The sequence below is a fragment of the Triturus cristatus genome, chromosome 4_2, assembly GCF_964204655.1.
Source record: "Triturus cristatus chromosome 4_2, aTriCri1.1, whole genome shotgun sequence".
Taxonomy (NCBI): domain Eukaryota; kingdom Metazoa; phylum Chordata; class Amphibia; order Caudata; family Salamandridae; genus Triturus; species Triturus cristatus.
The window spans coordinates 423,861,660-423,933,748 of record NC_140586.1 but is presented as its reverse complement, the minus strand read 5'-3'; positions in this window follow the sequence as shown (position 1 = coordinate 423,933,748).

Below are 72,089 nucleotides of genomic sequence, written 5' to 3'. Positions count from 1 at the left end.
TCTTTATGTATGACAACTATGTTCGCTACTCGTTGGTCATATGGTAGTATTCCTTTATCCCTATTCTCCGCGAACATAAAGCGGATGTAAGGGCGATTTTGTCCGGCCTCAGCTTATACAATTCAATGGGGATGCCATTCGGTCCTGAAGCCTTCCCTGAGTGTACTTCTCTGATCGCTTGCGCCACCTCATCATCCGTTAAAGGGGATTCGAGATATGCTCTATGTTCGTCTGAGAGTACGGGCAGCCTGATGTCTCGAAGCAGCTCGCTATTGTCATCCTCCGAGAGCCCACTGGCAGTGCTGTACATCATATGGTAATAGTCTGCGGATGTATCCTCTATTGCCTGCGGGTCTGTTATGGGGCTGGAATCACTTCCCAGTAGTTCAGGTACTAGGCGAGCCGCCCACTCCCTCCTGTCCAACCATGCTATCAGCCAACCTGCCTTATCCCCCTGCTTCTAGATCCTGTTCTGGACCTCTCTGCCCTGTGTCCTAGCTCTGTCCTCTGCTATGCTTTTACAGTCGTCCTGTCTCAACTTCAGGAGGTGAAGTCTTTCAGGGGTCACATCTTGGGCTAGAACCCCTTCCGCTTTTAATACTCCTTCCTCTGCCTGAACAAGGTCTGCCTGCCTATCTTTCTTCTTCCCGGCAATCAGGGAGAGGGCTTCTCCCCTCACAACCGTTTTGTATGCTTCCCACAGCGTCTGAGCGGAATCCACTGTACCCTCATTTTCCTGAAAGTATTTATCTGTGACGCCGGCAATGTTCTTCCGGATGGCCGGGTCTTTAAGGTACCAAGAATTAATGGTGGCCACTCTCCCGGCGTTCATTTGGCCCAGACCTATTTTCATCCAGACTGGGGAGTGATCGGAAATGCCACGTCCCGGCTGACGAACCTCTCGGATAGTGTGTGCCTGTGCCGCGGGGACCAAGATGTGATCAATACGCGATAGGTTGCGGTGGGCCCCCGAAACATGGGTGAATTGGACCCTTTCTGGATTGTGCGTCCTCCAATCGTCCACCAGCCCCATGGACTCAAGGAAGTCTGATAACCACTTCTGAGCGGGCCTAATATCTCTTGGCGGATGTCGGTCCAGTGCACCGGACAACACCGCGTTAAAGTCCCCCCCATTATTAGAAGGCCCATTGGGAATGATAGAAGTATTTTACCTATGTCTTTGAACGTGTCTGTCTGAAGGCCAGGTGGAACGTATAGTGAGATAAATGTGGCTGTCCTCCCTTCCCACAGGCCCGAGACCGCAATGTATCTACCCCGTGAGTCTGACCACGTATTCTGCACAATGAAAGGGAATGCGTTCTTGACTAGTATGCCTACTCCTCGTGATCCAGAGGTGAAACCCGCATGTGCCACCCATTTATACCCCCCCTTGTGCAAGGCCATACATTTGTTCCCGATTAGATGTGTTTCCTGCAGAAGGATTACATCTGGGGCTTGTCTCCTAATAAACTGGCTGACCATACCACGTTTGATCTTGTCTCCCAGGCCGTTTACGTTCCAGCTGAGGACTCTAAGCCCCAATTCCCATTGTGTACTCATCTTTATTATTCCTTGGTAGTCGCTCAAGCTCTTCATCTCTAGTTGATGATGTCGAAAGAACAAATACTATGAACATTCCACAATTAAAAAACAATAACTTCCCCTCCCAACTTCCCCCTCCCTGCACCCCTGCTCTCTGGGCTTTGAACTGCCCATACTCTAACTTGCAGAGTGCCTGTCGCCCTGTATGGAATTAAAAGTAGAAATATGGGGCACACGATCTCCCCTCCGACTTCACCCCACATCCATTGTGTTGTGCTTGCAATCTTGCTAGTCTTCCTTACCGGTCATGCGATCTGAACTATGAGTGGCTCACTTTTCCCCCATTGTCCTCGGATAGTCCTGGTAATGTTGCGACTCCCTGTTAGAGGTTTAGCAAACATTCGACACCCCTCTGTCTCAACCCCCCATCCACCCCTCCGCCCCCCCAAAACCGTCTCACCACATTGTCTCAATAGGGTGCTTTCATTGAATTTCCAGCCAGTCTGTCCCTATGTCAGGATTGTGAAAGAACAGGCCTTTCCGTCCGCTTCCACTCGTAGCCTGGTGGGGAACAGCATGGCATACTTATATCCCTTGTTACATAGTATCTTCTTGATGCCTAGGAAGGAACGTCTTTGTCGCAGTACCATCTGGGTGAAGTCCGGAAAAAAGGTGATCTCTGAGTTCTCAAATTTCAGGGGGGGCCCGTCCGGGCATGCTGGAGTATCACGTCACGATCGCGGAAATTGAGGACTCTTGCAAGGATTGGGCGAGGGGGCGCTCCGGGTTTGGGCCGACCCCCAGGGACCCTGTGGGCTCTTTCAATGACAAAGGATATTCCAAGCCCCCTGGGTTGCAGGTGATTTAAGATGAGGTCCTCCACGAAGAAGTCTGTGGCTTGCCCCTCTGCCCGCTCTGGAACCCCCAAAATGTGCACGTTGTTGCGCCGGAGACGCCCTTCATAGTCGTCCAGCTTAGCTTCAGTGAATTTCCGGAATTTCTGCACTTCCTCAACTTTCGTCTGGAGCTGAGAGGTGTCTTCCACCAGGCTCGCTGAGGTGAGCTCCACTTGTTTAATACGCTCGTTGTTTTTATTCAGGTCTGCCCCTCCACCGTGATGGCGTCCATTTTGTACCTGCACACATTTTCAATTCCACACACTCCTTTATTGCCCTATTTAACTTCTGCATCGTTCCATTGCCTTCAGGATGATACAAGGAGCACCTCCTATGTTTCATACCTTTTGGAATGAGGACGTCTTCCATTTCTTTTGAAGCAGATTGCTGTCCATTATCAGTGAGAATAGATTTTGGTAAACCTTCCCTACTAAATATCTCACTCAAAAACTCTCATATTCTGTTTGCTTCAATCCCACCTACAAATACTATCTCAGCCCAACAGGAAATAGGGTCTACAAGAACCAAAAGATAATTACTCAATGTAAAGGTCCTCTAATGTCCAAAGGATAATATCCCAAGGTTTACCAGGTATATCCCTACATGCCATGGGAGGAATCCTCACTTTATAAACCTAATCACTTTTCACAAAATCTGGACACTCTCTTACCAGTCTTTCAACGTGAATACCAATGATCATTCTAACTCTCCCCTTGGTTTTGTCCATACTTTGATGTCCTTCATTCCAAAGCTTCATAATTCTCTCCCTTAGAGCAATTTGCACAACCAATCTTGTTCCATGCAAAACAATTCCACTATCACAAGACAGCTCATGACTCTCCTTCCAGTGCATATACAGTTCAGAATTGTTGTTCTTCCCTGAAGCCCATCCTTTCCCACACACCTTCTATAACACGACATCTTTACAAACTTCATCCAACCACTCTTCCTGGGAAAGAGCTCCTTCTGTGACAATACATACATTTACTTGTTCATTGTTGTCATTCTCTTCCTCCTCAACAACCAAACTGAATCTAGAGTGACAATCCGCAATCTTTTTTACTAGAACCAGGTCTATAGCAAATCTCAAAAAAATATTCTGCTGATCTACCATCCATATGCAGATAAGCATGGATACTGCATCAAGACCCTTTTTACTCAAAACCTCCACCAAAGGTTTGGGATCTGTCACTATAGTAAATGTCCTCCCCAGACAAACATTCTCCATATTGTATGGCTCATAACACTCTAAGTTTCTCTTTCTATGGTTGAATAATCAGCTTCTGCCCCACACAAGGGTTTAGAAATGTGAGTAATAGTCTTAAATTTACCTTCACCATTTTCTTCTGTGGCAACACAGCTCTCAGTCACATTACATTCACATTCGTTGTTATAAAACAATGCTTTGAAAGATCAAAACATTGCAACTTATTTACATATTCCAGTTCTTTTTTCACATTGATACATTTTTTTCTCACATTTCCCATCCCAATCAAATTCTCTCTTTTTCTTCAGTAATTATATCATATGAAGCAATTTTTAGGCCAAGTTTGGAATTCATTTTGTGTGAAATTCCACAATTCCTGGAAAAGGCATTAACTTCTCTTTTTCCCATGAACTACGTAAATGCAAAATATCTTTCTTGGGTAATATACCAATTCAGTTGATACAGTGTCCCAAATATTCAATTTCTTCTCTTCCAAACTTTCACTTATGAAGTATGAGCATCAAACCATTGTTCACAAGTACTTATGTGTGCAGGCATCAATCAGCTCACCAGAGGATGAGATGATACTGTCCTCCATGCCACTGTAAAGATCCACGAATGCTCAGTAAATGTTCACAGGTCTTTTATTAAGAGGACCCCATCCATGCAGCTATCTGTTCTTGGACCAGACTCTGACTCAGAGTAGAACTCCCAGCAAGGTCCCAGCAAAGTCATTACCAAACAGGAATGTCAACACCTGCATTCGAAACATTGTACATTCTATAGATACCACACCTTGGACCTGGGGCACCCCAGCTAGAACAGTGATTGCAGCTGTCTCTCCCACTGCTGACAGGGAGGTCGCATTCCTTTGTGAAAAGCTCCAAGAGCTTTTGGTACCTGGGGGGTCTTCCAGGCCATATGCTCTCCTGGTATAAGTGATAAATCCCATCAGGTATCCACAGGCAGGACTCAGTGGTCCCAAGACTCAGAGCACAGCTGCAGTTTACAGAAATGGTGCGTATGAGCAGCTGTTTAAACAGAAATTATTTCTGGCCTCAGTGGGCCATTTTAGGCTGTATTTTCTTTGTGATGCTCCTGGGTGCATTCTCCAGCCACCCCAAGTTTTAATTGAAGGCCTCTAAAATTGTGGTTGTTTTTCATCTGTGGCTTTCCTTAACCCATGGCGCATTCCTAATGAAGGTAAATACCTACAATCATGCACCCAGATCCTGGTAGCCTCTTGGCCCAGGGACTTCCAGCAGCACCACCCAGCAGCTCTTAGACTCCTCAGTCCTGAACCTGCTGGCCACTTGCAAGGCACATTTGAGTCTTGTTGGAGTCCGAAGTACATTCCTTTCAAAGTACCTCCAGCAAGAACTAGTCTACAGACCTCCCAGTCCCTCAGGGTCCCCAGCAATTCTGCCATATACTGCCACACAGAGGGCCACACAGAGGGAGATAAGGAGCAAAGAAGCCAGGAAGTACGACTCCAGAGTACTTTCACTAATGACAGAGACTTGTCTGCAAGCTAGTCTCTCCTTCTTCTGTAGCCCTACTCTGCTCAAACTCTTTGACACTGTGTAGGGGTTTAAAAGTGGATGTGTAGAATTCTAGAAGGTAGGCATACCTACTCTGTATCTGAATGCCGCATCAACCCTCTACCCCACTGACCAGCATTTAAGGATTTTTCAAGATGGTCATGCCTGAGCATTTCTACACCCTCCCAAAATGGGTTACTTCTATCCAAGGTTCAAAGGAAGGTCTTGTTGGGTCTTATTCCAGAGTTTTGCTTATTCATCTTTTGCCCCAGAGAGAAATACATATCTGAGCTTTTCAGAGAATGGCAGCTATTTGCCCTATGCAAACTACTCCCCTTCGTCTCACAGGAGACACTGAGTACTCCAAATGTCACTAGTGTTCAGACAAAGACTGAAACACCAGCTGACCGGCAAATTAATTAACTTGGCTAAGCAGAGTAGTTCAAACCTGAATCTCATTAGGGTTGGGTCAGGTAAATACTGTAAAATTCAAAGCATGTAAAGAAACACATCCCGGTCAAAAACAATATTCTATATGCATTCAGGATCTAAAGAAAGATATGCTTAAATTTGACAGAGAATGATAGCTAATCATCCTATGTGAATTCCTGCCTATGTCTGTCAGGAGAAGGCTAATTCTTCTCAATCAATGTAAAGCCCAGAGAAAGGCTTTGAACTGCCAGCTGAGTGGCTAAGTAATTAATCTAGCTCAGCATTATAGTTAAAAACTCAAAGCTCATTAGGGCTGGCTCAGGAAACATTGTAAAAGTCAAAGTAAATATAGAAATACAATAAAAGCCATGGCAATGGTTTATCACCATTGAGCCAACTAAAAATGCTATTTTAAGCCTTTCCACTAACATTACAGTTAAGCTCTACAACCTTACCCTTCTGTCAAAAAGATAGGGACACTTTTTTGTCCATTCCAAATTAAATGATAAGGCACATAGTGCCATAACCAATTAATACTGGGTCAGAACTGAAACAGGACTACCTGTGCACAGATAGCAGGTTATATTAAACAACAGTCTTCCTCATTTAGTCTGCACAACTTTTCATGTGTAACCAGCACAGTGCTTCTTACTATGAAGCCACAGACCATATTTTAAAAAGCGGACACTGACATGTCAGCCATTGAGTAATTAATTTGGAGGAAGATGACTCTTATCAACTTAAAAAAAACACATGTTGATTAGGTCACAACACAGTGGAGAGAAAAGTTCTGCGCATCCACTGGTAGCTATGGTGCGAGCAGCAGGCAATCCCTAGAGAAGAGTGTGTTCAATTCAAGAAGTACCAAAATGTTTAAGTAAAGAACAGAACACAATCACTTCCAAAACTATTTTAGAAAAGTAGAGAAAATGTGATGACCATAAAGACAACAAGTTCAATAAAATCAGCTAAGGGGACTAGAAGATGTGGGTTTTGAAAGATTTGAGCCAAAAAGTGGCTAAAAAGTAAAGCATTAGTGTGGCATCTCACAAGTGTTGTCACCCACTCCCACCTACCTATAGTCCTGAGCTTTTTCGGCTATCCCTTGCACATGGCATTACCATATAGGATGTTGTCTGCACTGTGTGAACAGAGGTCATGCTGCCCAGCATTGGCGATGTCACGTGTGCTACCTTGTTGTTTCTCCACCATCACCAGTAAAGGCAATCTTGCTCCATGTGCGAAAATCAAAAGCCATGACTGTATGGCCTATCTGAGTGGCAGCATACAGCAAGATTTGAGGATCTGGTGCAGGATTCAAGAATCACAGGATTCAAAGATCCCCCCAGGCTTTGTGGATCCCAGGATTAGAGAACATATTACAGGCTTTGAGGCATGGCTAGGTGATTGGCTTTCATCCTTCTTGATGAGAGGAAGCCTCTTCTCGAGCTCGGCTCATCACCTGTGTTCTGCTTGGGCTGAGCTCTCCACCTTTGTTCCAGGCTCTCCAGTTAAACTTATATTTAAGCCAGTCATTAAGAACATCTTCCGAAAATGTTCTGTTTGGAAGAATATATGACGATACAATGCAAATCATTACAACACATACTTTTACATCGAAGGTTTTACAACACAAAAACCATTACAATGCATGTTTTTACAACACAAGCCATTATAACACATGTTCATTGAGATATATTAAAAATACCATTACAACGCAACCCATTACAATGGATACTGTTACAATGCATACCACTACAACGCATATTATTTTTTCACTGTTTATATTCAAAATGTTATAATGTCTACATTTTAGGATATATCCCCTGGGACAAGATGAAAAGAGAAATAGGGGTTTTGAGTGAGGAGAAGTATTAATACCCCGGTTTTAATTTAAATACTTGGGTATTTTTACACTATCTAATCATTAAAATACCTGGGTATTAATAATAAAATAAAAAATGTTTTAAAAAATGGCAAAATTAACACATATATTTACAGCACTTTTTATAAAATACACACTACAATCAGAGACAAAAAGATATTATACATGCAATCAACTTGAAACACATGAAGCCCCAGTCCTTCAAATATTTTTATTGCAGCCCCTGACCCACCATCTACTCAAAATGGCTGAAATTCTGAGAAGTTATATATAAACGAACATTTATATACAAGAGAAAATAAATATACATTCTGTCAGGTTATGAATCATACGAAAAAATCATTTTCAATGCATATTTTTATTTAAATTGAAGTTTACCCCCAAAAAAGTATTTTTTTTAAAACGTCCACCATTTTGTGCTCAGTGGTACACTGACCTCCATAGTGACCACACGGAGCAGGAGTAGCAGGATAATTGTTCCGACTTTCCAGTTGATCACTGCCATCTACAGACAGAAGTAAGTGTACGTTTATGAGTAAACACATTCCAAATTATTACACCTCATTCACAAGTACTTATGATATACTTGTAACTTATTTGCAGCATTTACAGCATTTGAAAAACAGCCCTTAGTCTACTGCAGACATTTCTAAAATTATCTTTCCTTTGAAAAGTAAGTGAATAAATGAACAACATGTATTTAAAGTAAAGAGCCCAAAAGCAAAAATAATAATTATTAAAATATTCCTTTATATTTTAATAGAGATGGGGCATACAGCAACACCAATTACCAACCTTGGACAAACAAACCTTTACAAAAACAACTGTAAGTAAACTGTAAAATATGATCTGAACAAAAAATAACTTTATTAATTTCACAAATATATCAGCTATATATTACTATTCTAACACCTCCGTGTGTTTGCCTCAGGGAAGATGCTCAGGGAAAGGGCTTGATGGTGGTGGGGGTAAATGTTCTCTTTCTACTCCAACAGGTGCTTGCATCAGAGAAAGTGCTGGATGGTGTTGGGGGTAATTTTAATATTCCTACACCAGCAAGTGTTTGCCTCAGGGAAAGTGCTGGATGGTGGTGTGGGCAAATATACTATTCCTACTCCGACAGGTGCTAGCCTCAGGGAAAGTGCTGGATGCTGGTAGGGGCAAATGTACTATTCCTACACAGACAAGGGTTTGCCTCAGGGAAAATATTGGATGGTGGTGGGGCAAATTTACTATTCCTACTCTGACAGGTGCTAGCCTCAGGGGAAGTGCTGGTGGTGGTGGGGCAAATTTACTATTCCTACACCAACAACTGTTTGCCTCAGGGAAAGTGTTGTATGGTGGTGGGGAAAATTTACTATTCATACTCCCACAGGTGCCAGCCTCAAGGAAAGTGCTGGATGGTGGTGGGGCAAATGTACTGTTCCTACACCGACAGGATCTTGCCACAGGGAAAGTGCTGAATGGTAGTGGGGCAAATTTAATATTCCTATTCCAACAGGTGCTAGCCTCAGGCAAAGTGCTGGGTGGTGGTGGGAGCAAATTTACTAGTCCTACTCTGACAGGTGCTAGCCTCAGGAAAAGGGCTGGATGGTGATGAGAGCAAATGTACTATTCCTACACCAACAAGTGTTTGCCTCAGGGAAATTCTTGAATGGTAGTAGGGGCAAATTTACAATTCCTACTCCAACAGGTGCTAGCCTCAGGGAAAGTGCTGGATGATGGTGGCGGGGCAAATGTACTATTCCTACATTGACAAGTACCTGCCTCAGGGAAAGTGTTGGTGGTGGTAGGAGCAACTTTACTATTCCTACTCCGACAGGTGCTAGCCTCAGGGAAAGTGCTGGATGGTGGTGGGGGCAAATTTGCTATTCCTACTCCAACAGGTGCTAGCCTCAGGGAAAGTGCTGGATGGTGGCGGGGGCAAATTTACTATTCCTACACCAACAGGTGTTTGCCACAGGGATATTGTTGAATGGTGGTGGGGCAAATATACTATTACTACTCTGACAGGTGCTAGCCTCCGGGAAAGTGCTGGATGGTGGTGGGGCAAATTTACTATTCCTATTCCGACAGGTGCTAGCCTCAGGGAAAGTGCTGGATGGTGGTTAGAGCAAATTTACTATTCATACACCAACAAGTGTTTGTCTCAGGGAAAGTGTTGTATGGTGGTGGGGAAAATTTACTATTCATTCTCCAACAGGGGTTTACCTCAGGGAAAGTGCTGGATGATGGTGGGAGCAGATTTACTATTCCTACATCGACAAGTGTTTGCTTCAGGGAAAGTGTTGGATGGTGGTGGGGGCAAATGTAATGAACCTAAATTAAAAATGAATATTTAAACTGTAAATTTAACATTTTCATTTCTGTTCTTTTTCAAGCATGCAATAAAGCAGTGATTTGTTTACAATTCTCTACAGATAAAATCATATTACCCCACCAGTGTGGTGGAAGACATCCATAACCACAAAAAAACAAATCAAGGCCATCAACACAGAAGAAGCTAAACTATACAAGGTAAAACATATCAAAATCCAAAAAGAATATTTTTTTCACAGGTTTCAAGTTAAGAAACATTTCTATGAAAAAAGAAACTTTGCAATAAAAATTATAGCTTCACAAACAAAAAGAAAATGACTTTTTTTTTTCTAGTAAATATTGATTAAACATTTTCTTTGCCCGCTATTTGCAAAATTAGATTTTTCATAGCAAAAAACTAAGAACATTTCTACACTTTTTTCAGAACCAAAGAAGCAAATGCACAAAACACCACAGAAAGAACAATTGAAAGAAAGACTAAAGGAAACCCAGCCCCAACTCCAGGACTTTCTGACCACACAACAGAAAAATATAATAAAGGTAACCTGTTTCATTATGTCAATTCTCTCCAAAAATAATCTTCTTTCATCAAAGGTATCACAGCAGCAAACAATTCCAAACCAACATTGCCAAGCCAATACAATTAAATCCTGGTTCAATTTTTTAAAAAAGATGTAAAATAATTAATATACACTAATTGTACACTTGCAGGCAAAATATGTTTAAAAGCAATCATACACAAAATCACTAAAACAATATTTTCTCTTTTTCTTCTTTCTACAAAGAATGGCAGAAAGAAACCAATCCAAATATTTGAAATCAAGCAGGGGAAATAGACTGTCAAGTTACAGTTGCTACGTTGATTGTAAGGAGAGATTAACTGATCCCATTGGAGGTGTGTGCATTATTACTCATCCCATTCACAGGCAGAGCGGTTACACTTAGTGACAATGTTGAAAGGACTAATGAGCATAACCACTCTGCCTCTGCAATGGAGATAGAGGTACGAGAAAATATAAATGAAATGAAAGACCTGGCATCCACCTCCAATGAACCCTGTAGCTCAGTTTTGAGGGCGGTATCACAAAATATTCCTATCCATGTAGCATGTTGTATGCCCACAATCCCCAACCTACGCAGAATTATACAGTGTGAAAAACAGGCAAGTAACCCCCAACTTGTAACACCCAAAACTTTCTTTGATATTAACATTCCTCCTGTTACTAATGAAACCTTTCTTTTGCATCATAACATAAACCCTCTTAAAAGAATTCTAATCTTTAGCACACCTCATAATCTTTTTAAGTTAGAGACTAGTGATATTTGGATGATGGATGGGACGTTTAAATGCACACCCCACCCATTTACAAAAATATACACTATTCACGCCTACATTAATCATACAGTAGTACTCTGAGGGGCATATTCTCAAGGAGCTATCGCCGAGTTATTGGCACTTTATTGCAGCCAAAGTCGCAATAAATGTATCACCTCATTCACAATCTGGCGCTAACAACCCATAGCACCAGTTTACCTGCGATAGCTGCCGCAAAAACCATCGCCACAGATGACCCCGGCAACTATTGCTAATGAGATGCAGAGTAGGCGTTCCCGAGCAAAAATCTGTAACAACACCACTCCACAACATTCTCAACAACCAGCCAGATTGGCGATAAGAATACAAAACATGTGATAAGGCGCGTTAGCTGGTGTTAAGTCAGACGACAGCCTGCACCACAAAAGGGAGCCCAGCCCAGACCCACACCTGAAGAATAACAGATGCCATGGAGCCACTGAACATGCGGGCCGGACACCGAAGATGGCCACAACACCCACCAAACCACCCCCCTGGACATCCCCTCCCCTGGCACCCCCCCCACCAGCCCAAGACATGCCACATCAAATACATGGAATCATGTACCAAATATTCCGCCTGATGTGGCACAATCACATGTAACCCTGGGCGTAGTACTACGCTTCGCTCATGGAGCATGCGCAGTTTGCACTACTACGCGCAGTGCAAAAATTGTGCTACAACACGTAGCATAGCAGCAATATCAACAATACCCACAAATGCTTTGATAAAGCAATTTTACATGCTAAAAAGCATATGACCAATTCACAAAAGTGATCTCTGAATGAAAATACTAGGCAATGAGAAAAGTGATGATTTTGGGGTCCCCCTACCCTAGGGGGAGGACCAAGCAGATGCCTTGAACACAAAGAGCATATCATGCTGGTGAACGATTCAGTGGTAGTCCCTTCCTCCTAGGACCACCCCAAGCACAGTTATGGGCAAAAATACAATCTCAACCAAAGGCCCTGCAAAGCATTATGGGACAAGATTAGCAGTGGGCAGTGAATATTATAGTGTCCAATATCAAAATAATTCTACAAAGAGCTGCAGTTCAACTAGTCGTTACTAGATGTCCCTCACGAGTCAAATGCAAAAGCATTGAAATTATTATTACATCAAGCTGCAGTTCCACTAGTCGTTACTAGATGTCCCTCATGAGTCAAATGCCAAAGCATTGAAACCCTTTCATGAAGCTTGGGATGGCACAACACCTTCAACATATCAATAGGTAAACCACATCTTAACTTCTATCATTTTTGGGAAATTTTGAAGAAGGAGTAAAGTTTCCAAGAAATGAGAATTGCGCAATCATTGATTGGTAGTCTGAACCCACGAATTTCAAAAAGAAATGTTCGAGCGACCATCGGGTGCAATTCAACAATTTTGATTGATGGTCGCTTCAGACTACATAGAAAATATTGCACACATCCTACATTTCTAATCTACGTTAACCCATAAACCACTTTACTTGCCGTTTTTGAAAATGAATTTCCCTAATTCAATTGGCATTTTTCTATAATTTTTTTAAATGATAAATTACAAGTCGGGATTCTTACCTTCAGTTGTCTTCTTTTTTCAGCTCCTGGACTTGCGTACAATCCCACATTTTCACAAAGTGTCTTCTGCAGTACATTAATCTATGGTGAATAATCCATAATCTGTGATGCAAACCAGATCTCAAGTCAAACTAACCAAAATGCACATAGTTCGGCAAAGCCAACTTTTACGGTGTAAAAGGAGCTGAAAACTGTACTGTGCTCACCTACAAAAACTGCATCCCAAAAAATAATCCCGAAAAATAAAAGATGTTTGGCAAAATTCGCAACAAGAAATCCATCAATGCAATCCAATCTCAACCTAAATCAAGCAACAAAAAAAGGTGAAAAATAAAAGATTTTTGGCAAAATTTGCAAGAAGAAGCCCATTGTTGCAGTCCTCTCTCAACCAAAATCCAGCCTAATTTAAAAAACCATGTATTAAAAATTGTCCCAAAAGTAATTATGCGATCCGAGCCATCTGCGTTCATGTTCCTTTCTTCTTCCCGAAAATCCACAAAGCCGCAATACCTTAAGTTCAAAATCCGTTGTATCAAAAATATTTAAAAAATATTGCTTTCATCACACTTTGGTTTAAATGAAAAGGTAATCATTCTTTTAAAAATATTCTCTTAAACCATAAGTGTACGAAAGCAATCAAACCGACATGAGCCTACAACTGCTACCTGTATAGGAATAAATGTTTTGGTTAAAACATACAAAATTATCAAAAAACAACTACCCAAGTTCTTAATACCTCCCTCCGCTCTCCTTACAATAAACTATGCCACCCTTAATCTATTTTTGAAAACTTAAATTTGCCTTACCTGTACACACGTTCTGATCCTGATGGCGACGTTCCTCCCAATGACTAAACTTATGTACAAGCGGCAATGTCATCTCTTTTTGTAAAAAGGAATAAAGGACAATTTCTCTCATTCATTCTAATAGGAAAACGAGGGAAAACCATACAATATAGTTAAAAAAACATGTTTATTTCACAAAAATATTACCTATCAAAAATTTTTTTTTTAAAGATTTTTTTGCAATTGTTCAAAACTGTCTTTTATTATATTTTAAATGTAATAACGTTTGCTACAATACTTTTAATGTGTCAATTTTTGGTTTGTAAATTATTATATTATTTATTATTAATTTTAACTTTTTAAACATTGTCAATGTTTATTTATGCAAAATTAGGTTGCACATATATGCATGTTTATTTTTTTTAAACTAAATGTACTTTTCAGGATTGTTAATTCCCTTAAACTAATTGTTAAATAAATTAGTGTTTTTAATTACACCTTGATAATAAATCACTCCCCCACCAATAAACTCTATTTCCTCCTCCATCCCACCCCAAAGGATGGGTGCCAAACTCTTTTGTATTCTCTATTTTTTTATTTTCTAATTATATTCTAAAAAAAGTAGTAATTATTAATTAATACCAGTGTACTAATATTAACAAATGAGTATTAATTCACTACCCCACCCAAAACACCTGTGTTTCCCTAGCATCCCATCCCAGGGTATGGGTGCCAATCCATTTTATTTATTTTAATAATATATATTAATTTTACAATTAAATTTAGGATACATTAATTAATAATTAATACTCATGTATTAACATTACCTGAGTATTGATACACTCCTCCCCCCCAACCCCGGTTTACCATACATTTCATCCCAGCTGAGAGGTGTCAAGCCCTTTAAATACATTTTTAGAAATATTTTATTTTCAAAATGTTCTAACAGCTAAATAAATAATAATTAATATACAAGTATTAAAACTAATGCCCGAGTATTATTACACTCATTATTACACTCACCCACCCAAAACCCCTGTTTCCCAAGCATCCCACCTCAGGGGAGAAGCACAAAGCACTTTTAATTCATTCTTTTTATATATATGAATTTTTTTTAAATACTAACAATTAAACAAAATAATAATAATGCTCAAGTATTAAAATAAATACCTGAGTATGAATACACTCCCCCATCCAAAACCCATGTTCCCCAAGCATCCCGTCCCAGGGGATGGGTGCCAAGCCCTTTTAATTAATTTTTTAAGTTAAACATATTAGTTAATGTTTTGAAATTAATATAATTTTAAAACTTGTATACTACCCAAGAATAAAATAAATACAGTCAACCACCCATAAAAAATTAAAACTTACCTCAAATACTCACCTTAAAATTAAACACTTACCTCCAGTACTCTTCTTACAATGCGGTGTAATAGCATGCGTTGTAATGACACCTGCGTTGTGAAGGATGCATTGTAAAGTAAGGGTGGGTGGAATTTGCGAAAGTGCCTTTCGCAAAAAATATCGCGAAACGGCAAAAAATCTTCGCGATCACGCGAAATTTCGCGTGAACGCAGAGATTTTTGTGTGCTGATTAATGCGTTACTGAATTTGACCTTCAACTCGGGCACCTGCTTTATTTATATCTGTAAGACTTACAGATATAAATAAAGCAGGTGCCCGAGTAGAAGGTCAAATTCAAGTGCTTCCTGTTGGGGTTTAATTTTTGTGACAGGAGCATTGTGCCAGAATGAATCCTGCCCTGCCTGCATATTTATCCAAGAAGATGCCACCATTTTGTGCAATACCTCTACTCAACTGGAGTACTTTCTACTGGCTAATCACTGCTACGCTACCTCGTTGGGTAAATGTATAGTGCTTTTCCTACACTGCAGCTGCGTAAAGGGCCAGAAGAGTTGTCTACAGCGACCATGTGTGTCTGTAACGTTGCCACAGCGCCAACGGGCGCCGGGGTCCCTTGAGTGAGCTGTCCATCATAGTGGGGGAAAGGGCGGGAAGACGTTACACACTGCTGGTGTGTGGGCCGGTGCCAAACGGGTGGGGCTTCCATGCATTTCACATGCCTCTTGTTTATAAAGGGCCATGGACCGATCAGAGCAGCAGATGAGGAGACAGAACCTCCTGGTGGCAGGAACTACACGGGGATTGCGCTCGAGAAACTCATGGGTACACAGAGCTCCATCAAGGATTACAGCAAATTGTTGACAGTAGTAGATATGGGGAGAAAGCACACCTGCCTAGGCGACAACTTCCGTTCCCTCGCGGATCGCGGAAGTTTCGACATTCTTGCGTTCCGCGCGGAACGCGAAAATGTCGAATTTTCGCAATTTCCGCGAGCGGAACGGAAATTGTCGCCCACCCTTATTGTGAAGGCATTGTGACGTAATGCCTGCGTTGTAATGGATGTTTCCTATTTGGAATGCTTCTTGAAATTCTTTAAGCAGCATCACCTTAAAGGCTTTCCTTGGAATTATTCAAACTCTCCCAGTGCTATCTTCAGAGGCCTAATGTTGGTGATATCTCATGAGAGTTAGGTTTTAATTGTCTGAATTACCAGGCTCCACATGGGCTCCTGAACTGTTCACTGCACCTATGTACTGGGATTCTGTCACAATATCAATGCTATGCTTTCAAAACTGTTTCTTGGGCCTCTGTAGTGTCATATGCAGATCCTGTATGAACTTTTGTTTCTGATCAGTGTCTCAAGATGACAGATAACATTGACAATTACTAAATAATTGTGGAACAAAATCAGTCTCATTATGATTCTTTTGCCTCTAACAAGATAAAGGTACTGTGTCAATTATAAGTAGAACCATAGTGCATCAGTTACTAGAGTAAATCTTGAATATGTCTAATCTCTTGGAGAATATTATCACGGGTTAGTGGTGACTTGAGTTGGACAACCACCATTGGAAAACAGCAATTTGCAATTGACAGGGGCTTATGCACAATTTCAGACTGACGATAATGGAGTGAATGTCAGATCTACCAAGCGGGTCCTCCTGGCCAATGTTTTTACCTTTTCACATTGTGTCTGAAATAGAGGTCACTCTAATGGAATATCTGACATAGGCCTTCCCCAGCGGATGAAAGTCTAATGTGTAACTGAAAAAGGTTCCTCAAAGTCTAAGTGGGAAATAACTTTAACAATTACATTTCAACCTACAAACCATATTAGAATCGCACCTTAGAATGTGTTTAACTGATGCTGAAATGTTTTCACATAGAAAATGACACGTAGAAAAATGGGCTTGTTTCATGATGTGAAAGAACTCTTTTACATTGTATTAATAATGTCACAAAACAATTCAGCAATTAACAAGACATAGGGAAAACGTGCTTGTTTAAATGTGTATGAAATAACACTAAGAATATTTTTTTGCTCTAACCTATCATTCTTCAATGTGTCCCTTTAGTAGACCCAAAAGCCTATTCTTTTAAATCTTGCTCTTAGCTTAGTAGATATTTATTAACAACATTTTGCCTACCACGGGAATCTTACTTAAGAATGTGCTGACTCCAAACTTATGTTTCCTTAGCTCTTAGTGTACTTTCATTTCCTCTTATGTTATATGTCAGATGACCTTTGTCCTAAGGAGACCACGTAAATCAATAGGGGTCAAAACGTGTGCTCCATAAATGATATGATTGCTACTTCCTGGCTTCAGACTGTTTTTTCATCACAAGTTGGCCAGTTAATTGCCCTTACCTGAGCTTGCAGTATAACTGCCAAATTGAGAGTCCTCATCTTCATGGATAGCCAGTATGGTTTTGGCTTAGTTCATGATTTTGGGCAGGTATGGTCGCAAAGAGTTTTTTTTACCTCCATAGGTACGCCTATTCAAAACTGACAACATGTCAAGAATTTACTTGCAGTCCTGCAAATGCCTAGTGAAATTGCTGTTGTTAAATGTACACTACATCAAACAGGCAGCGGGTACATTGCGATGGGTAACAGATATGCTGACTACATAGTCAGGTATTGTGCACTGCTAGCATGCACATTTAATGGAGGTTTCACATGTGAATCTGAAAAAGAAAGTGCTTATGCATTGATGATGGAAATTACTGCTACCTGTGAAGAATTGAAAAGAGTGCAGTAAAATGTGTCTGAAGCAGAACAGAATTGGTTGATCAATTCAGTTTGTGTAAAGAACGCAAATTACATTTGGATGTCAGCTGATGGAAGGCCAGTGTTGCCTGATAACTTGTTGTTTCCAATGGCCCATTATTATCATGGGTTCACACATTTAGGAAGAGATTCCATGGTGAGACTATACAAAGTTGGTACAACCCTAGATTTTGAATGATTGCTGATGAGAATGGAAAAAAAGATGTGTCATATGTCAGCAGCTAAGTGTAGGGAGAAAAACAAGTTAGAAGCACACCCATAGAAAGATCAAGTGGCCCTTTCCACAGACTATAGATGGACTTTATCTAGATGCCTGTGTACAACAGAATGAGATATGTCCTAGTGAATATTCGGGTTTTCTAAAGATGGGTGGAAGCTCACCCAATGAGGAATAATGACAGTCTTACTGTAGCTTAACTGTTATTACGTGCAATCATTCCAAAATTCGGGATGCTAGTCCTTCCTGAGTCAGATAAAGGTACACACTTCAACAATGAAGTGGTGAACATGCTATGTGCAGCATTACAGATTGAACAAAAGCTACCTCATTTACATACCAGAAGGGTCGGGCATAGTTGAGCAAATAAATGGAATGATAAAATCCAGATTGGCAAAACTTCACTGAAACGGCCAGATACATTACCACTGGTATTGATGAGCTTCCCAGACAGGAAGAAAGGATTATCCCGCATGAAAGTCTGATGGCGAGGGCAATGAGATTGCCTTCTGTGCCTGCAAATGCCCTTGTGAACGACACAGATGACATTATTTTGGACTATTGAAAGACACTCGCTGAAGTGATTCCTTCTGTTTCTCATCAGGTAACAGCTGCTACTCGAGACCCTCACCAAAAACAGTGCCACAACCTCAATCCTAGTGATTGGGTCATGATCAAGAAGGAGGTTCAGAAGACTGGTTTTTAAGCCCGTTTAGAAAGGCACCTACTAGTTTATGCTGACTTTGAACTTTGCTGCTAAATGTGCTAGCATTCCAAACAGAATACATGCCTCACATACCAGGAGAGTGAACAATCTGAAAGCAGCTTCTTTGCTCTATGATCTGGAGAGAAGAGCATGTGTGGTTGCAGCACCAGTCTAGATACCACCTAGACCTACAGCACCAGCACTGGTTGAACTACAGAGAAAAGTCCAAGAAGAATAAAATGCTAAAGATCAACAAGCCGAAAGAGAAGTACAAGTGCCTGAGAGACTGAAAGGCATGCTGAAAGCATCTATGGAACTTATGAAGGAGCAGAACAGGATTCTGGTGAAGAAATAAGTAATACGACAAAAAGAGTTTGCCGCCAAGCAGAGTGGCCAAGAAATCTCAGAAAGGAAAGACTGAGGAGAAGCTCATCGATAGCACATATTCCAGAAACAGTGGAGAAGGAGAGTGAGACAGAAGACAAAGGTGATCTTGATTCAAATCATCAAGTTCTAAGGAAATAAAGAAGAACTTGAATACATTACAAGATATTCTGCACCTGAATGGTCTTACTTCGTGAAAGCCACACTGAATGTTGGAAATAAGGTCCTGTGCACACGTGTTAGAATAATGGTTTAAGTGTACCAGATAAGTCATGGAACAGGTATCAAACATCCTTGTTTTTGAAATTATGGAGGTCGACATCAGGTGTATCATATGCATGGATTTTTTTATGTTAATCCAGATCAATACAGAGTAAAAAACAAACCAGCCGACACGTGTTTCGTCACAACGTGATACAATTGTGACTCTTCAGGGCTGGGAAGGACACAAAAACAAAAGGGAATAAAGTAAAAGCAAACGGAAAATATGAGCCACTACATTGCAGAATATAATGGAAAGTGAGAAATGTAGGAAACTTGTAGAGACCCTATATATGTGGAAAGTACATGTATTCAGTGACTTTTTTTCCATATAGAGACCCACAAAAGGTGGTGAGGTGACCGTGTAGACAGGAAATAGAGAACAAGGAGAGAAAATTAACGCAGAGAGAAATTAGAACGAACCATATTCAGATGCAGATCAAAAAAAGAGACATAATTTCTAAGTAATGAACAAAACGCAAAACGAAAACCACATCAGCAATGCTCTCCAAACATGGGTATAAAAGAAGAGCAAGACGTTCGAAATTGAAACCAAATCAAAAAAGGGGGGCGGGTTGGGAGGGTTTAAAACATAGAAAGAACAGAGGTAAAACTTTAAGACAGTGATTCGTCATTCAGATTTAAGACTGAATGTTACTCAGGAAGATTTGTGCAATGTGAACCCTGAACAATTAGAATACCCTTGAACTGCAGAGACATTACGATTTGGAAAAACTCAATTGAAAAGCTAAAACAAACTTAATATATAAAGAAGAACAACTATAGACGGTGCCTATTAGATGTTTCTTGTTTTAGTTAATTGTTTCACAGTAGACTAACCTAGGTCAGAGAAGAAAGTTATAGAAGAATGGGGATAACAATTTGAGAAGGACACAGCGTAGCATTAAGAATAGCCTGTTAGGGAACTGCAATAATAATAATAACAAGATTAGATAACAAACGTAACCGCTTTTAAAAAGATTGTTTGTTAATCCTCTACAGCAACTTATTCTATCACTTACTCAGAATGATGTGTTGCATTACAAATAAGTGTAAAGGTGTCAAGGGAATCATTTTCGTAATACCTAACTCTTGATTTAGAGTCCCCTAGTTCTAGTGTCACTAACACATACACAAGTACACAGAATTTTAGGGACAATGTTTTTACTAAAAGATTTGTGAACTACAAGAAAGACGATTATTCTACTAATGTTTATTCTAGATTAGTACAAGAATACACTAATGCAATGGTTGTTATGGTTGCTTTGTCTGTGCACACTTACTGACTTCAATTTCAGAGGAAGTTGCATACCTTTGTCGTATACAGTCTCCGGCAGTATCTTGCTTTCCCTAGTTTATAGGTGAGGACCTTTCGAATATTTGTATTCAAATTATAATTCAGTGCTATCTAGAGTGCCACTAATAAAAAGCATGAATTTACACCTGCAAGCAGATGATGGATACTGCTTGGTATTATTTCCTTCCACACTTACCTGTAGATAGCGTGAAGACTTATTAAAACAATTTAACATTCTCAATGTGACCTTCAGAGAAAGCTTGAATTATGGCTTTGGAGGAAAGATACTTGAACATGACTACAGCTACAGACAGTAATGGAGACGTTTTAGAGAACGTATGGAAGAAGGAAGAAAAATTCTGAAAGAAAATGGTTTATCCTAAACCCAGATTAGACTGAAGACACAAGAGAAATGTTAGCTTTTACACAAGATGAACACTAAAAAGGACTAGACATGTAGGGATTAGTAGTTGTGACTGCACATTCGAACTGACAGGGGGAGAATGGCAAAAAATACACGGAGATGAAAATGCTATACCAGGAGTATATTACATTTGTGGACAAAATGCTTATTTCTTATTGCCCACTGGTTGGGAAGGAACCTGGTATTTAGGCATACTAATCCCAAAGTTGAACCACGTTACCAGTTTAGAAGCACAAATGTTAGCACCAGCAAACAGATAGAAACATAGCACAAGCTAAGGAGCCAGTTTGGTAGAAGAAATATTTGGAGGAGTGTTACCACCAGTAGGAATAATACTGAATGATGAAAATGTCAGAAAGATAGCTTCAGTAGTTGACAATATGGCTACAGGCACTTCTGGACCTTTACTCCAAATTAACACTGAATTAATCACTATTAGATCCATGGTTTTACAGGACTGTCTTGCTCTGGACATATTACTCACTGAACAGGGAGGAGTCTCTCATGTATTGTAATTAACACATTGCTGTACATTTTTGATACCGGACAAGAGTAAGCAGATATAGACTTTTCCAGAAACATTTCAGATCTAGAACCTTAATTACATTAATTGGAAATACCAAGTTTGTATGAACATTTTAGGAAAGGGCTAAGCACCATCGGAAATTTGTTTTCGACAGCTGGGAAGGGTATGCTGAAGGTGATACTAATATTAATAGTGATAACAGAACGTTGCTTAATATTCCTTTATGTCCTATTTCAGAGCTGTAAATACTTTATACACAAGAGACAGGAACATTTTCAAAAGAAAAAGTATGACGGGGACGTGGGACTGTGCAGAACAATGAACAATGACTACCTAAAATCACTGAAACAAGGCAGGGGAATAAAAGGAAAAAAGATTAGGCACATCCGAGGATGAAAGTGCATTCTAGACTTGAATTTGCATGTGAAACTGAACAAATGGTGTGATGATTAAAATCTTCAAAAGGGAGGGAATTGTGGGAAATAACTCCAATTTCAACTTATAAACCTTATTAGAATTGCATCTTAGAATGTGCTTAAACTGCTGTTGAAATGTTTTCACATAGAAATGACACATAGAAAAATGTGCTTGTTTCATAACGTGAAAAAATTCTGTTAAATGTTATTATTAATGTTGCAAAATAATTCAACAAGTAACAACACGTAGGGACACGTGTTTGCCTAAATGAATATGAAATAATGCTAAGAAAATGTTTTTTGTACTGAGCTATCCATCTTAAATTTGCCCCTTTATTAGGCCCAAATGTTTTTTTCTTTTGACTCTTGCTCATTGCTCAATAGATGTTTATTTAGAACATTTTGCCTAACACCAGCATCTGAGAATGTGCTGATTTCAAGATTATGTTTCCTTAGTTTTATCATACCATATTAACTAACTCATGTTGAACAAAGAACTCTGCTGTGTCTGTTAGAATAAATACAATTTTAACATATTTTAAGTATGCCTCACCAGTACATTATTGTTAGTTTTGTCTCAGCATATTCAATTCGTTTTTGTATTCACAATGAACATAGAGCACATCGTTTAGCTTAGGTGAGAAAGGTTTTCATGAGAATTTTCCTCCCTGCTATGAGAGTATGCAACAATGTATTCCTACATACCGGCGTGAATGTTTATCATGGGAATCAAGAGAAGAGGCATTGAAAGTTGACAACACCATTGGATGAGTGGTTTCCTTTGGAGGAGAGCTACTAACCATCTATATGTTTCATTACATTATTGTGTGATTTTATATCAATGAGTGATCCTAGCAAGATAGAGTAGAGAACGGCTGAATAGATCTACTGAGGAGAGAGATCTGCGGACCCTTGCCCCCACTTTTACTGGGCAGAGAGCAATTTCTTATTCTTTGTGTTATATCCTGCTAATGTTAATACAATGCCATTCTACCACAAGTGGAATGTTAAGGTGATGATGCTGTCAGAATGTTGGGGATCTGTCAGAGAAGTCACAGTTGACTGGGCTGAGCTGCCTGCTGGCTGCACCTGGTGGGGTCTTACTCTGGTCTTGTACTGGTCTCCCTCTGATCCTCAACTGGTCCTGTTCTTATCTACCTGTGATCTTGTACCATCTTCTAATAAACCTACCTGAATCATCACAACAGAGTGGACCTGATTACTACAGTTTTTTGGCGACGATCTTTAAAGAACCTACTACTGTCACCTCTTCAAGGATTTCAAGCAACTTCTGTCACCTCAAGCAACTTAAAAAATACAACAGTATCCAGCAACTCAACTCAAGTTATCAACTGGCATCCTGACCCCACCAGTGACCTCCCATCGGTCGCCCACTAGCAGTCTGCCAGTTGTTCCTGTGAGGAAAAGCGCCTGGGGAGATCTACTTCTGCAGTTGCCCATTCAGTCTTGGGCGTCTACTCTCCAGAGCTATTAATAAGCGTCTTTTGCTGTGCCTTCGGTGAGGGTAAGCTTGTCAGTCACTAACGTCTGCACTGTCTGGAAGAAGTGTGTTTCTGACTCTAATCTGCATAGCCTGCCGTCTGCACTGTCTGGAAGAAGTGAGTCCCTGGCTCTAATCGGCGTAACCTGCTATTTATCAATGTCTGCACTCTGGGGAGGAAGAGTGCTGCTTGCTACCTCTACGTGTACTGCGCTTTCAATGAGTGTTAGTCTTCTTACTTTGACATTCAGAGCTTTGTGTGCCATTTCCTCTCTCGGCAGAAGGAGTGGATAATCATCTACTTTTGGGACAATTATTTTGTTTAGGGGCAGCATCTGCAATTAGTGCTGTTTCTCTCATCTTTGTCTTTTTATTCAAGACGCCAGTGTTTTAAGGGTCCTAGTCGTAGCGAGGTGTTGGGAGATTTTTGTTTTTTATTTTGGATACTTCTGGAGTTTGGCACTGAGACATGGCAGTTTGATTCGTTGCCATTCAAAATCTAAACGAGCCTCCTGACACGCGCACACTTTCATCGCGCGCAGCCTCCTCTCACCTCTGTTCCCTCCGTGATGTCTCTCCTGCCTTCACCTGGGGTCCCGCGCTGTTTCTTTCTGTGACGTTTCCTTCGTGTCATCATTGCTACCTGTCAACTTTCACAGCATGGTGATGCCGGGAGCCATCCGGCGCGGCGTCACTGTGCGTGCCGCCATTTTGTGGTTGGTGGCTAATTTGGTTTTCAGTGCAATATGCCTATGGATTCAACGCGAGCATTGCCAACCACGTTTTTTTTTTATATATGAACTTTATTGTTCATTTCACTAGAGATAAATGCTGGCTTACAGACAACCATCTTGTACTTCATGTCAACATTGAAAGATGTCGAGTGCATCCTCTGATTTATTAGTTTTTTTTTTTCTCCATGTCACCGGACATTTGACACCTGCTTATGTTTTGTAGTCCGGAGTCATCCCATCGAGGTCAGAGAACACTCGCATCAAGGTTGGGGACACTTTTATTTGTTTTTCTGCTGCGTTGGAAAAGCTTTTAATTTTTTTTCATTGTGTCTCGAGTACAGTTTTGGTTTGTCCAACTTCAGTTTAATTCTAATATTACAATGCCATCTAATGGCCATTTATCTCATGTGCAGCAGCATTTTCAAATTTTCAGTTTGAACACTTGGTGGTCTGTTTTGTTTTTAGCAGCGCAAATGGAGTTTATGACTGTGTGAACATGTCTTCATGAAGTGTCACAAACTGTCCCACGATTGTCTGTTATTTCGGTGACAGGCACACCGGTGTCTTTAACATTATATTTCTTTTATGGTGCAGTTTGTAGGGATTCAAATGTTTACTTGTACATGTGTTTTTGGTGACATTTCTCGCACACAGTAACATCTACGTTGGCAGCAAGGTTATCTCTGTATTCACCTGATTTACTAAAGCTAGGAGTATTTTCATGAGGTAACAAAGTTTGTTTATTTCTAATCTTTTACATACTGCTATGTCGCTGTTCATGCAGTATTTTAGTACTCTTAGCCTGTTTACCTGTCTACAAGGTGCGTTTATGCAAAGGTTACAGTCCTTTCGCATTTATCAATTTGCGGGTTCCTACCCGTACGTTTTTTTATCTACCTGTCTACAAGGTGTGTGTTTATGCGATGATTAGTCTTTTCGCATTAGTCTAGTTGTGGGCTCCTACCCGTAAGTTTTCAAGTGTACCTGTCTTCAGGGTCACTCATGTTAAGGTTTCAGTCCTTTTGCATAAGTGCGGGTTCCCACCCAAACTCTGTGTGTTTTACCCTTTTATAGGGATCACATGCGAAGGTTTCAGTCCTTTTGCATAAGTGCGGGTTCCCACCCAAACTCTGTCAGTTCTACCCTTTTATAGGGATCACATGCAAAGGTTTCAGTCCTTTTGCATTACCAGGGGTTCTTACCCAAACTTTCCTTTCATTGATTGGAATATGTCATGAGTACCTACTCATATGTGCTACATTACTTCAGTGCACTGTGTGGCTTTTCCACACAAGTTTGTTTTTACACTTATATGTGTATGGGAAGCGTTCCCAGTTTGGTGCACAAGTCATCTTTTTCCCAAGAGATCAGTCGTGGGTTCTCACCCATGCAGTTTAGTTCACATACTTAGTTTAGGTTTATACCATATTTCAATGCTTTTCATATTTTCATTGCTAAGTATGTTCTGTTGATATTATATTTTATTGCTGTTTTTGCACTGTTATCTTTGCATTACAATTTTGTCATTGCTTTAAGATAGTGGTGTTTAGATGGGGAATTATCCTTATATTTTTTCCCTCATTTTTCTTGTTTCTTTCTTCTTTATTGTTTCCTTCTGAGTTCTTCTTCTCGTGTCTCTTGTGGGTTTTAGACTTTCTTTTGTTTTTCTGTCGTGTTATCTTCCACTGCGTTTGTCGCTATCTGTTGCCCTGTGTTTTTTTCGTTTTCCATTTTCAGTCTCCATTTCATTCCTGTTCTGGCCAGTGGGTATGTTTTGGGGCAGTCTGTTGCGTTTTCACTTTGTTACTGACAGTTAATGCTGAAGGTGACTTTACTCTTTACCTTATCCAAACCTTTCTCTGATCAATACTACTGCAACAAACATTCCTTCTTAACTGATATATTGATGATTGCTTCTGTGAGTGTAGGTAGCTTGGCTGAGTTTCCAGAATGACTCTTCATGAGGAGTTCTAGCTTGCTCTTTTCCAAAAAAGGAATCTCCATGGGTTCTACTTTGAGTAGAGTAGGTTCTTAGCTAGTTTAGTGACAATTTTCCTTTACGGAACACTTTTGTATTAATTTACGCTGTTACTAATCATTCTTCTATTTGGTATTTCTGTGAACTGGACTAATATGAATACAGATGACAAACTATACTATTCCTTTAAGATAAAGAAAGGTTTTGAGAATGTTATCAACCGCTCATCATTGACTGAACATTAAGAATCTAACAATTGATTATATATGCATGATTGAATTTCTTGTTCCAGCTATATTTGCACCACAGTGGCAAAGGTCCATTGACCTGTCGGGAAGCCATCAGGATTTCCAAGGGACAAGTTGGGTTGTTTGGTCTTGAGTGACCCTTTGGAAATCCTCAGAGGAGAATTTTCTTGCATTTGTTTTCAATCTAAAATTCCTAAGCAGGAAATATCTGCATTTTGTAGCCACCTTGGATGCCTTTTCGGTAGGACAGATCTGCTGCATCACTCCCATCCAAGCTTTTACCTTTGAACTTAGGGCCCCATTACAAAGTCTGCCCGCCACCGTAACGGCAAACGGGACTGACCGCCAGAGGTGCGGCGGTCCCCCTAGACCCATTTGGATGCGACCGACCGGCATATTTTACACTGCGATGGGCGGTGCTGTTCACAGCACCCGCCGCAATGCAAAAGATGCATGTGGTGCCTGCACCTTGTGTATGCCAATGTAGGGGGGTGCCATAGGTACCCCCCCAATCGCAGCCCACCACCCCCCACCCCCCTAACAGGCCCCCAAAGTGTTCATCGCATGCCTTTACATGGCGGAGTCTCCGCCATGGAAAGGCATCACACCGCAGGCATTGTAATATAGAGACACTGCCATCATATTGCATGCCTTTTCCGCCCGGCTGGCAATCTGACCCCCGGAAAAGCGGCGGACGGTCTTTCCGTTTGCCGCAGTACCCCTCGCCATACTAATATGGCGAAGGGGTGCAACAGGGACATTTGGCGTGCGGATCACCACTGCCAGCCACCGCCGGCCCAGCTGTGGCGATCCGCCCGTTATCCTAATGGGCCCCTAAGTCACTTTTTAGAGTTGCACTCCTCCGGTTGGGAAAGTTTAGACATTGTATCTAAACAAGGCTCAGTGAGGCCAGAATCCTTTAGTGCAAAGTCTAGCTGAAACTGTTTTCAGTGCAGCAAAAAGCTCTCTGAGCTGAATGATCGGGTGCTTTTTGTCTACCTAACATGCAACCTTCCTCGCATGTCTCGAAACCAATTGCTGGTCTTCCAGAAGTGAATAAAGTCCCACTTTTCGGCAACTACTTGGAATGTTCCTTATGGTCAGCCCTTCAGCCCCTAGCTCATCAATGCAGACTTCTATGAATGAGGTGTCACACCAGTTAGGTCTTCTACAGGGTCCAAATTCACTGTGGTCATCTGGGACTTCTTGTGTGTTGTTTCCCTGAAGAATCCAAACAGTTGGCCAAACATTTGAACTTAGTAGCATAATTCCAGCCCGTTGGTGCAAGCAGTAATCAGGAGTCAATGAGTGAGTTATTTTATTTAGCAAAAGTCAAGAAGCAGGAGCCTTTTTCCAGCTGGGTCTTCTTCTTCAGATATTGTCTTCAAAGGTCCAAGATTGTTCAGAGGATATAATGTTTGAGGTGCCAGATTTATTGTTTGCACTGTCAAGTGACTGGAAATATTCTGCCACCCAATCCTAACTATTTTCTTGCATTCCCCCACCTGTTTTTGCACTACTTCCTCTTGTACTACTCTTTGCCTTACTATAACATTATCCAGAAACCTTTCGGCAGTCAGGCTGCCTGTCTTCTGTTCCTTCACCACTCCCCTATTTAAATGACCTCCCCTCCATCCTGACAGGGTTTACACTGGTTCTCTTCCTGTCTGGGTGTCTGCTAGGAAAAGAATCTCCATGTCAAAAGAGGTATTGCTAAGACTGTCCTTTGCTCTACCAACTGTTGCTGTCCACTCCAATATAGCTAAGCCCTGCTACATCATAAACAGTTTTCTTTTGGGGCTCATAGACAGGACATTGTTTTCTAAGCCAGGCTTGTTAACTCTCCCAGACAATGATGTGCATTTCTGCTTAAGGGGGTGTGGTGTGTGCAGAACTGGTTTAGGCTTCCTGACCCAGAACCAATTCTAGCTCAGGCAGTCTGAAAAGCAAAATCTACTCAAGGTATCAAAAATTAGATTTCACAATTAAACTAGATTTAGACAATTAAGTTCTGAGTAATTTTTGAAAAGTATTTGTTTTATTTATAAAGTGGAAATGTAGAATTAATTATTTTAATTGCACTTACGCCCGTCTTGTAGAAAATGTAGCCCTCAAAATTAAATAGCTGTTAGACCTTCAGTCACTACGATGGCACCCTTTTTTTTAAATCTATTGTGTGCTCGTTTTCATATATTAGATATCCTGCTTTGGGGCTTATGTGGTCCATTTTAGGGTAGCTTATTAATAAAAAAATTGGCTTTTTGCACGATGAAGATGGTTTCCCTTGTCATATGTTACTCAAGTACCTTTAAACAGCAGCCCAGCTAGAACGCATTAGTGCTCCTTGCAGATATATACTTTTTGTCAAATATACACACTGCCACCACATATGAGAAAAACCTTCAGGGCAATAGATTAATATTAGGCACCCTCTACAATTGACTTAAGTGGAAACGTAATATCCTAAACAGGGAGTTCCAATGCACTGCATATGTTTTTATAGAGAAGTAGATGTTGTTTACAGCTGTGTAACTGTGGTAGAGAGCACAGAATTCTAAAGCCATCAAAATCAGACAGGAAAACAATGGTGAGAACACAATAAAAATGATGTAATTCCTTACATGGCAACTATAGCTCAATTCCATATTAACAGAGACTCTATCATGGGATCAAAACCCACATCGGAGAGCTAAAAAACATAGGAGGTCCCAAAATAAAATGGGATACTTTTACGGTTCATTCCCCCATCTCTAACACTTCTAAAGCCTCATTGAATACATATTTCAGGTTGTATATTATATTTATATTTTGATCGAGTGTAATACTGTCTCGTGTGGCGATTGGTTGCGGTCTCAGCCTGAAGCATAACATTTTAGGATTACTGCAGCAATAGTCCTGTGTCAGCATAAATTTACTTCCAATAATATTGCTTTTCAGAGATTTCATAAAAAAGTCAAAATAGTATGATATTGTAGCAATATCTTCCCATTTAAATGTAATGGAAGATTAGTTTGATGCCGGAAAAAAGTGTCACATTTTTATTGAGAAGCAAGTACTTTTGTTGACAGTCCATGGGAAATATTTGAAATATGCCATGTTCCAAATAACAAAATAACAAATACTCTCTCTCGCTTTCTCTCTCCTTCTCCCCCTCTCACCCACACAGACAACCACACACACACACTTTATCTCAGTCTCTAGCTTTTTTCTTCCTTATCTCCTATTCCCTAAATGAACTACTGCAAATGTCACTTTCATGCACCTATCAAACGTCTCGATTGACATTTTTGTATCGTATGTCTTAACTAAACTTTCATCACTAAAGTAAATAAGAACAATGAAAGGATTGTAGCAGAATATGGTGGTAGAATCAATGTTGCCCAAATGACATATCTTTAGCATAACGCCTCCCATATTTGTCTCCTTCACAGACGTGCTGGTGGTTAATTATTTTATCAAAGTGAAATATTATGCTGACATTGTGTAGCGACACAAATGTTATGAAGAAAGGGGAAGTAATAAATCTGGAGGAATGCATTAAAGTGGTGGAATTTGCTTTACAGTGTTCTTAAATTACTACACAGTGCAGAGCAGGTAGTGGCATAGCTCATCAACCTTGCAGTGATTTGTAAATAAAAGCCCATAATTTAACTATAATTATGGGAGAAGTGATTTGTGATTTCCCAGCGATGTCTGAAGGGGAACGCATAACTTATGAGGTATACTTTCCGCCCCATTTAGAAAAGACATTTAAAAATCAATTCCTCACAAAGGGGACATATACCTGGCACAGGATATTGTAAATGATATGAAAATCCCTGAGCAAAACAGTAACTTTTTCTCATGTCTTTTAAACAAATGGGGTACCAATGAATTCTCAAAAGTAATATTTATCATGACTCATATCTGTAATGTGGGTTAATTAATCACACACTGTCACTGTACAATTAAGAGTTCAACTGCAATGAATGTTCATACCCAAATGGGCTCTCCTCTGCTAATGGCATTATTCCTCCCAAAATATAAGAAATGCTACAATATTTGAGTCAACAAGCGATTCTGGCATGCAAGGTAACTGTTTCTAGTGAGTGTTTGTAGATCAATACATGGAAGTGGATTTTTAGTTGTGGTGGATGGTAGTCCACCAAGAGTAATAATGTCACTATACTGTAGGGTCCAGTTAAGTTTTAAGTACTTTAAATCCAAGCTCAACCTCAGATAACTATGGAGCAGAGAAGGCAGGCTTAACTCAAGAAAATGTGGAAAGCATGTTGGAGCGCCAAAACAGTTAAAAGTTGAAAGCACAACTCAATAAAAGTCCTGATCCAAGTTATACAAATAGAGATATTTGCATTGAACAAAATGACACAAAACGACAAAAACCCTATAAGGGGAACCAGCTATATGAATTTCTAAAGTATTAAATATAAATATCACCAAAAAGAGGAAATGGCCAACCACAGGCAACTGGTAATCCAAGACCGGAATAAGGGTAAGGTTTAAAGTTAACCACAATGGAACGCTAGTCAGATGCAGAGGTCAGATTGATCTTTCTCAAAAAGTTATCTTCGTACATGATAAGTAGATGATGATTGAAGACTATGTGAGGACGTCACTAAAGGCGGGGAAGCTCCAAGCAGGGAAATTCTCTGAGTTCGTGCCCAGGAATTTGTTGAAGTCCATCGATGCTGCTGGGCTTCGGGCTGATTAAAAAAGTCTACCTTTGCAGTTAGACTCTTTTTTTTTAATTCAGATTTCCTCAACAATGCCAGGCTACAGAATGTAGCTGAAGAGGGTTTGACGTAATCGGATTACTGAAGCCTTTATTGGACAAGAAAAGTAACCACCATTCACCCCAATTAATAATCCACTTTCTCACATTTGAGCTCAGTGGTGGGATTGAGAACTTGTGTGTAGCAGTACCACTCAGCTATTAAATTGAAACAAAAAATCCCTAAATTGGACTGAAAACAACATTTATTTTTGATTTATAACTGGCAGCAGGTCTTTGATTGGGTCATTTTTAAAGGAAAATGTATTTGGACCTGGATACCTTGACAACTCTCCAGAGTGGTGGAGTGTAAGGCCCTATGCAGAGAAAAGAAAGTGAAGTTGGGCAAGAAATCCAAGAAGGCAGATTTTGAAAGGGCCCTTTAGGGATGGGAGTAATCTCTCCAAGCACAGATCCGCTCTGAGAGGGATGCAGTGGATGCAGCCCTGGAGAATGAAGAGGCAGAGGACCAAGGCTGAGAGCAAAGTGGGCTCTGCCATCCCAAGCTGAACTTCTTAACCCTTCTGAACTGGCCATCTGACTGTTGTAGTTCAGTGAATGGTGATCAGCAAGGAAGTTGCAGAACAAACTGGCAGCCATAGCACTCGAGGAGAAACTTGCACTCGAAAATAGAGACTGGCCTTGGAGGAGAAGACCAACTTAGGACTCTTGAGGGCTGAATAAAATGATGGTAGCAATGATAAGGTGTCTACAGTGAGGGCACCCATCCATCAAGGGTATTGTGCCTAGCGTTGTGGTTTCCATGGAGGCAAACCATTGACAAACGTTTTGGCCTCCAAAGAAAGAGCATTGAGAATCGCAGAGTGGCTCAACATCACTAGGGTGCCTTACTGTGGGAGTTGGTACCCACATTGGAGAGTGATACACTTCTGGCTATAGAAGAGGATGCAGCTGACTCTTACACTCAGATGAAGGAGGCCCTTAGGCGGAAGATTGGTCTCACACTTGAAGAGTACTAGAAGAAGATCTGGAACACACACAACAATCTTGGGTTGGCTTTGCAGATGTCTACTTAAAGCAATAGAGAGCTGGAAAAAAGAAAATACAGTCACTACATATGACGGTCAATCTCCTCTGATCATAAATGAGCATATTTTGAGTAATTGCCAATTAGATTCACACCAGTTTCTAGTAGATACAAGCTGTTTGACTCCAGAAAGCTTGGCAAGGCAGCTGATGAGTGAGTGCAAACTAGGGTGTCTAAAAAGTCCCATGGGGTAATCCCAATAAAGTGGGATCAGCCACCTTCAGCTTGAAGTAAGTACAAAAAGTAAGAGTTCTCTCAAGGGCCTGAAATGGCTTCTCAAAAGGGAGTCTTGTGCCTTCTACCAAACCCAAGTGGGGAGGTTACAAGTGGAAGAAACCTTCTGACCCTTGAAAGGCGATGTGTGCGGACTGTCACGAGCCAGGACTTAGTCTGTTCCAAGAAGCTCCCTCTAGATGGGCAGTTCTAAGGGATTGCAAGTGTAGGAACTGGAGTGCTTGCCCGGGGAAAACCAGGGGTTAAACTGAAGCCACCTTAGTCTAGGTTGGTGTGGTGTCTCACTTCCGAGTTTGGACAGACCACAGGGCCCTCAGATGGCTCATGCAGATGAAAAGAGAAAACACTAAACTGTTGAGGTTGTCCATCACCTTACAGCACAGCTCATCAACTTCGGGGAATGCCCCTGGGGGTTCGTATCATCATATTAAGGTGGGCGTACTTCCACACTAAAAGAAACTGAACTCTGTGAGTGTAAACAGGCAAACAAGCCATCTCACTGTGAAAATATGGCCAAAAAGAGTTAACTGATGTTTTGATTCACTATCATGATGTGGGTCAGAGTTGTTTTGAACTTCTTTTCACAGGCAGTTTCAGTTCTGTGAAAACATCCATGTTGAGTGTTGTGTGATGGCCTGGAGTAAGGAAGTACTGTGGGGGCCTGGAGAGGAACTGGAGCCCAGAAGGAGAAACTGCAGGAGCCTCCTGGGAGATTGAAGGGTAAAGCCTCTGCAGACGCCATTGGAAATGAGGTGATAATTAAATTAAGCTGTGTAAAAATATAGAAATGAATAAGCAGATGGCATTATTGCTACCTCAGCAGGTCTGAAGTGGCATCTTGTAATTATGGCCAGCTTTGCTTTAGGTGTCTTTGAAAAGTGCATCATTCTTTATGCCCTCAATCCCTAGCAGTGTTTGTTGTCTAGCCCCTCTTCAGTTTGATCCAACGTCCCTGTGGACACTTTATTTAGTTTCCTGAACTTTGCTGCTCATAATTTCACATTAATCCAGCTGTGGATGAACAGTGGCTGGCCATTATACAGAAAAGATTTCCTTTTCCCTGATAAAGTGTTTCTGAGTCTTTGTTTCTAATGCAACATTTGAGTCACATATAAGTCAGTTCAAAGTGTGGATGGATGTCCATGACTGGGATCTCTGGAGGGGACACTGAAGGCAACATGAGTTTCTCATAGTGCCTTTTACTGGCTCATACAAGGTGTTCTGACTATAATGCTCATCCACTTCTTGACCTCTCTGAAAAGTGCACAGAGCCATAGTCATATGTGTGCTAATTATAATTACCAATCTATTGAAAGTGTCTGAAAGAGATGAACTGATGTTGAAAGTGTGGTGTGTCTGCTTTTGCACATGTGTGACCGGTAGTAGCTGTGTAGTGTAGGAACATTGGATAACAGGGGAGCACCGGGCCGAGGTCAGCATGCTTGTGCAGGAGTGATGCCTGGTCATGAGTAGTCTGGCAGGAAGGTGATTTTTGAATACCATACTGTGGGGAGTAATTTTGAATTATTATTATTCTTGACTAGTGGGTTCTGCATTTGTGGTTGTGGTATCATTGAAACCTGGGTCAAAAATAAATAGTAGGCTAAGGAAGGAGTTCTGTGTGAGTCATCACATTTAGTCCATTTGCAGTCATTTAGCTTGTTGGGAGGATAACATATAATCCATGCAGAGTGGCACCCTTCAGATGAGGATGAGTTGGGCAGAATGTCCCAGAGAGAATGTGTACAGCAAGAGTCTGGAGGATTAGAGAAGTGCAATGAGGGAGGGGGACAGCTGTAGAACACGTTTTACAGAAAATCAGGAGCATAATGGGAGACTGTGCAGGCCTGTGGGAATTAATACAGAAGTCAGTGGTGACTGAGGGCTGAAGAAACCTGCAGAGAGGAAGCAAAAGGAATAGCCCCCTCCTGTATACCTCATGCCCCAGTACAATTACCACTGTGCAACACCATTGAATAAGCTTTCTTGAATTACACACATTCCCCTCTCTCAAAAAGCGAATGCCCTCATGCACATCAGCTTGAGAGGTGGGATGCCTGAAGCAAAAACGTTTTGTTCAAGGGAGCTAGGCAGTATAAAGTTTGAAGGTCACTGCCCTATGGGGAATGGACGTTATGGTGGAACACAGATCTAGGACTTGTCATGCTAATGCAAATAGCCATTCTAGTTTATTCTACTACAGAAGGAATGGCTGAGTTTATCCTCTCCTTTGATCTAAAGACCTAAGAATTTGATAAGGTTGAAACGCCGTTGACATTCCCTTTGGCAAACTAAGAGGACACGTGTATTGCAGAATTGATCCTACTACATATTGGACAAAAAATTTTTATTTTGTTTTCCTCTGATATTGTGTTTCTATTCTGTTTACACTGTGATTTGTACTATTAGATGTTTTTCATGTGTACCTTTATGAGCACCATGTGTATGTCTGTATTGGTTTTTGATATGTATTATGTTTTATAAAAAGTCATTTCAATAACAAAAATCTCTTTGAGAAAAATTTGTTGTGGGTACCTCTTTAATTTCACACTTTCATAAATTATTGGTCTCTTATGGGTGGTATTGTATAACAGTAATTTGATGACATATGCTTTTTTGTAGTGTGCTTAGATATATTTTTCTATACAAGTTTTCTCCCTGAACCATTGTAGCTGTCATATGATTTATTGGCCCCAGGTTCTGGGGAGTAGGGCTACCCCTGTAGCTTGTAATCATCCTTACAGTGACAAGACCACACATGCTGCTTTCACTGTAGTAGATGTTCCATGGGAAAGTACTGGAAGTTAATAAAATGAAATAATGTTATCGCCGCAAAGAAACCACCTAAAAGGTTTATTCTTGGACTTCTTAAAATATTTATTACAAATCTGATTAATTGGTAAAGTCAGCTTTGTTCTAAACATTTTCCCACAGGTACTTTTAAAAGTCATCTTTACTAGCTTACTTGGATGATGTGCCAACTGCCACTCAGGAGCTGAATAGCTTCTTGTTAAGGCATGAACTTTCTTCCAGAGCTAAGGCAAAGGTGCTGAGTGTGGGGAGGTGCTCTGCTCTTCTGGCAGGATGACCATATGGGCAGTGCCCAGGAACTTAATTATTTTTAAAGATTAAAGAGACCATTCTTGTCGCAGGCAGATATGGCGAACACCTGGACCTTCCTCTTCTTTTGTCCTGGCCACTACCTAATGGGAGAGGGCCTGCCTCCAGAACTGGTGTTGTGTGACCACAGATGAGGGGGTTGTTCATTTCCTGGCCACATATCTAGTTCAAGGGAAGAAATGTTATGGCATGATGGATTCAGGTAGAGAGGGCCATTGTGGGATTATTTACAGAAGGGCACAGAGGAACCACTACAAAAGTGGGTAGGGTTACCTTTGGGAAACTTTTCCCTATTGGTTAGGAAGGGACCCGGTGTCTCTCACACTCACGCTATTGCCTCGCATAAATGTAGCACCCTTGGACCATTCTTCAAAACACTACTGGACCTGTGAAGACAGAAGATCAACTACATCTGCTGTTCAGACCTTTAGAGGAGAACCCTAAGGAGTGGACTTGCTCCCACTTTACCCACTTTACCCAGACGAAGTGGCTCCCAGGGTCAGTTGGATGACTCCTGTTCAGCTACAGGGACACACAGCTACAATAAGCCCACTTTCTTAAATTCCTAATAATGTCAGCTGAAGGAAACATTTGCGTCTGGGCATCTGTTTAGGTGCTCCGCACCCCACTCCCACTTCTCCATTGACAGGCCTGGAGGTCTAGCAGTGCCATTAAGTCTAAAAATAATATATGCATGTGTGTGTGCCTACAAAGTCATATTTAAACATTTTAAGTGATCTTGCTATGCACACATAGACAACAAATATACATATTTGTATTTTCATGTGTACACACAGACACACACAGGCACATACAATTCCACATGATCGCACATAGTCTAAAAGATATCTCTTTGTAGTAAACAGTAGTTTTATCTGTAGTCCATTGATGCCCTTCTAAAAATTATTAGAGCTGCCAATATAGCCAAACAAATTGTTTTAAAGTATGGTCACTGAGATTGGTCAGCAAAGAAAAAATGTCTGGTTCGACTCATCTTCCAACACTGGGACCATCTCACATTTTGCCTGGCTGGTGCAATAATATGCATGAATAAATTACTTCAGTTTCACCCACGTGCTTCCCAACCTGCCAACCTCAGTCCCTGAGCTCAACTTCACCATAAGTACCATTCATTGGCAATGTCTGCTGCATGCTTCAGTAATGCACAGGGAGGGTGGGCTTAGGCATGTTTAGCAAGGGCAAGCTGCAAGCCCATCCCATGGTACACAATACTGAGAGAAGCAAACCCAGGCTCAAAATCTGACCCCCAGCGAGCCGCTGTGCCAAACTATTGCTGATCACATGTGAGTCAGCGTGAGGCTGAGAAAGAAGCAATGAAAGCAGTTGCATACAGATCAACATCAGGAAAAAAGTGAAAGGGAGTTTTAGAGATAAATAAAAAGGGAATGTATTTTCCTGTTCCCTTGCAGTGTGGTTTTAACTTGCATTGTGGTTGAGGCAGTTCTGAGAAGGATACAGCTAGAATAATAATCCAGACTGGAGTGTGTATAGTTACCATGCATGCATTAAAGACTTGCCCTGGAACTGGCCAAATTAATTAGGGGGCACTATGCATTTAACATTCCTGGGACGGACCAATTCTTACTAGACTGGTGCTTCAGCAAATCACACCTCACACAAGCACAGCACAAGGGAAGCACGATGGTGAACGTGTAGTGTCACTGTTGGCTAGCTCTCTACTGGATCTGTGCAGTTTGCAGTACTTGGAGCAGAGAGGTGGGGCTTTGGCAGCAGAGCGGCATGCAGGCGGCTCTGCATTATCTACCGGTACCAGGATTACTCACCAGACTCACATGGTAGTAGAGGTCCAAGTACTGCTCATTGTACCCTCTGAAGTAATCCGCTTGAAGAGAGCAGCGCGGAACTGCAAGCAGAAGTGCATCAGCACTGGGACGATTGCTAGGCGCCTTGTAGCTACAATCGTGGCACCAAAGAATGCCAGAGCTGCTTGTGACCTGGCAGAGGTCTTGGACCCGGGATTTTGCACTGCACAGGTTTGTGCAAAGAAAGAACCGAGCCAGCAGCAGGACCGAAGGTAGGAGATCTGAACCCGGACTCTATAAAAACATGATGGATATGTTGGGGCTAAATGCAAAGCGAGCAGTAGGACCAGACACCGGTATGCACTTACAGAGAGACGTTCTGCAGGCTGCCATAACTGAGTTCTTTCTTTCAAGCTCTCTCTCTACCGAGTTGGCTCCCCCAGCAGCAGCGAACATTGCTATGTGCTGCATTTACGTGAATAGGGGTGTACCCTAGGGGGTACCTTAGGATAACACTGGAACCACTGAAAATGGTCTGGCCCCGTAGGGGATGTCCTAGCAGTGGCCCATTTGTTTCTCCATTTGTTTGTGGTAGGCTCTAATGGCATAAGACCCTTAGCAGAGCACAGCGCTCTAGAAGCAGACTTAGGGGCAAATTGGGCTGAAAAGGAATGTGTAACTGAGTTGCTTGGGGGCAATCTCTTCAGAGGGAGTGAATCAAATCCTGCTACAAACTGCTTGGCACCCATAAGCAACCCATTTTAAGAAGGTCAAGTATAGGTATCAGAAAGCAGCATTGGGCTTAGTCTTAAGCTCAGTGATACCTGGGCCGATGGAGGCTCGGTGGATTGACTGTCTCCAACACTAAAGGCGCTGGTGAAGGCAATCTCAAGGCTTTCAGTTCCAGATCAAATAAAAGACTGGATAACTCTCAAGAGTGGGGGGATAAGTGTTACTACCTCACAGAGGGATCAGAGTCCACATCTCTTAGCCACACTTCTATTGAGGATAAAGCCAGCTCCTCTTTTTCTGAGGCCAGCGAAAGCAGCTGTTCCGATGCATCTGCTTCTACAGTAAAATGGAGGAAACTTCAATGCAAATCAAAGGCAAAATCAGGCACATCTGCAGTAACAATTGTGAAGGGGCCCCAGGTCACTTCCGCCCAGATCTCAGCATACTCTGATTTATTCCCAAGGGTAGCCATTGACAGCCTCTCCATGCCTCAAAGATACCCCAATTGATGCAGCCATTGTGTATGTTCCGGGATCCTGTCTGATTTCCACCCCACTAGAAGCAACCGGTGTGCGGCATTCAACGCTAACGCCATTTGCTTTCCTCTGGTACAGCGCAAGGGGAAGATCAGCGCGTTGGGCAATCCCAAGAGTGTGTCAGCAGGAAGTCTGGGAATGGTGGTGTCGAAGGCCCTATCAATGTCATCAAGTATACTCTCCCAGTATCTTGTGAGCTTTGGGCAGTTCCACAGCAAGTGTAGGAGGGTGTCAGGGCTACCGCAGCCGCGCAAGCGAAGGCCATCACATTGAGAGTTCCACTTGGCTAGGCGGGCCCGGGTGGGGTACCAGTAGGATACAGTTTCAGCGTGACCCATGGAGAGTGCGGTGTGGTGGGCCCTATCGAAGACATCCTCCCACTCCTTGTCTTATAATGTGCGTCCCAGCATCTCTGACCTGCCGTGCGAGTCTTCTTGGCGCCCATGGAGAGGAACGAGTATATTTCGGAGATAAGTTTGTGGTCATCTTTTTTGCAGAAGATCCACTTCTCGAACATTTCACACAAATAAGGACCACTCAATTCAAAACAATATTTCCAAACACCAATTTTTTGGATTCAAACATAAGCATCATTTATTCCTAGTTGTCATCTTCCATCCCAACAAGAAAGATGACTTCTCGAACAGCAGTATCGGTCTAATAGCCATGGGTCGTGTTGTGGTACCGGATACCCAATGCATCATTTGTGTATGAAAAAAGAGATCCGAGTCAATAAGGCTGTAGTCCTCTTGCAGCTGTTTGAAAGGGATGAGGCCCTGCATGTCAAACAGATTTCCCAGGCGTTTACACCCACCCTCCAGCCAACGCAAACCAACCCTTCTATCCATCTCGGGTTGGAAGTCAGGGTTTAAGAAGATCGGGGTCATCGGTGAGGAGAAAGTGGTACGGTTAGCCCTCGTGGAAACCTTCTCCCAAGCGAGCAGAGTAGGGTGGGTAATCGGTGGGGAATATAGTCCCCCAGGCGCGAGCGGACCCCGGCAGCCAAGCCTCCATCCAGATATGGTCTGGTCCATGAAGACCCAATACTTCTCCGTCATCGGATGATTCCATGCCACGAGGTACCGCAGCAGCGAGGCCTGAAAATAGCGTGTGATGTTGGGCAGTGCGAGGCCGCCCTCCCTCTTAGGGCGCCGCAGCAATGACTGAATTAGGCCCCAAACAAAACGTTCAATCTCGGTTTGCATATGTTGGAGCAAGTGCGATGGGGGCTGTAAGTAAGCATTTGAAAGAGATATAAGGCCCGGGGTAGTACATTCATTTTAACAGCAGTCAGCCTCCCAAACTACGTCAGAGGTAAGCGCCGCCTGCGGGCCAAGTCCTTGCGGATGCGAGAGAGGAGAGTCATATAGGTCACTTCCACAGTCTTAACCAGGCTTTTGTAAAGAACCAGCCCGAGGTAAGTGATACCCTCCGTCACCCAGTCAAAAGCTGGTCTGCAAGGTGTCAACTGTCGCTGTGCGGCGGTAAGTTTGAGCACTTGAGACTTCTGCATGTTTATTTTAAAGCCTGAGACGTGGCTAAAGGCCTGCAGATCATCCATAATCACCGGCAGAGAAGTCAGGCGGCGGACCACCAAGAAAATGACATCATCGGCGTAAAGGCTAATGAGATGGTGATCTGACCCAAACGGGACACTGTGTGCCAACGGGTTGTCTCGGAGTCATTGAGCGAAAGGCTCCATAGATAAGGCTAAAAGTAGAGGGGAGAGAGAGCAGCCCTGCCTGGTCCCCTCCCCACTGGGAAAGCGCTCGAGAACAGGCCGTTGGCCCTGACCACCGTCAATGGAGCGCTATATATACCCGCCAACCATCCTCGGAACCTGACCCCCAGTCCAAAGTGCTCAAGACTGGGGAATAGGTACAGCCAGTGCACAAGGTCGAAAGCCTTTTCCGCGTCGACCGCCAGTAGAGGAGCCTCTTCTTAAGAGCGTTGTACCTTGTCAATTAAGTGGCAAATCCTTTTAGTATTGTCCCCACATTGCCGACCCGGGATGAAACCGGATTGATCCGGGTCGATCAAACCGGGCATAAGAGGATTCAGTCTATAAGCCAGGATGCTTGAGAATAGCTCTGCATCAATATTCAGCAGGGAAATCGGCTGGTGGGAGCTGCAGAGCTCTGGGTCTTTCCCCGGTTTGGGGATGACTGAGATAGTAGCTTGCAGCATAGAGGCCATAGGAGAGCCCGTTTCTGCGAAGGAATTAAATAATCGGGTGAGCAGTGGGGCCAGTTCGACACAATAGGTCTTGTAAAAAAGGGCGCTAAAGCCGTCGGGGCCCGGCGCCTTCAAGGGCTGCAGTCGGGCGATAGCAGAGATCACCTCCTCTATGCGTTTGTGGCCTCCAGCCCCTCGGCCGCCCAGGCGGAAGAGGAGTGACCGCCACACCCTGGAAGTACACACCGGGGTCAGCCAAATTGGAGGAGACAGTGGAGTATAGGGACTCGTAAAAAGATCGAAAGGCCACCACTATCCCTGTATCATCTGTGACCGCAGACCAGCTCTTACCCCATATCGGCTTAATAGCCTGTGCCGCACGCTGACCGTGAAGACAGTGAGCCAACATGCGACCACCTTTATTAGAGCCCACATAGTATTTGTGCTTCAGCCGGACCACAGCGTGCTCAGCCCGATCAAGATCTAAACGTTTCAGCTGGAGTCGCTCCTTCTCCAACTGGCGCCAAATTCTGGGGTCACCGGTATGCTTATGAATGGCTTCCAGCTCCTGTACTTTAGCTTCTATTTCCGCATGCTTGGTCTGCCGAGTCTTGTTCTCATAAGGCGCTTTGGCGATGAAGGCCCCTCTCGCAACCAGTTTAAGTACCTCCCGCACCGAGGACAGTGGCATAGTACCAACATCGTTAAGCGCAAGGTAGTCAGTCAGGCAACACCTGACCTCGTCTACCACCGCCGGGGACCGAATCAGTGAATCTCGTAGGCGCCACTGTGATGCGGGTGACTGTGTGGATGGGAAGCGCAGGGTCAAGGTAATATGTGCATGGTCTGAAAAGGAGCGGGCCTCGATGGTGGAATCTGTGGTACAAGCCCATGCAGCCTGAGTGACGAGGAAGTGATCCAGTCAGGCATAGGCATTAAGGGCCGCTGAGTAGTAAGAGTAATCTCGAACATCTGGGTGTAAGTCACGCCAAGCGTCTCTGATCCCCCATGGCTCAACCATTTGCCACCGCTCACTGACAAGGCTCCCGCATCCCCAGACCTCAAGCTTGAAAGGTCCTGCCCAGCATCCATAACTAGGTTAAAATCACCGCCCACCACTACCAAGGAATCGGGTTTGTGAAGGACTTCAGCAAGTGCCTCTAGCAGGAATTTATCTTGGTGCTCATTTGGGGAGTAGATGGAGGCTATAGTTATGTGAAAGAATTCTATACGGAACTGCAGCACTAGGAGGCACCCCTTGATCTCTGCCACAGGACCCACCACCGAACCCCTAAAGCGCTTCGAGAGTAGGATGGCCACCCCACCCGCTTACTTTTCCCGGAGGACCAAAACTGTAGGGAAAATTCTCTATGATGCATACGGTGAGAATCACTATGAAGAAGGTGGGTTTCCTGAAGGAGGCACACATCACCACCCGAATGTTCAAGCAGCGATAGGACTGCCTTCCGCTTAGTAGGATTGTTAAGACCTCGGGCGTTGAAGGTAACTACCTTGACCTCCGTCCGTGAAAGACGGCCCATCTAAAGCTGTTGCTAAGGCTGCTTGGAGCGCGCTGAGAGGCTACGCTCATGAGAAGCCCCTGGGGCAAAAGTGCAGTCGCGTACCGATCATGAATCTACCTCAATGTGTGCACAGATTCAAACCGCCATATTGGTTAAGTCGTGGAGGATGCGCTTTTGGTATGTGACGTGTGTGCAGTGTCCGGCCCTGCATAACATCACCTACGTATGTGGTCACACCGGGTCCACGACTCCCGTAAAATATTTTTATTTTAAAAGTATATGTATATAACTGTAACATGTGTTTTAAAGCAAGAGATTATATAAACTAATTTAAAAAGCATATACTTGTAATTGCAATAAAGGTATATTAGTGTTAAATATATTTTCAGAACTTCGCGATGGATGCACATGTGGTATGGGATGGGTGCGCGGTGTCCAGCCCCGTGTAACGTCATGAACGTATGAGGTCGCGCCAGGTGCGAGAGTCCAGTAAAATGTTTATGTTTTAAAAGTATATGTATATAACTTTAATATGTGTTTTAAAGGAAGAGATTATCTAAAGTAATTATAAAATTCATATATTTCTATTTGGAATAAAGTTATATTAATGTTAAATACATTTTTCTGAAGTCACGCCGGGTGCACGCCGGATGCACGCCGGATGCGCGCCTGGTGCACGAACCCCACGTGATTTCAAAAGAAAGCATTTAATTGGTTTACAAGGTTTGGTTTCTAGAATGTGAACGACCCTCTCCTTTTTTTTCTTCCTTTAACTGCATTCTAGGAGACACACCTATTGTGTTTTTTTTCTAGGTTGTACATTTTTTCGGTGTTTTTGGCAACAACTCAAAAATGGCTTCTTCATCTGAAAATGTCAATTTGGCAGCAGAAGAAGAAGAGTTGGAGGAACCTGTCAAGAAGAGGAAGGAGTCTGTTGTTTTGACCTTCTTTACGATTCCTGTAGTAGGGGAAAAGAAGGTAAATGCAAGGAAAATTAGCTGCACACTATGTCCATGGGTCCTTTCACTTGGAAGTGAAAAGAAGTATTCCTGTGGCACTTCCTGTTTGATGAAGCACCTGCAGACACTGCATCCTCGTCATCTGGCCCGCGAGCAACATCGTCGCACCCAGGAAGCAGTGCAGCATGATGACCAAACTGCTGGATCGATCACCTCTGGAGCGAACCATGGACTCGACATCCATCCAGAGTTCGCAAACCTAGAACAGCGCTGCATCAAGTGCAAGACTGTAGTTTGTTACAGCGAGTAGTCTGTTGATGCTGTGGTTTCTGCCACAAGAAACCACTCTTGTTCATTTTTTTTGGTTGCATTTTTTCTTGCAATGACAGTTTAATTGCAAAGTTGGACAGTTTGTTTTCCCTTTTTTTTAAAAACATTAAAACACCAAAAAAAATTACAAAATAGTTTAAAAACACAAAAAAATATAACATTTTAAAAAGGAAGACAAAAACAGTTCTGTTTAGAACCACCTACTCTGTTAAAAATAAGAGCATTAAGTGTATGGTAAAGTAAGGATGATTGCATGAATACATATGTACAGCTTGAGTGATTGAAAGAGTGCATTAGTAGTGCTTCAGGGATTGCATGAGTGCATCACAAGTGCCTGTGTGATTGGACGAGTGCATTGGTAGTGCCTGACTGATTGCATGAGTGCATTGGTAGTGCTTGCGTGATTGGACAGGTGCATGGGTAATGCGTGGATGGTTGTATGACTGCATGGGTAGTGCCTGAGTGATTGAATGAGTGCATGGGTAGTGCCTGTGTGACTAGATGAGTGCATGGGTAATACCTGGGTGGTTGCATGAGTGCATGAGTAGTGCCTGTATAATAGGACATGTGCATGGGTAGTGCCTGGATTATTGCATAGGTGCATGGGTAATGCCATGTATATAATTAGGATATAAGTGGTGCTTGGGTGATTGGAATACTGTATCAGTAGTGATTGGGTGATTGTATGAGTATATCAGTAGTGCCTGGGTTATTGTATAAGTACATAGGTAGTGGTTTAGTTGTTGGAAGACTGCATGGGTAGTGCCAGGGTGACTGCATGTGTGCATCAGTAGTATGTATGTGCTTGTACGAGTATATGTATAGTACCTGTCTGATTGGATGAGTGAATGGGTAATGTCTGGGTGATAGCATAACTGCATCAGTACTACATAGGTGCTTGTATGAGTGCATGGGTAATGCCTGCACGATTGGAGGAGTGCATGGGTAGTGACAGGGTGATTGCTGGACTGCATGGGTACCACCTGGGTAATTGAAGGTGTGAATGAGTAGTGTCTAGGAGGATAGAGGATTGCATGGGTACTGCAGAGGTGATTGCAGCAGTGCAAAGGTGCTGCCTGGGTCATTGCATGAGTACATGGGTACTGACTGGACGATTAGAGTACTGCAAGGAGAGTGCATGGTAAATTTATAAGTGCTTGGGTATTGGCAGAGTAATTAGAATAGTACATGGTACTGGCTGGGTCATTGGAGGAGTGCACGGGGAGTTACAGGGGGATTGCTGGACTGCATGGATACAACCTGGATAATTGAAGGTGTGAATGAGCAGTGTCTAGGCGGTTACAGCTTTGTACGGGTAGTGCACAGGTGATTGTAGCAGTGCATGGTTACTGCCTGGGTCATTGCATGAGTACATGGGTACTGACTGGATGATTAGAGTACTGCAAGGAGAGTGCATGGTGAATTTATTAGTGTTTGGGTATTGGTGGAGTGATTGGGTAAGCACATGGTACTGGCTGGGTAATTGGAGGAGTGCATGGGTAGTGACAGAGTGATGACTGGAGTGCATGTGTCCTACCTGGGTAATTGAAGGAGTGAATGAGTAGTGTCTAGGTGGTTAGAGGACTGCATGGGTAGTGAACAGGGGATTGTAGCAGTGCATGTGTTAGTGCCTGGGTCATTGCATGAGTACATGGGTACTGACTGGATGATCAGAGTACTGCAAGGGGAGTGCATGTTGAATTTATAACTGCTTGGGTATTGGTGGAGTGATTGGGTAAGTGCGTGGTACTGGCTGGGTGGCTGGAGGAGTGCATGGGTATTGGCAGGGTGATTGCTGGAGTGCATGGGTACTACCTGGGTAATTGAAGGAGCGAATCAGCAGTGTCAAGGTGATTAGAGGACTGCATAGGTAGTTCACAGGGGATTGTAGCAGTGCATGTGTTAGTGCCAGGGGCATTGCATGAGTACATGGGTACTGACTGGATGATTAGAGTACTACAAGGAGAGTGCATGGTGAATTTATAAGTGCTTGGGTATTGGCGGAATGATTGGATAAGTACATGGTACTGGCTGGGTGATTGGAGGAGTGCATGGATAGTGACAGGGTGATGGCTGGACTGCATGTCTACTACCTGGGTAATTGAAGGAGTGAATGAGTAGTGACTAGATGATTAGAGGACTGCATGGGCAGTGTACAGGGGATTATAGCAGTGCATGGTTAGTGCCTAGGTCATTGCATGAGTATATGGGTACTGACTGGATGATTAGCTTTCTGCTAGGAGAGTGCATGGTGAATTTATAAGTGCTTGGGTATTGGCAGAGTGATTGGATAAGTTCATGGTACTGGCTGGGTGATTGGAGGAGTGCATGGGTAGTGACAGGGTGATGGCTGGAGTGCATCAGTATTACCTGGGTAATTGAAGGAGTGAATGAGTAGTGTCTATGTGATTAAAGGTTTGCATGCTAGTGCACAGGTGAATATAGCAGTGCATGGGTAGTGCTTGGTTGACCTAATCTTACCTTTTTTGAAGTAGATATGAAACTCATTGAAACAATTTTTCAGTTGTTTTATTATAATCTAAATTTAAAATATTTTCACATTTTAGAATTAGTGTCTGTAAAAGAGAAGAAAAAATACTGTTATTACATATAATATTATGCTTTTAAGAACACAACATGATTTTACAATTACATAACATATTCAGTTTGCCTTTTTTGCTGTTTTCAGATTCTATTGAATTTCACCATACACAGTGATTTCAATGTTGATCATGATGTGACAGCGGGCAAAAAAATACAATCAATAAGATTGTTAAAAAAACAAATCTGTGTTCAAAATATTTACAACAAACTCAACTATCTGTTTACATTTTCAAAAATAAACACTCTCATTTACATTGCATATAATACAAACATTACATATATGAACTGCTTCTTTCAGCAACAATTTTCTAAATACGATATCAAAGAACAGAAACAAAAATTGAAACAGTAATTCTTCAAATCTTCCCTATAGGCAGAATGATGTTTCCGAAATCATTTGCATTGAAAATATCCAAAATAAACTTCTTAATTCATATCGACATCTTGTCAATAGGCCGAATAATGTTTCTGAAATTGTTTGTATTGAAAAGATCCAAAATAAACTCATTAATTCATGTTGACATCTTCCCAATAGGCCAAATGATGTTCTCAGAACTTTGGCATCAAAAATATTAGATATGAATTTGGTAATTCAGAGGGAAACCTACATTTGAATTCTAAATGGGCATCATTACAATGCGTCCATTCTTTATTGCACTTTAAATACACAGTATAGTGTCCAGATGTTGTGAAAGGTCCATCGTGGAAAATAATTTCTACTGCTTTGTAAGTTCGTCCTGAAATTGAGAGTTGACTTGCCACAAAATCTTTAATTTTAGTTTCCAATTTTATTCCATCTGCTCTACAAAGTTGTAGCAGTAAAATGGCATATTGTCCATATCTTTCTATTAATAATGTTGATAACATTTCAGATTTGCAGTGAGCACACTCCATATTTTGATTAGCTGATTTTACTAATTTGTTAAAAGACACTGTTTTTCAATCTGGTATTGTCAAATATATGAATCTTTCAGTCTCTATTTCAGTGGTAGAAGAAAATGAACAATCTTCACATTTATGATCCCATCTGTAACGAAGTCCAAACAGATTTTCAATTTGTATTCCTTCATCTTGTAATACTGCAAGGATAAGCATAAGAAAATCTTGAGCATCTTGCTGTACATTAAGGTGCCGATCACGATCCGTTAAAAACCGCGTACGAACCGTCGGTCGGAGCGAATTCCCCGTCCGACTCGTACCCGGTTGTAAAACTTTACAAACATGGAATTACGATTCGCACGGAAACACCATTTCCGTACGAATCGTAAAAAACACCGACCGACGAAAATATACATACGAATGTGATCCGGGAATGCTGCGACGTGACGTCGGGACGCTTTCAGGCAGCGATTCACGAACCAGGAATTACGATTCGAACCGACAGCAGTCCGGACGGCAATATTTTCACGGCACCCAAAAAGTGCCGCAAAAGTGAAGTACGGCGCGAATCGACCAGAGTAGGTGGCCCGGTATGCGCCGACCCCCCCCCCAGCCCCCGTAGGTACGCGCCGACCCCCCCCCCAGCCCCCGTAGGTACGCGCCGACCCCCCCCAGCCCCAGTAGGTACGTGCCGACCCCCCCTGTGTGTACACCCGTGTACGGTGCGTACCCCCCCGTGTACGCTCGAGTCGTACCCCCCCCCCGTGTATGTACGGTGCGTACCCCCCCGTGTACGCTCGAGTCGAACCCCCCCGTGTACGCTCGAGTCGAACCCCCCCCCGTGTATGTACCGGGCACCTGTTTGGACGTCTCCATGGTTGTTATGGGAGTTCGGTGCGGACGGTCTTTTCACCATACGGTTGTACATTCGGACGCCCGGGATGGATCGTGATTCCCCGGTCGGAGTTCACCTTTCACGTTTGTACGGTGAATCGTCCGAGGACGTGTCGGACACATTTTCCGACCCGAGGACGTGTGGGGAAATATTCCCAGTGCGGTTCGTATGGACTTTTTACCATGCGAATCGTGATTGCCAGTTCGTACGGCACTTGTACGATTCGTACGGTAAAAAGACCCGATACGAGTCGTACGGGGACATTTTTTACCGGATCGTGATCGGCACCTAAGTGTAAATTGTGAAGAACCATAACATATATCCAGAAGATGTCGAATGCCAGAAGCACTTTGAACTTTAGTTTTATCAGTTGTCAAGTTTTCAAAAATAGAATGCAACAAAGAACAAAACATTTTTTCTTGATTCTCCATATTTTGTTGTTGAAGATTTTCTAGAAAAAATATGACGTGCTCAACTACATTAACACAGCAGTTGATACCTGAACTATTTTATAACTGATATCCTACAATATCTTCAATGGTGTCCCTTTTTTGTTTGTTTGAAACCTCAACATTCTCATGATTGTTTTTCTTATTTCCAACCTCACTACAGAGTTTCTTATATGTTCATTTTGGACATACTACACGCTTTTCATATACAGGATATTCACCTAAATTGGGAGCATACAGTCTTCGTAACCGATTATACTCTCTTACACAATTTGCATCTGCACTAATCTTTCTGTCATCAAAATCAATCAAATACAATCCAGATAAAGTTCTGACTCGGGACAATGCAACATATGCCATGCCCTCTTTAAACACAGTACTTCCAATGTTTACCAAAGCACTGTCTACACTTAAAACTTGAGATTTATGAATGGGCATATGCTAAAGAAAGAGGAAACTGTTTTCTACGAACATACTTTAACAAGCAAAAAATGAACAGCACAACGTCCAATCTGTTTTACCTCTTCTATCTGATCAAATTTAATCTTCAAAAATGTAATTCCATCTCTATTTGGATAATTAACTAAATCAACAACTTTCCCCATTGCTCCATTTACTAAACCTTTTTCCACATCCAAATTACGCCGTAAAATTACCCGACAGTTTTCATACACATATACATTCTTTTCTAAACCAGCAGTCTTAGATATAGATTTTTCCAAAGAATCTAATTTTGTTTTAAATTTTTCTGACAAAATAATAGTAATTCCTTTGTGTTCTATTTTATAAATGGCTTCCATTTGTTTTATTTCTTGTTGTTCTAACTTCAAAAGTTCTTGATTGAATGTAGAACACTCTCGCAGTATTGGCATTAGGCAAATTATAGATTTCTTTTCTCCAATTTTTTTGTATATTATTTCTGGAGAAACATTTTCATTTGGAAACAAGTTTGTAAGTAGCCGACTTTGCAAAGCTTCTTTACCATGTTCTGTCCAAACACAAATTTTTATATCTTGAAGAATGCTTCCATAATCTTCATCACTTGCCTGTCGCATATTTTTAATAAGTTCTTTTTATTCAAAATGTGACCAAATGTTGATATTTCCAATACTTCCCAAAGATTTCCTGGTGTCTTCATGCACAAGTGTTTTAAAAACTGGTTCCCTTTTGACAGGAGTAAGTTGCAGTAGATCGCCGAAAACAATCACGTTTTCCTCCAAATAACACATCATAATCTGTTTTTAAATTTTGCTGTATTCTTAAATGTACAAAGGCAAGCATTACGTTTGAGACCATGCTCACCTCATCAATTATCAGAAGTTTCATTTTCTTTAGTACTCTTGAAACTTCATAACAAGCTTCTCCTGAAAGCTTGTTGATATTCCAACTTGTTTTCATGTTCAACAGGTAGCATCAGTAAACGATGTGATGTAATCCCTTTAATGTTGTGTGCTGCTAACCCAGTTGGAGCAGTTACAACACAAGTTAAATGTGATTCAGTGGTTTTCTGTAGTTAACTGGTCAAAACTTTAATTAAGAAATGTTTCCCTGTACCAGCTTGACCACTGATATACATTCAAATCGGTTTAAATGATGTGCAGTTGCATTCTTTTTTTTCATGAAGTAAACCATGGTCTATCTGTTCTGTGACTTGCTGATGTATTTCTTTCTGTACAATATTTAGTTGCTCTTCCAAGTTTCCCAACTCCATAATATCCTGTTGAGCTTGATGCATTGCCGTTTCTACTTCACTCTTGGCAATTGCTGCTTCATTTTCAATAATTGGTTTTCCTAGTGGATCTTGACTTTGTGGAGCAAAACTTTGACTGTCTTGAGAATCGTCTCTAGCAATTTCAGCAGCAATAGTAGCTTCTTGTTGAATCATTCTTTAAACATTTGTAGATAATTTTGAAAAACTGTGCATTCAATGCTATCTTTACATGCATTAAAAGAATCTTCATAGCACTGAAAATCTCCAAGTAATTCCATTTCAGTATGCCAAGACTTGAACAGTTGCAGAAGTGCTAAATAGTAAAATTCCCTTTTATCTGGTGTTTCGCAACTGAGTGTCCTGTGATTAATGAGATTTCCTTTGGTATGTTTCACCAAACATCCATCACAGCCAATGACTTCATATTTTTCTTCATTTGTGTTCTCTGTAATATTTCTCTTAAATCTGTAATATTGCAGTACTTCATAGAGACATATATTTTCAAGATAGGGACTTCTTTTAGGATAGTACGTATCCAACATGTTTGTTTTAACAATATCTGTGCTTTTCAGTTAATTTAATGCTAAATATTCAATTTCTTGTACAGATGTCAATACTCGATTTCGTGTTGCAGCAAGACCAAGACTAACACAAATGATTCCTCTTGACTTTGAATATAAACTTCCAGATGTCAACTGATCAGAACATTCGTGGGATCCAATCTCTCGATGGGACAGCATCTTCAAACTAAAGCTGTACAATTTGTTACGAAGAGTCTTCTCTTGTGAAATTTCTTGCCACATTTCTTTGAACTCCGTCTATTCAGATTTTGTTATGTATGACGTAACATAGCGAGCAACAGCAATGGAAATATCTACAACATATTGGATATCCTTATTTGCATTCCACATCGACAAAATCACTGGATTGTAATCATTAATATACTTTGAATGTTCACTTCTTTTTAAATTGTAAGTATTTTTGGGAGATTTTCGAGTTATAGTATGCCTCACTGCTGACATGAAACTGTTGACTCTTCCTTTCGAAATTACTGGACGTGGAAATCAAAAACGACATTTTCTATAAAATGTTTCTTTTGACTTGTATTTCCGTCAACAGTATTTGCCACATCGATGAGTTTGAAACCGCAAACCTGGTTGTCTTAAGGTATTTTCTTCTCCTGTTTTTGGGATACCACATTTAACATAGTCTTCAATGAAAGATTAAACAGTCTCTCCTGAATCAGTTCCAAATTTAGGTGCATCCTTGATCCATAAAAGCATATGTATATGAGGAGTGCCTCTACCTTGGTACTCCTTTCTCCAAAAGAAATTAATAACTTCTCCAAGGGGTGGGTTGTTTTTATTGCAGATAAAAGACATCGTAGCTTGAAACCTATGATTAAAATATCCGCACACATTTACAGGATCCAAGGAACACAGTCCTCTAGCTGTCTTGAATTCAATGCTTTTAATATTTGAATTTGCTTCCCATGTGTATTCAGCACAGTTTAGCGTAACAAACCATGTAGGGGTTCCTAAGTTCCGTAACATATATTTAAGTTCTCCATGCTGACGATACCAATACTCATTAGTACCACGTTGACATGCCATCAAATTAATAATTTGTGATTCTAAATGATCGTCTCTCTGTTGTACTTTGTCCATGAATTCCTGTGCAGAAACATGTTGAAGATGTACTCCTGTTTTTAATATGTCAATTACTGCATATGAAAGTCCAGACAAGTCACTTTCAAACAAAAGATGAAATATATATGGAATACATTGTTGAAATCTTTGATCTTCTGAGTACAATCTTGTTGTACGATAGTCAGATGCTGGAATTTGTATTGGTCGTTCGTCATACTGTCCACCTTTTCCAGTGGAGAAGAACTGTGGAAAACAACAAGCTTCCAAACTTCTTTCCCAAACACTCATGGGAGTTCCCTTTGCTTTCTTTATTTGGAATAATTCAATAGTATATCCAATCACTTCCTTTGAATGTAAAGGATGTACACTATAATATTCATATATTTCTTCGCTTTTAGAGACGTCCACTTTTTCAATTTGGCCACTTGAAATATCTCTGTCATCTCCTAAAACTATTTCTTCTTCTTCCACATACACATTTTTGTTGTAAACATTGTTTTTGTGAAATATAACATACCCTTTTGCACTTTGCTGACATCTACTAATTCTTCCCATATTTACCGACTCTTTGTAGAAACACCATTAATAACTACAGGTTCAGTTTCCTCTTTCTCTACATCAATAGTTTCAATATTTTTTTACAATCTAAAGGTAAATACACAACTCTTCCTTTTAATCCTCTTTGTAAATCTGTGGGAGGCAACTTACCTGTTTTAGGCTCAATACGAACAATAGCCTGAAACGGGTGCACAAATTGAATCAGAATGGACTCATACATATTTAATTCCACCAGTTCTGGAGGAATAGCTACCAACTCTAGATTATTATGTACAGCTCTAGCTGGCATTTTGTTCTCCTCTAATTTGGTATAACAATATTTACAAAAATGTTGATCACTACCCAACTAAAAGCAATCTTCCACCAACACATGTGCTCCAAATTCCTTCCGCTTATCATTGTTTTCTTTTTCACTTTTTAAATAGAGATCAACATTCCTAGTTTGATTTTTTTGTGAGTACGTCGACAACAAATACAAACATAGTTTGGTCTTTCACAATAAATTACCTTAAAATTCGTAAATTCTTCTTAAAACTTCTCAGTACTGCTATCTTCCACCTCTTTTTCAACACATACACTTATCAAACTATCACTTTCTCTACAATCCAAAGAAACGAAACTCAATATCATCACAAACTTTTTTTACATCTGATACTGACCCATGCAAAAGAGCAGTGTTTAAGTCACTTAAAATTATTGCAGGACTTTTCACATAGTACAATCTTCTTACTAACTTCCGCATTGCAGAGTGATGTACGGCTAACATTCTCAAATGATGAAAATCACTTGGACACACTCTTCTAGAAAAACAAGCCAGAGAATGACCTTGTAAGCCACAATTTTTTCTCACTTTGCAAGGATCTAGTTGTTGCAACATATTAATCTTTTGTTTAATACTTTTTTTAGTATACTCTCGTAACAAATTTTGTAAAATATCAATTGTCTCATGTCGTATACTACTAATACTAGTAAAATCCCAAGTATACACTGGGAGTTTAGTATGTCTCCCTAAAACTTCATCAGCTATCACTTCTTCTACATTTCTAGGAACCATCTTTTCTTTTTCAATTGCACAACCGTTCTTCACTTCATGAGCATGACCATTGGTATCAACTGCGTGAAGTAATGTATTGTTTTGAAAATAGCTCTCTTCATTAAAAAAGGTTCTGAACTAGAAGTATGCTTCCATTCACCCCAAAAAGAATTTCAAAAGTTAGTTCTGTAGATTAGTATTTTCCCTTTAGAATTGTTCTTCATAGAATGCATCGGTTTATCTACTGTTCGCATTCTCTTTAAAACTAAAATGAACAATCTTCTTTTCAATTCAAAAGCCTTTTCGACTATACTTTCAATCTTTTTTTTCTTTTTATAAAATGCATATTTTTTTTATATTTCTTGTCATGTTTCAACAAATTTTGTAGTATTCTACTTTTATACATTGGTTTCCTAATTTCATAAAATTGTTTCTTTCTTCTTTCAACATAGATTTTTTTCTCATTTCCTGAATTTCTATTAATTTGTTTTTTTAATTTCATTCTTTTTCATTCTACAAATATTCTTTCTATTTTCATTTCCAAAATCTTTTACTCTCCTTGAAATTCTTTTAATACAATCCTTTGTTCTCTTACCACAAGACTTTTTTCCCACATGTTGCAGTTCATCTAATTCCTGCTGTTGCATTTTCTTTAAATAGTATTGTTTCTTTTCTTCTTTTCTCTTTTCAGTTTTTTTTGTCATGGTAAGTGTTTCCTAATAAAAATGAACAATATCTGAAAAAAAACAATATTTAAAATGAATTTAAGATTATTAAAAAAATTATTTCAAAATATACCAATCTATTACTAAAGAAACACCTTCTATTTAAAAGCTACAAACAAGTACATATATAGATTTTGGAATATATTCACAATTACACTTGACTGGATGATTATAGTACGGCAAGTAGAGCACACAGTGAATTTATAGCTGCTTGGGTATTGGCGGAGTGATTGGATAAGTACATGGTACTGGCTGGGTGATTGGAGGAGTGCATGGGTAGTGAGATGGTGATTGCTGGACTGCATCGGTACTACCTGGGTAATTGAAGGAGTGAATGACTAGTGTCTAGGTGGTTAGAAGACTGCATGACGAGTACACAGGGGATTGTAGCAGTGTCTGTGTTACTGCCTGGGTCATTGCATGAGTACATGGGTACTGACTGGATGATTAGAGTACTACAAGGATACTACATGGTGAATTTGTAACTGCTTGGTTATTGGTGGAGTTTTTGGATAAGAACATGGTACTTGCTAGGTGATTGGAGGAGTGCATGGGCACTTACAGGGTGGTTGGTGGACTGCATGGGTACTACATGGGTAATTCAAGGAGTGAATGAGTAGTGTCTAGGTGATTACAGGACTGCATGGGTAGTGCACAGGGGATTGTAGCATAGCATGTGTTAGTGCCTGGGTCATTGCATGAGTACATGGCTACTAAATGGATGATTAGAGTACCGCAAGGTGAGTGTATGGTGAATTTATAAGTGATTGGGTATTGGCGGAGTGATTGGATAAGTAAATGGTACTGGCTGAGTGATTGGAGGAGTGCATGGGCAGTGACAGGGTGATTGCTGGACTGCATGGGTACTACATGGGTAATTGAAGGTGTGAATGAGTAGTGTCTAGTTGATTAGAGAACTGCATGGGTAGTACACAGGTGATTATAGCAGTGCATAGTTAGTGCCTGGGTCATTGCATGAGTACATGGGTACTGACTAGCTGATTGCATTACTGCAAGGAGAGTGCATGGTGAATTTATAACTGCTTGGGTATTGGTGGAGTGATTGGATAAGTACATGGTACTGGCTGAGTGATTGGAGGAGTGCATGGGTAGTGACAGGGAGATTTTATAAGTGCATGGGTACACATACATATGGGTCTACCTTCCCAAATCATCATGATAAGTAAAAGAAACAAAATGTCTTAAATATAGGAAAACCTAGAAACTGAGACATGTACTGCATCTGCCTGAGTGATTCCAAAACTTTGTAGGTAGTGCTTGGGTGATTCAGAGCAAGGATAGTCACTGGAATTTTTGCAGGACAAGATAGGTAGTGTCTAGCTAATTCCCTGAATACATAGGTACACATTGACTGCATTGTTAAGTGTATAAATAGCACCTGAAGGGATCAATGAATCATTGTGTACTGTCTAGGTAAGTACACAAATGCAACAGAAGGGCATGGGTGATTTAATGACTGCAAAGGTAGTGCTTGAGTGATTGGGAGAATGCATGGGTAGTTCCTGGGTGATTTCATAATGGCTTGTGTAGTTGCTGAGTGATTTCATGAGTGCTTGCATATTAACTTGGTGATTGGAGAATCCCATGAGTACTGAATGTGTGATTACATCAGTGCATGGGTAATGCTTGGGATATTCCATGAGTACATGGGTAGTGCTTGGGTGAGTGGGAGGGTGCTTGGGTAGTGCCTGGGTGATTTCATAAGTGTTTGGGTAGTGGCGAAGTGATTTCATGAGTGCTTGGATACTAACTGGGTGATTGCAGACTTGTATGGGTACTGCATGTGTGATTGCATAAGTGCAGGAGTAATGTTTGAGTTATTGCATGAGTACATGGGTAGTGCTTGGGTGACTAGGAAAGTGCATGGGTAGTGCCTGGGTGATTTCATAAGTGCTTAGGTAGTGGTGGAGTGATTTCATGAGTGCTAGCATACAAACTGGGTAATTGGAGAATATGGAATCAGTCAATCATTAGTCATGTAGTTTTAAAACCACCCAGTCACTACCTTTTCAGTCCTGTAATTGGTCAGGCAGCCTCTCAATAGTTCACTAAGCATACAGATAACTGTATAAATACAATCTGAAGAGATAGATGAGTCATTATGTATTACCTACTTAAGTAGGTAAGTGCAACATGCCTGCAAGGGTAATATGTGGTGGTTACTTTTGAGCTACATCTTCACCATTGTATCTACAAATATGCAACATCATTAAACTATACCTTTCAACAGACCTAAAAATAAATGCTAATTAACAACACCTTTTATGCGCATTTTTAAACCCACACTTTTATTCTGCATCTTCACCTTTCTATATAAAATTATGTGGCATCATTCAACTATTCCTTTGTTCAGACTAGAAAAGAGAAGCCTAATTAACAGCACCTTATTTCTTCAATGTTTAAACCACTATTTTATGCTGCATCTTCATCTTTTTCTCAAACATAATTTGGCATCATATATGTATGCCTTTTTCCAGACTAGAAAAAAGTAACCTAATTAATAATACCTTATAGGACCATTCTAGAAAGCACACTTTTGTGATGCATCTTCAGCATTCTATCTAAAAATATGTTGCATCATTTAACTTTACCTATCTACAAACTAGGAAAAAGAAACCTAATTAATATCACCTTATATAAACATCTTTCAAACTGCACAGTTGTCCTACATCTTTACCAAACTATCTAAAATTATGCGGCATCATTCAACGAGATCTCTGTAGAGACAACAAAAAGAAGCCTATTAATTACACCTTATATGAACATCTTTCGAACTACACATTTGTGCTGCATCTTCTACCAACTAACTAAAATTATGCGGCATCATTCAACTATATCTTTGTACAGACTTATAAAACAAGCCTAATTAATAACATCTTATATGAACATCAGTAATCCATCTTAAAAAATACACATATTAGTGCACAGACTCTTTTTTAAACAACATTTAAGTACAATAAAACAAACTGCAATATACATCTATACATTTAAGAATATATTTCAAACAACACAGTTTTTGTAAAATGTTAACAATTTAAAAATAAACCTCACAAATGTATAACTCACCTTGCAAATCAAAGTGTTGAATTTAAAATCTCACAAACTCTGATAGGATTTTCTTTTACAACCAAATCAATATAATGCACCAGACTCAGCAAGGTAAAACCAGTAATGGTAAAGATTCTCTCTCTTTCTCCACACCTATACATTTAACTAACAAATCACATTGCTTCCCAGATTTTTTCAAATTGTAAAACACATTTCTATTGGTTACATATAAAAATCCTTAGCAAGTGCCCCATCTTACACCACCACGATGGAGTTGTGGATTCATACGTGAGTTCAAAAAGATATAACAAATAAATTCAACACTATTTTTTAATTAAACACCCCTTCTAAAGATAGTACTGACTTGGGAAATATCAGAGAAAAAAAGATTACTTATATATAAATTACAATTTCACATTTTAAAACCACAGTTAAATTGCAAGCCTTCCCCCATTCTGCTCTGCCAGTTTCTATAGTAAAAGTTAATGGAACATTCAACTGAACTCACAGGTATAAGTATAAAGAAGCTTGTAAAGCGCTCGAATGCCAGACGGTGTGCATAATCGGTAACAGAGGGACGGTTACTAATGGATATTAAACAGCTGAGACTTCAGGGCCTTCCTGAAAAGTACATAATTCGGTTGGAGTCGCATACCCACTGGTAGCTTGTTCCATAGCTTAGTTGCACAGATGGCAAAAGAATGACCGCCCCATCTTGCTAGTCTAAATCTAGAAGTGCAGATGAGGCCAAACTGGCCGAACGCAGATCACGAGAGGGGGTATAATGCCTAAACCTATCCCTTCCATCATTTGCACCCCCGCCGAAACTTGCCCGGTGTACCAGACAGAGCACCTTAAACTCAATTCTCTGCTGAACCGGGAGCCAATTTAATGATCTTCAATCCATAGAAGTGGGTGACCACTAGGTAAGTTCAGAATGACACGGACCGCCGCATTTTGTAATGACTGGATCTTGCCAACCTGGTATTTATCAATACCCAGGAACATGGCATTACAATAGTCCAATCTGGACATAAAAAGAGCGGCCATCACCGTCTTCTGCAACACCTGAGGGATGAAAGGGAAGATTTTACGCAGAGTTTTTAGCAGGAGAAAACATGCGGAGGTTAAACTGTTGACCTGAGCTGACATATTCAGCTTGTCATCAAAAATCACCCCCAGGTTCCTCACCTTAGTGACCGGTAAGGGACATTGCCCGGCCTCAGGTGGCCACCATAGAGTGTTCCACAATGAAGGGCCTCTGCCAAACTCCATAACTTCTGTTTTCTCTGTGTTTATTTTTAGGAAACTCAGGCGCATCCATTCCATCACATCCGTAAGACATGCATGAAATGTGGCCGCTATTAGATCAGGATTGTCTGTTACTGATATCACCAGTTGTGAATCATCAGCGTAAGACACAAGCGTAAAGCCATGTTTCCTAACTACTCTAGCCAATGGCCTAACATATACGTTAAAGAGGGTCAGGGAAAGAGCAGAACCTTGTGGTACGCCACATGGCAGGGCAAAATTACCCGAGTGTAGGCCAGCTCAATTTAGGCTTTGCTTTCTGTTATCCAGGAATGAAGATAATAAGGCCAAGGCCCACTCCGCAATCCCTACCTCCTTTAATCGCTGTAACAATACCGCATAATTTACGGTATCGAAAGCGGCAGATAGGTCAAAGAGGACAAGAATTGCCCTCCCTCCTCCGTCAACTGATGCCCGAATACCCTCTGCTGCCGTTATTAGGGCAGATTCAGTGGAGTGTTTAGGCCGGAAGCCATGCTGGGACCTATCAAGAAGGCCATTTTTATCTAAGTGGTCAGTCAGACTTAAATTTATAGCCTTCTCTGTAACCTTAGCTATCAGTGGTAGGCCCGAAATAGGTCGATAGTTTTTAAACTCTGATGGCTCCAGGGAAGCTTTTTTAAGAAGAGGCTTAATACTCGAAATAGGTCACAAGTTCACCATATTTTCAAGTTCACCACACAATGTTGCAAAAGCAAACTGAGGTCTGGTTTACTTGGAAAAATTTGATCTTATCCTTTCTATTGTACATTTCAAACATTTTTTTACTAACCAATAAGAAAAATGCTTTTAAAAAAAAGTAAAATGCACCCTATTTTTGAATGTAGAATGTTCTTAAACAGCCAATCAATTCTCTAATTTAAAAAAAATTGCATCTTGTCCACCATTTTACATACCTCTCATTCTACAAACTGACTACCTCAGCTACGCACATCTCTTAATTACTTACAGACATCCCTTCAAGATGCTTACAGTGTGGATTGTTGGACTCAGCTATGTTTTCTGATGCAAGAGGTATGCTGAGCGCAGAGATATTGACAAAGACCTAGCTTTGCAAAATGTAGACATTAAATGGATTGGACAGAGAGGATTAAAGTGGCACCAATTGATGCCTTTGGTTAAAACCTTTTTGCATCTCCAACCCCCTGACCTCATCATTGTGCACTGTAGTGGCAATGACCTAGGCACATTGTCTGGGGTAGGTCTGGGAATGCCCATGAAGAATACCTTTGCATAATTGATGTTGCTTTTCCCCCAAACTGTCTTTGTATACTCTAATATATGCCAAAGACAGAAATGGAAATGGTCCAATCAATTCTGTCCACAGATTGAGAAAGCTAGTAAAAATGTCAATGTAGCTGTTTCCGCTTACCTCAGAGACTATAGGATGGGCTCCATCTATAACAATAATCTACGTTTCCATCTGGATGACATTCACAGAAGTGATGGAGAACACTTTACTGATGAAGGGAACAGAGTGATTCTCAACAACCTGAAGCTCTGCATCAGCACTTACATGTAACTACAACAATCTCCCAATCAAAACAAGGGTTCTTTTTAGAGCCACCCAACATATAACCAAGCTTTCCAAAAAATAAAATCTTGCTTAGTAGTGGTAAAGTGCTCAGAGTCCTAAGGCCAACAGAAAGCTACAGCAAAAAGAGGTGGAGAGCAGGAAAAACTTTTGGGGTAAGACCACCCTAAGGATGACCGGTCTAACATGTGTCCTCCCCAGCTGAAAGTGGGGACTTATACAGTCAATCAATCAATTAGGGAATTGTAAGCACGCTACTCACCCATGAGAGTCTCAAGGAGCTGAGGGGGCGTCCGCAGATCTGTTTAGCCGAAGAGCCAGGTCTTGTAGGTCTTCCTGAAGGTGTTCAGGGAGGGGGCATGTCTGATATCTGCTGGTAGCTTGTTCCAGGTCTTGGCTGCAATGTGAGAGAAGGATCTTCCGACCTGCTCTGGCTCTGTGGATGTGCAGGGTTTTGGCCAGTGCGAGGTTAGAAGATCTGAGGTTTCTTTTGGGTACGTGGAAGTTGATTTTGTCATTGAGGTATTTGGGTCCATTGTTGTGTGGGCATCTACCCAACCTCTAGGAAGTTCTCATCACTTAGACGTGAACATATGGATAGACCGACATCATTGGTGTGGTCTACCCCTGGTCTGTGTTCCACCCTGAAGTTCATACACTGTAGGGAAATGAGACACCTCAACAATTTTTAATTCTCACCCCTCATTTGCATGAGCCACTTGAGGGGCCTATGGTCTGTCTGAATCAGGAAGTGTAGGAAGCCAGCTGTCTATATCGTGCACTAAAACAAAGCGCCATATTCTCAAGGTGCTATCACCGAGCTATAGGCACTTTATCGCTACCAAAGTCACGATAAATTCATTGCCCCATTCACAAGCTGGTACAAACAGCCTATATCACCAGTTTTCCAGCGATAGCATCCTCAAAAAACATCACCACAAACGACCCCGGCAACTAACGCTAATGAGATGCAGAGTCGGCATTCCCGAGCAAAAAGCCGCGACAACACCACTCCACAACATTCTCAACTACCAGCCACATCAACAGTAAGATCACAAAACAGGCGATAAGGCATGGTAGCACCAGGAAACTAACACCTGCTCTGACCTGGTGTAAAGTTGGATGACAACCGGCACCATACAAGGGAGCACAGCCCAAAGCCAAACATGAAGAACAACAGATGCACCCGGGCAACTGAACATGCAGCCCAGAGCCCCAATAGGGCAACACCCACCGCCACCACACCCAGGACCCCCCCCTCAGTACCCACCCCAGACCACCACAGAGGCAGCACGGACAAAGACAGCAGACCCACAGGAAACCCACCAGCCTCACAGACTCAACACCAGAGGATGCCATTGCCCACTACAGGCTCTAAAGGACAACCATCCTCTGCATCCTGACCATCATCGCCCAACAGGCCGACGGCACCAACACAGCGGACCGCCAACATCCCACCCCACAAAAAGCTGCTGGCTGTGATGCACCTGTTGGCCTCTGGTACAGGGGTACCAGAGGCCAACAGGTGCATCTGGCACTGGGGTACCAGGATGATGATGCCATCCAGGACAGGTGTGAGAGACCTGGATGCGGCTGGCTGTGAGACTCCTCAGACTCTGGCCGGTGTTGGCTGGGATAACCAACACCCACTAGAGTCTGAGCAGTCTCACAGCCAGCCGCATCCAAGTCCCTCACACCTGTCCTGGATGCCAGCATCAGCCTCGTACTCCATTATCTATACGTCCACCACAATGCGCAGGATCCGCTGAAGACCAAGCAAGGACCATACACCATAGCTGGATGCACGCACGTGTTCGGGGCAATCCACTGCACACATGTCTGACTTGTGCCCCATGGTGACACAGCACACAATCACTGCAACAGAAAGCACAAGCATTCCATCAATGTGCAGGCAATAGTGGACCACCACGGACTCTTCACCAATGTCCTCCCCAACTACCCAGCCAGTGTGCATGATTCCTTCATCCTCTGACAGTCCATCATCAACCAGTGCTACCAGGATGGCACCAAGGGAAATGCACAGCCCCTTGGCAAGTTCAAAATGAATATCCCACTCACCTCAACTCCACAACCATGCAACTCACAACTCTAGCAATACACACGTCACAAAATCACATACAACATGAAAAACAACATGCCCACCCACCAGACACAACAGAACAACTTACAATGTTAGCCTGGGCAAGCCGTGAACATTAGCCATCAATGGCATGGCACCCCAGCCATACAATAGCGGAATGTGGGGAGAGGTGGGAACCAGACATGTGTGAAGGAGGCAGGAGAACCATGAATGTGAAAGTACACAATGCCAAGAGTGGCAGCGATGTGCTGGACAGACCGCAGTATGCAGAACACACCCATATCCATGGCGACATACTCCGCTGGTGTATGGAGTGTAGTGGACAGTGGACGCAACCATGTCACCCCAGCCAGTGGGGGAGTATGCGGAAATATTGCCTATTACATCCCCCCGTAAGCGTGAGCAGAGTGGGTTGCATAGGGGTGTGAATAAAAAAGCACATAGCCCTGGGCGTGGTCTTCTTCCGGAATGCCCAATGTCTCTGCCAGGGCGGCACTTCTCAACCCGCCACGAGGCCGACGCCGTCCTCCTGAGCAGAGTTGCCCGCGATTCTGTGCGCCTGCCATACACCGGCCCGCTGGACTCCGAACCCGTCAGGCCCGCACCTGCACAGACAGGCCACACTGATCACCTGTCGACACCGGCTTGTTGCAAGGACGGCCCACCACGTGCCAGCACAAGCTCCAAGCCCGCAGCACGTGACCCTGGCAGCCTCTCAGACCATCACAGCCTCCACGACACAGGCCCGCTTTACTCCTTTCTCATTGATGTACTCTACTGCTGCACCCGGCCTACACTACGGTCAAGTAGGTCACACATTTGGAACTGAGTTTTGCTCACACGATGGCAGTGAACATTATTTAAGCCAGAGTTGATGTCACTATACTCCCTTCGATGTGGTGCCACCAAGTCTGTGCATAGCATTACAACCACAAGTTTCTGTGGCCCTACGCAGACTGCTGCTTTCGGCCTACGCTGCGCACAAGTAGGTCACAGAATTGGAACTGAACATTGATTATTCAAAGTCAGAATACATATCGTTGCACGCAAGGAGAGGCGTAAGGGGATGACGTGTTGCAGTCCGGAGGGAACAAGATCATTGTTACGGTGGTGATCGAACACTACCGACAACTGCCCTGGTGTAACTAACTCTGTACATCACGAGCCAACGGCACGTGGCTGTGGGCTACTGCTGACCGCTGCCTCCGGCCTACACTGCGGTCCAGTAGGTCACAGAGTCTTGATTTAGTGATGGCGGAGTTCATGTCAGTGTACCACCATCATCGCAGACTGCATCCCCTCTCAGCCCCAGAGCCACTAAGTCTGTTCCCTGACATTCTGGACACTCTCTGGTCGTACTTTTGTGGCGTCTGAGCATATGGACTAGGGAGTAGTTTTCATACTCATTTAGCTGTTATAGAATTGGTGGTGAAAACGAGGCTGTTGCTTTCCACTCCACCATTTGCTGCTTCCATTTAACATCAGACCTTCCACTTCATGCCCTGGAGGACACCTTCCTCTGTCCCCTCCAAGCCTCCACCACATTCACCATAGACATCGATGAGGACCCGCTCACTGCGCCAGGCCCTACCTCAGTGCACCGCAAGTCACCGTCCTGTGGCAGGGTGCCTGTGCCAGCTGCTGTGCATCCGGGGCCACTAACTCTGTGCTGGTCAGGTCCAGGACCCCTTCTTCTGAGATATTGGATGTCCTCTGAGGCGATGGCCTTGGGGTCATCAATGCCATGTGTCTGTGGCCCTGCGCTGTCCGCTACCTCCGGACTCAACTGTGGCCCACCAGGGCTCACACTTCAAATTGCGGCCTGACCGGCCCGGACGTCGCATCACCGCAGGAAGCACACGCCACCACCACAAGTGCCATCTCCAACCACAATCTGCCAGAGTCGAAACGGTGGTCCTAACAGACTTACGGAGTTGTTCACACCTGTCGTGGATGCCATCATTGGCCTGATACCCTGCTCAGCACTCCAGGTGCCACTAACTCAGTGCACCGCAAGCCATCGTCCATTACTGATTGAGTTTTGTGCTGTGGAGAGGTTGCGCAGCAATGTCATCTCAAGCAGTGTGGGAGACCTGGGTCGTTGATGAGGAAGATGATGCAGGTCTAACACACCCCACTGCATCTGCATCAGGAATATCTCGAAGGGACACAATCCGAGACTTTTTCTTCACATGAACGCGCTCATCTGTAGTGCGCCAACCACAGTGCACTGCATCTCACGGACACTTCTGTTTGCATGTTGGGTGTCCTCTGAACTTTCTCCGGCTCCCTCCATGTTGCTCAGCAGTTGACTCTGTTATGCAGGTGTTTTCAGTTTCCGTTGCACTGGTGTCCACCAAGCAATCCATGCATGCTGGTTTACACTGGCCTCACACACATCCAGCTCAGGCGTCACTGTACATGTGGCCCTGCCAATAAAGGGGTTGGGCACAAGTGCTCGTAGCCAGTTCTACATGATATATGCGTGTGTCCCGGTGTTCTTGTTGTATGCATGAGGGTCCTGGGCCCTACGATATTGCATTGTGCTGTGTACAGTGGATGCAGACATGGCACCGCAAGCAGAGGGTTAGAGCTTGGACATGTAGCTTTGTCGTTACCCACTCAATTCGTAAGGGGAGTGGCCTGGGTCATCGTATGCAGAGCCAACATGGATGTGTGACTGCTATTTGCATGACCCTGGGCGTGTTTCTGTACTATGAATGTGCATCTGCATGTGTCTATGGCAGTGTGGGTCTCCTTTGTGGGGTGTAGGTGGTCCCTGAAGGGTAATAGACACCGACGTATGTGATCTAGTTTGCCTTCCATGTGTTCGGATCCCACCCACACCTGTTCAGCCACCTCCTTTTGGCGTGCTGACAGATGGCATTGGGGTGCCATGGGTGGGTGGGTGAAGTGTCGTGAGCCAGCTGTGCATGTGGGTGCTTCCTGCTGTGTGGTCTGTTGCAGGCTCTGTATTCTCCTCTGAGTAGCTTGGCTGCCCGGGTCCTGGTGGTGGATTGAGTGGGATGTCCATGGGCTGTTGAAGGGCGTCGGTGTCGAAGGTGTGGTGGTCCTCTCTGACATCACAGATGTGTTGTCTTCTGTGTCTGTGCTCTGCTGGAGGTGTCGACTCGTGTGCCCCTCTGCAATGTGAAGGGGAGATGCAGTTTGACATTGTGTTGACATGTATGTTGGCACATTGTTCTGGTTTACATGCAGACTGTTTGACAATGTACATTGTTACTGTTTGGGAGGTGCTGAGTACTGCTACAGGACAGTGTACATTTGGACTACATGACGGATGTGAGGTTGTACGTGTACTTTTCCATTGCACAGTTTCCTTTTCTGTCAGATGTAGTAGGCATTTTTCTGTGCGTGTGCGGAGCCACTTGTGTCCTCTGTTCTGCAGTGTCGGCTTTGCGCATTGCACCACATTGTCGTCAATGTGGGTGTGCTGTTCTTGCTATGTGTGTGTGCTACAGTATGCCAAGGGGATCAGGGACATGATCCAGGGTAATTGTGGGTGTGCATTGTGCTACTCCTCGTTGGGCATGTGTGCCATTGTGCCGATCTCTCCCCGTCACCCCAGTCCCTGGTCATTATTCACCCTGTTGATGTTGTGTCCGGTCCTCTCAGGCTGTTTCTGTACTCCCTACTCCTTGCACCATCTCCACACTGATGACTGTGGCCTAGCTTTCCTTCAGCTCCTCCTGTGGCGCAGGACTGCCACCTCCTGTCGCCGTTGCAGCCTTCCTGTTTGAGGCGGGTTTGTGCCTGATTTAGGTTGTCACATCATGCCAGCTCCTCTTGGCCTCCTCGATTGACCTCCTCGGCACTCCGACTGCATTCCAGGTGGTCTACTTGTGGGTCAGTTGATGGTAGTCTTCTGTCGCCTCTGTGACGCTGATCTGGTTTTGCCTCAGACTGCACCCCGTCTTCCTCCGCCTCTTCTCCCTGGCCTTCCCCGACCCCGTTGTACCTTGCTGGTGCTCTGTGGGGGTTGTGGGGTTCGCCTTGGCCTCTGCGCTCTGTCAGGGTGCATCCATGGTGCTGCACACCTTGGATTGTTTCTGGTGTGTTTTTCTTGTTCTGCTTTTATAGTGCATTTTCCCTCCAGAAGCGTGGGATTTGCAGGCCTGTGGCTGATTTTCGCAGCTTTGTGTATCACGCTTGGCCTCATCGCAGCTTTTTAGGCGTTAGTGTTTTGCATTTTTGCGGCGTGGCGTTGATTTTAACACGGCCATTTGGCCTGTTATCTGGTGACTATCGCATGGTACCACCGTGCTGTGAATACTTGGTTAACATGGTGTAAATTACCCGCAATAGACTGCGATGTTGTAGGTTGCGTTAAGTAACTTTTGCAATGGTTATCACACGTTCTTGTGAATATGCCCCGAAGTACACTGTGCACAGAGTCCAGTGTGTCCCCAATTGGTTTACAGAGGCAAAAGTAGATATTACTAATGTTCTCTTTTTTGTAGTATTGGTGAGCAGTTAGGATTATCAGAGGGTAGTGCTAAGCATTTGTTGTACTCATAGAGGCAATAAATGAGACACACACTCAAAGAATAAATCCAAGACTAGAAGAGAAAAATAAAATGTAATTTTATATATGTTTTAAAACCAAGAACTTTGTTCAAAGGTAAGTACTGTTTTTGATAGCAATATTCACAGGTAAGTAAAATGTTCAAACCTCTGTGCTTTTACGCACAATGCATTTCTATGGGAGGAGAACTCAAAGATGCATAAAGGTAGGTACAGTCTGTTTCAGGAGTTTGCCTTCAGAGTTCGGAGTTGTAGTGTGCTAATGTCCAAAGTACTGCCAGCAGTTCTTTGGGAACTGCTTGGGTTCTACTATGAGCAGGGTGCTGGTAAGGCTGGTCGCTGGCGTACTACGATGAAGGGGGGCCACCGTAAAATAGGCTGCACAGGGGTACTTGCAAACAAAGCACAAGGTCGCAAGAGAACTTGGAGCAAGGGGGGACAGCTGGTACACCAGGACCCAGGATGTGCAACTCAGGTGCAGAGTGGTCCGGTTGGATGTGTTTCCCAAAGATGCATAACGGGGTCAGGGACAAACTGCTGGTAGGGGCAAATTGGAAGCAGATGGGACATTCGCGAAGTGATGCTGACACCCCATAATGGCTACTTGGTCCTGGTGAAGTGAGAATCCAGGCTGGACTCTCACTCCCGGTGTTTGGTGCAGAGCATCCCGGGTTGGTGCTGCACGGCTCCAGTTGGTACTGTTGTCTTCACACTTGGTGGGGAGACAGATCTGACCTTCCAAAGCTCAAGTACCATCTCCTGGTTGTCTACGGCATCAGTCGGACCAGGGAACTCCAAGGCGGTTGACCGGACTCTGCTTGTCTGTGCTGGTGGACTGCATGCTATTAGCTCCTTTACTCCACGGGAGACTGTCAGTGATTTTTGAAGTGCTGACAGGCACCCAAGGTTTTGGTTGTTCTTCAGCTTGCAGGATGAGTCACTCTGTCATGATTATCGAGAGAGGGCTGAGGATGGCAAGGTTTTGTGCCAAAGTCCATAGTTCTGCTGCAGTTCTCGCCAGGCATTGGGTCTTCTTCATCCGCCATCTGTTGATCCATTGAATCTGAGCTTCTGGGTTCAGGTGTGCCACTTAAATACTCAATTTATGGGCGTTTATGGGGAGTGACAGGTAGTAGCCAATGGGCTCCCTACCTTTAGGGTGTCTACGCCATCAATATGACCACTTCCAGAGGGAAGTGGGCATAGCCATCACCATAGAATGCCAATTCTGTCCAAAACAACTTGGAGGAATCTGAAAAGTGAGGTTCATATCAGCTGGTCTGTCCTAGGGGTGGTGCTGGCTGAATGTGGGCAAACCTCCTAATCTTACTTATTTTCCTGTCTGTCTTGCTGCCAAAAAGTGGGGTCAGGACAGGGGGTAGGCACCTTTACTATCTGGAGAGGCCAGAGGTCGCATCACAAAGGTGGCAGGGCTTTTGAAGCTTTCCACCCTGGAATGCCCCTCCTGTTTGGAGGAAGTGTGAACACCTCTGCCCAGAGCAGGCTTTGTTCCTGATCTCCGAGAGTGCAGGGTCTTTGCCACTGCAAGGGCAGTCATGGTCCTCAGAGGATTTGCCTCTGGGTACCGTGTGGCACGATCCACTAGACCCAATCATAGAACTGGCACTTATATGGTCCTATGTGTTGCCGTTTGTTTCTTTATTTTTGCCTTATAGTTGGGCACTCTGGATGTATCCAGTGGCACAAAGGTAGACCACATCATTTATTTGATTAGAACGATGGTGGGCCCCAAATACACATGGGCCATTGTATGTCTGGCCGTCTTGATGGGCCAGTATAATATTTGATTTAATTGTTCATCCAATTTTTCACACTACACAGAGTGACTACAAAGACATAGATGTTTGGTCCTGATGAATGCCTAGGATCCCTGTTTGGGGACCACTTAAGGCAGAAACATGTTGACCTAAGACCTTTGGAAAGGGGTATATATAAATATTCCATAACCCCGGTCCTCTTTTTAACCCTATCCCCAGTGAACCACGGAATAACGTTTATTAGGTATCCTGGAGGTGGTTTTAATCACTATTGAAGAATTCTTTTGCACTCTGTCCCTCACTTACTTGAAATACTATCGCTCATCTTAGAACACCTCAGCTCCTCTCCGCTTGGAGAGTTGTAGCCCACACCATGGACCTTGCAGTCAGGGTGTGAGGCGGGAACCCAATAATGAAGCATATCACCCTCGGGTGAGTGAGGGTTCCTGTCCAGAAAGGATATCTTTTTTCTGAGCCCTGTCACATTTCCATTTTTAGATACACCTGTCCTTTGTTTGTCAATATACCAAACGTTCTTCTTTGTGAGTTGTCTACATTTTTATAGAACAGCGGTTCTTAAACTGTGGTCTGAGGACACCTGCAGGGCCATGACGCCTGCTCAGGAGGTTGATAACTGCTTAGAAAATTAAATATTAGCATAATAATAATGTCTACATAAAATTATATTTGTCAATTAATGATAACATATCATCATTTGTGTATTTGTGCGATGTATACTTGTTTCTAGATTTTTGTGTATTGTTTTAAGGTTTAAATCATAGCAATTGCTTTTGCTGTGGTTCCCCTTCTTCCATTAGTGACTATTTGGGGGTTCCACGTTCCAATATTGATTCATTTGAGGCTGCAGAAGTCATACAGTTAAAGAACCGCTGCCATAGATCTGTGACATCACTTAGAGGTATATTTACAAGAAAAGTGACGCAGCGCGGTGTTAGCCTTCTTTGCTTAACACCGCGCTCCTCCACTATTGAATCACAGGGCTGCACCGTATTAAAAACAATACAGTGCAGCCCTGTGTTTCCTCCTACACTGGCACTAATTACAGCTGCATAGCGTCAACACCGGCCCTCCTGCACCATAATGCAAGGGTGGCTGTGTTGTGGGAAGGATTGTTTATGTGTAGGAAGGTGTCCCTTCCTGTACATAAACAATCTCAAATGATGAGGTGTAACTTCTATGTGTGCTGCTTTGTGCAGCACACATAGAAGTTGCAACTCATCATTTTTTAAAAGATTGTTTATGTGTAGAAAGGGACGCCTTCCTGCACATAAACAATCATGCATGGTGTTTTGCTGTTTCTAGGTATGCTGCACAATGCAGCACACATAGAAACTGCAAAAATGAGCAGAAATAAAGCATTTCTCCTCTTTGCGCCATGTTAAGACCAGGTTTTTTTCAATCTTAATTTTGGTGTCGCCCCATATATACGCTACCCTTGCAAATATGGAGCAGCAACCATTTAATGGGTATTGCGGTGAAACGCACTCCGCAACACCCATTGCCCTCCCCTTTCACACCAAGTATAGTGTGAAAGGGGGCCTTATTTACAAGGTGGTGTTAGGCCATGTTAAGTGGCTTAACACTGCCTTGTAAAGGAGAAGCCCCTATCGCCACAGGAACGTTGAAAAATGTGGTAGGGGCTTGTAAATATGCCCCTCAGGGGCATATTCACAAGCCCCTATCGCCACCACAACGCCACTTTCAGTGACGTTGTGATGGCGATACGGGCCTCGCCTTATTCACAAGGCATTGTTAAGCTACTTAACGTGGCTTAACGCTGACTTGTGAATAAGGAACCCTTTCCCGCTGTATTTAGCGTGAAAGGGGTGTGCAGTGGGTTTTGCGGAGGGCGTTCCACCACAACATCCATTGATTTTGAAGCTGCCCCTATTCACAAGGGCAGCGTAAAAAGGAGGCAGCGCCAAAATTAAGACCAGAAAAATCCTGGAGAAATGCTTTATTTGTCCTCGTTTTTGCTTTTTCCATGTGTGCCGCCCTGTGCAGCACACATGGAAACAGCAAATTGCCATGGTTTGTCTATGTGCAGGAAGGTGCCCCTTCCTGTACATAAACAAACCTTTTTTTTAAATGCCATTCTGTCACTTTCATCTGTACGACATAAAGCACGCACATAAAAATGAGAGAATTGCATTTAGGATTGTTAATGTGCAGGAAGGGACACCTTCCTACACATACACAATCCTCCCCTGCACACAGACACCCTTGTACTCTGGTGCAAGGGTGCCTGCATTGTCGCTAAGTTGTTAAACTTAGCGCCATCGCAGGGAGAGACGCAAGGCTGCACCATATCCTTGTGAATATGGTGCAGCCTTGCGTTTCCGAAGTGGTGGAAAGAGGCGTTCAGCCAAGAAGGCTCCGCCACTTCCTTGTGAATATCCCCCCTTAGTGTGTTGCTATCAACGTTAAAATTCTTGTGATTCCACTTCATATGAAATCATCAGATGGCATTTCTGCTACCCTTAAGTTTTTGGTGAAATGAATAGCAATCTGGAGCCCTGACCATCATATATCGTACTATGCGTTGATCTGTACAGATAAAGCCACAATTAATGTATTCATATGTGTGTTTTATGTGATTTTGAAAGGTTAGCATATTAGGATTTGTTATCAGAATAAACTTAATGCTTTAGAAATATTAATGCACGCACGCAATTCCTTCCTTGTTTGCAGTATAAAATACAATTATGCAAATTGAATGCTTTAGCATAAGAACATGGCATTTCTGATGCAACCGAAAGCTATAGGAGCTTAAATATCCAATTAGTCATGCAAGATATTTGGAGAAAAGATCCCACTGTATTTATCTATTAAAAAAAAAACACAGCCGCATTTTCTTAATGTAATGTAGGTTGCTAATGATTAAACCTTACTGCGGACTGTTTGCTGTTCTCAATTATAAAGTCACTTTTCGTGCTCTTTTTCCACTCAGTGTAATAGTTTATCGTTTGTTTTATGGATGTGGCTTCTACTCTAATCTAATAATTGTGCATGCATTAGCAGGCATTGCGAGCCACGTATTTAATTAAAAGTGCCGTAATTTCCGAACACATGAGTAATTTGCTCAGCTCGCTCTGCATTAGGCATTATTTGTCGGGCCGCGTCTGGCCCTCTCCTCTGCAGACATAACTATTACTGCTTTGATGTCATCTGTGTGGAAGGTCACGTGGCAGCACAAGACCTATACATTTTCTTATGCTAATCAAAGAGGGCGGATTGGCTCATTCACCCAGAACTCGAAATCCTTGCCAAATCGTTTTCTTTAGTTTTCATTTAAGTATCTTACAATCCAATTATATATGGTGCTGAACAAGTAGGCCTTCATTACAATTTATTATCCTCAGTAAGATATCGCTGCTGTGCATTCTGGGAGTCCCTGCACCCGGAATAACTGGGGCCAAGAATAATGGGCCTGATTTTTGGGAATGAAATGCACCAGGTAGAACCACACGCGTTATGCACTGGCATACTCCTGCTGCTTGGAGCAGGCGGGAAAGGGCAGCAGGAAAGACCTTTAATAGAGAATCGCGTGCAGCAACACTAAGAGCCCCGTATATTTCCAGATCCCTGCATGTGCGTCTCCGTTCTAAGGACTTCAACTCGTAATGCCTGAATTCAGACGAGAAAAT